Genomic DNA, 70,969 nt, shown 5'->3' on the forward strand with positions numbered 1-70,969 from the left:
GAGTTCATGTTTTGAGAGACACAATCAATTAGATTAAAATTTGTGTAAGTAATGTTCATAAGAATCCAAAAATATTTAGCTATTTTAATTAATAAATAATTCTTGGATGTTGTCTATCAAAACTTGGGAGTGCTAGTTTTGAGAGACACAATCAATTAGATTAAATTTTGTGCAAGTAATATTCATAAGAATCCAAAAATGGTTTGCTATCGTAATTGATAAATAATTCTTGCATGTTGTCGATGGAAACTTGTGAGTGCTTGTTTTGAGAGACACAATCGATTAAATTTTGTGCAAGTAATATTCTTAAGAATCCAAAGTGTTTAGCTATCTTAATTGATAAATAATTCATTGCAATGTCCTAAATTGGAATCTTAGTTATTAGTTCGACGAAAAAATCTTGAAATAATTGGAAAAGATCAGTTAACAAATTCTTGGAATGAACCCTTTGTCAAAAAAAAAAGAAAAGAAAAAGGAAGATCTTAATTAAATCATAAGAAAGAGATCATGTGATATTGCTTTTAAGAACTTCCAACTTAAATAAACCCTTTGTATGTATGTATACTCACTCAATATGGGGTTTCAGATTCCAGCAAATCACAAACTTCCAAATTAAATGGATCCTTTATATGTATGTATACTCGATTTTGGGCAGCCAATCATAAACAAGAGAGACTGTATCTACTATGAATCATCTGGTGATGCAATTTAGGACCACCGGTTAAAAACCATATACCCAACCAACCCCTGGTAAGTAATATTGACACTAAAAACATTTCAGATTTTTCTTGCAATGGATAGGAGGAATCATAAGGCACTCTCGAAGAAAGAAATGTTCATGACAATTGTGGTGTCACAGTGCAGTCCCTTTAATACTATCTATCACTCCGGGACCAGTGATGGATGGGACCTACCACCACCGTTTCCCTTTGACCTGTGTCCTAAATGTACAGCCTGAAACCCACCACCACAACATGAATGATGTCATTCGAGCTGCCCTCGTCTCACCTTCTCTCATCCAAAAACACCCAGTAAGACGCAGATGGAAAGAACTTTCTCCAAGCCATAAATACTGTTATTGTGTGTCCATCGGCAAGTCGGGGAAAGCTGTTCCCGTTTCTAGGAAGGACCAGCAGGAGGAGACCGGGTGATGTCGGCAATCATCTTCAGTGAAACACAAGGCTGGTCCACCGGCACCTGCACAAAAGTAGAGGTCTCACCACTGTTTCAATGGTTAGAATGATCTCAGCATCGTTTCCGAGGTGTCCTCAGGAAAAAGTTGTGGTCTGTCCTTGCATGCTGTTCCTCCCCGACGGACTTCCCACTCCCAACAATTGTAGCAAGTGATCGGTCTCATATGTTAGAGAGTGTGAACGTCGAATTCACCGACCGACTGCTCAGCCTTAAAGATCAGAACAAGATGCCTTTCTAAGATAAAGCATCCGACTTGCAGCCGGGGACACCATGGTCGAGTGGAAGATTACCACGAGCGACCAAGAAGAAAGGCCAAGGCCAAAGGCCAGCACAGCAGAAAATGATACATGCAGATTGCAGAGACCAGTACAAAAGATCTTGGACTGTTTTCTTCGGAGACATGGTGGTGATCGTTCATGGTGTGCTTCCTCATGGATGCTTACTCTTTTTCTTCTGAACACAAAATATGCATCCTTTTGGTTCATTCCATAAATGCATTGATCTTGCAATTTCGGTGATTGATCAGTGCTGTCAAACATGTTCATATGCTCACTCTGAGGTGAAAGTGGGTGTGGTCTCAGTTACATCACGAGAAGAGGCCAACATGTTGTAAAGTGAAGATCTATAAATCAGTCTATAATGTTTCTCCTGATCTTGTTTTGCTTTCATGGATGGTAATATTTTTGGTGCACATCAAAATACCAACCCTTGTGATTTCTACAGTAAGACTTTTTTTCTTTTTTCTCCTTTCTTCAGTGATTGTTGTTGTTGTTGTTGTTGTTGTTGTTTTCAACTAGGAACTAACTATTCCTAGCATATAAAAATGGTGATGATGAATGAAGAACACTCACAAAATGCCCTGCTCCGAGGATCCAGTAGAAGTGCAAGTTCTGATAAGATTTAAGGAAGCCTTTGGTGACTCCCACTTCCTCGCTGCTGCAGTATATAGGCTTTCTATCCATGCTGTTAAAGTTCTTCAGCCCATCCCATCTGAACAACAACAAAAAAATAAAAATAAGGTATACATTTTTCCAGGTGGAAATCATCGGAGAAAAGAGGAAGGATTACAAGTGGTTTAGGATGCTCACTTGAGCTTCTGAACCCATGCTTCAGTGCCCTTGGTTGCACAAATCAGATCAACCTTCACAAAGAGGAAGAACCCACCAACATACATCAGTCACAAGAAAATATTACAGTTTCTTTTTCTTCTTCTTCTTCTTCTTCTTCTTCTTCTTCTTCTTCTTCTTCTTCTTCTTGGAAAAATAAGGCTGGTTTGATATTGACAAAATGAACAGATACAGATTGCTTTTCATGGACTTTTTTTTTTATTTTTTATTTTTATAGATGGAAAAAAAGAAAAAAGATGACTACAGTTGACCTAACTTCAGTACTAGTGACATATCATTTTGATTTGAATCATTGAACAAAGTCCAATTTGTGGGACCCATGAATTGCTGTTGGCTACTATTGTTGAGAATTCTTACTCATCAATCAATAAACTCGGGGTTAGTTTCTATTATAATCATACCAAAGGGTGTACGTACCCCCTTACCTTCATTCCTTCCTTCCGTGGGAGGAGTCCGTCGACGTAGAATCTGGATAGGGTTGGTTGATGTACTCATCCTTACCTTTTTTATAACCCAAGGGAAGAGGGTGTGCCCCTTCCTTCCTTCCTTCCTTCCTTCCTTCCTTCCTTCGTGGTGAGGATTCCTATTACAAGTTCCACGTCTATGTCGAGCACTAGTGTCTTTGGCAAGCACAAAAAACCAGAAGAGGTTTGTCTTCCGCCTGCCTTGTCTCTCTCCATCTTTCTTCGGCTATTACAATTTCTCTTGCGCTTGACCTAAGGTTGCTTGTTCTCTATGCATCTGATGATGTTGAACTACGGCCCTGCATTCATGGCTACGGTACAGGACAAGAAAATACCGATACCTTATGTTAAGAAGAAAAAGAGTACCAGCCAGCCAGCCAGCCAGCCAGCCACATTCACTACATCTTTTAGCTTACTCCAAAACAGATTGTATCTTATTTGCGCAACCGACAAATTCATGTGTGTGTAGAGTCTCTTCTGCAGAGAAAGAAACAAAGAGAGCTTCATAAATTGGTCAATCAAGACATTGTACTTCCCCCCCTAAACAACATCATCAGATTTCAGTGTTCTTCGGGACAAACTGCTAAACGTAGCTTGACATACTGTAAACTTAGTTGTGCTGTTAGTATGGTTTGGTACCAGTAGAAGATCATGTAAAATCTTCTTAGACCTCTCTCTAACTTGTTTTGTTTGACCACAGTATTTATAGGTCTTCTTTCAACATGCCTACATCAATATTTCACTCTAATAATCTTTCTCTCTGGTAATTAATGAGTGGTCTTCGACCTGGTACATCTCAACCAGTGTTTAACCTGCAACCTATGTCGGCCACATTTGGTTTTGTTCAAGTTGGAATCATCCCCTACGAAATTGGCCAAACAGAAGAGTTCCAGTAGAAGATGACAACCAGAAGCATGCAGGGAACACAAAAGGCATTCACTTTGTTCGGCCCACAAAAAAGTAGCTAGAACTATGTTTAACCACATCGGTGTGTTTCTATCCACCTCTAATTGGCCCCATTACAGCAACTGGAGGGTTCAATGGATATCAGTATCTCATGTTGAATCCAAGTAGACCAGGTTGAGCTTTTTTGTTTTTAGGATCACTAAGTGAACACCAAAATGTAATGAGGAAATGGCGTGTTATGCATCCATACCTGTCCATTATAGATGGTGACATTGATTCCCAGGGAAAGGAGCTCATCAACCTGTGGCAGTAGTTAGCATGCAAAGGAACATGATTAATCTGTGTAGTTGCCGCAGAATCTAGTTTAATGGTATAATAAGGCTACCTCATTGATTCTTGGCTTCATGAAATCATTCGAGAGTGAATCAAAGACGAGGCCAGATTGCCCTCCCCAGCTGTTCAGCAAACTTAGTCCAAGAGAATTGATTGTCTGTTTTCCTCGGAATCGATCTTAAAATGAAATGACATACCTAACATTCTTTGGAATGATCTTCAGCTTTTCCTTGATCAAACCATTCATGAGACCTGAAATGTCAGGAGAGGTGGAAGCCTTTGAGCTCAGGTAGGTCGGGTACATCTTCAATGATAGCTTCCGCGATGCTTCAGCTGCTGCTGTCAGTGAAACTGGATCGCTCCCAGAATCCAACAAGAAGTTGTAGAAATCCTGGAAATGTGTTTGAGTAGTAGTGATTAGAATGAACTGATCTCCGTGATTTCGGCATCGAAGACTACTTACGACATCGTTACTGCTTGTGACAATGAACTCCTCCAGCTCGCCCCATGAGTTCGTGGCATCACCGTACTGCTCCTTCTTTATCTCTTCTCTGATCTTCTCGGCCATGCTGATATGTAATACACGCCAGAATTAGATGGTTTCTGCCGCAGGTAGGCAATTCTGATGGCTAGAGAGAGAGAGAGAGAGACTACATGCTTGATTTCTCTGCATCTATGATGTCAATTCTTGAAAGATCGAGAAGCAGAGGCGCCCACGACAGCTGCATGCGCGAAGTTACGAGAAGCAGATCATGAATGGCATCCAAAATGGTCGTAGAAAGCTGAGAAAACTTGCCACGAAATCTTCAGGTGAGATCCAGCTATCTCCCAATGCAACACCTGCTTGCACACATCAACTCGATCACAGATCGGATCTGTCCTGATCTTTCAGGGAAGGTGGAGGAGGATGAGAGAGTGAGAGAGGTACCTCCGAGGTTGAGCTTCAATTCTTCAGCCCTGATGGCTTGGGCGATCGACAAGCCTGCGGTCACGGCGAACTTTCCTCCGTAAGACTCTGCCACGATGAACAGTGGGCTGTTCTGCCATGACGACGCCTGCTCATGGTAGAGATTCTTCAGAAGGGTGGTCAGATCCGCGGCTGCCTCCCAATCACTCTTCACGAAGAGGCTCTCGTCCTCCACAAAACTGTATCCCGTGCCCACTGGATTGTCCTGCGATTCCCAAGGATCCGATGGAAGTCACAGCAGCTCAATGATCGTTGGGAATGACGGGAGGCTCACCACAAAGAGAAGGTCGGCCTTCTGCAGCCATGTCGTACTCCGAGGCTGTAGATTGGCATCCACGGGCCCAATCTCCTGGAAGTTACCGATCCCGACGCCCGAGCCGCCCTTGCGTAATGCAAACCGAACGTAAGAAGCAGAGTTGGCATCACGAAGCAGGGGTGGTCGAGAAGAGGCTTACAGGTCCTCCCTGCAACCACAGCACGGTCGGCCACGGAGCGGAACCGTTGTCGACTCGTTGCGGGCTCCGGTAAAGCCACCAGAACATGTGCGCTCCTGCGCATGCAAACGAGTAGCATTACTTAAGCTCCATAGGGTGAGATGAGGTAGGAGACTGACACGCCTGGGTTGGGAGGCGGAGATAGAAGGATTACTCGGTCGGACTTGGACGTAACCCCACTCCTCGGATCCATCGGCGGTGCGGGCGGCATCGACCAGGAGAAGAGAGAGAGAAGAGAAGAGGAGGAGGAGGAGGAGGAGGGGAGAGATTGGCATGAGGGAGGAAGGAAAGGAAGGGCAGGGGGAGACACAGGGCTGGGCGATGTGAGATGGACAGAGGGAATTAGGGGGGGGGCGGGGGGGGGGGTGGGGGGAAGGGGGAGGGAGGGGGGTATGGGATGCACACAGGTCAGGCAGCGGTAGAAGGGCACGGGGAAACTTAATGCAGGTAGAAGGCGTGTGGAGCGGGAAAAGTGTGCACGTCCCTCCGGGAGTTGGGACGGAGGATTTGCCTTTGTGTGTTTTTTTTTTAAACTCACCACGCCACCCCGAGGAATTTTTACTGCAAATATAAATATTTGGTTAGATGGCAGCAAATCATTAATGAAATGATGTTTAGATAAACACTAACAAGACATGAATTATTCTTTTGGGTTTTATTTATTATTCTATTATTACCCACCGACTCACTCGTTTACGATTATTATGAATTCACTATCACCAAGTAAACTTTTCTCTAAGAATAATAACCAACAAAAAACATTTGAGAACCTTTTCAGTTCCCCGAAAACAGCGCAAGCCATCAGATTCACTCGAAATTATGAGCCGCTTAAATTTCGAATTCCCTGTAATTTAATAGGAACAAACAAAATAAAAACGAAAAGAAAATGAGAACAATGGAAGGCTGATGTTTACTATTGTTCACCACAGTGGCCAGTTGATTTGGATCACCAAACTTGTTGATGAAAAAAAACAAAAACAAAAAAAAAATGGAAACAACACAAAAAACATATAAATTACCATTTAACTGGTTGGTATAGGTCAAACCTAAGCCTCACAATAGAGCTTACAGAATAATCACTCCGGCTAACCAGCCTCCGACTGCTTCTTCTTTCTTCGTCCTTTAAAGAAAACAAGGAATACATTTGTTGGACAACAAGCGTTGATCTAGCCCATCAAGGATGAAGATGCAATTAATGGCCACGGCTCTCATTTTGATGATCCACGGCCAGGAAACAGGTAGTCTTGATCCTGTTGGTCACGCTGCTGCGAATGACGGATGTAAGGAGGACCGGGGAGGACTGGCTGATGATATGATCCATAACCTCGTTGAGAAGCAAATGGGTTTTGTTGTAGGGGAGGTGACCCATAACCAGCTCCGAGAGAAGCAACCGGACGTTGTCGGTGATGGTGGTATGGCGTGAAAGCTGGTTGAGGGGAACCAAAGATGAGACCTGGCCTGTGTATTCCATAACTAGTAGCCTGTGATTGAAGTGCAGCCAAGGGATTTGGAGTCTGATAGCGAGCATGGTCTGGTGCTCGCGTAGGTTCCAGGTACCTTGGCCTCTTCGAGGTCATAGGCTTAACTGAAGTACCAGCATCATGGAAGGGGTATCTCCTCTTATGTTGCACTACTTCTTTGTGAACACCTTCTTTCTTTGGTGCATTCAGATCATCAACTGATTTGAAAATAAGTTCCTTTAACTCCAGTGAATCAATCTGACGCATTGCAAAACGTGATAGATCACTGAGAGAACCTCGAATGCATTCATAGATCTTCTGCATCCCAGCTTCCCCGACCGATCTTGCAAAATTTTCGGACCGGTCCAGAAAATCTTCCACCTGGAAGAGAAAAAAAAAAAGAAATTTATACGTGCCCCACGTACATCAACATTGTTGAGGAATCACTTCAAAGCAACTTACGTTCATGTTGCCAACTCCAGATGCCCATTGCTTCTTACAAATCCATGATCCTTCGCAGGTACTGGCACAGAGACCATGCCCCCACAAATGCATAACTGATAACAGCTACAACAGAAGAAAAGGAAAAATAAAAATAAAATCGGCAAAGTTACCAATTAGCCAGTGCTGTCTGTATGTACTTTTCAAAACTTCCCAAAAATGTGAATGGGAAGTTTTAGCATTGACAATTGTTGTTGAACCATGTAATTTAAAGATTAGTAGCAATTGATAAATAATAGAAATCGCCCTTTCAGTGATCTAAACAATATCCAAGTAAATATTTGCTCAATTATAATGAGTAGCAAGCAAATACAAAGGAGAATAAATGTAAAGCCTCCAATTCCTACTCAAATATATGTCAATTACTTTATGCAAGCTAATCACAACTGACTATTTATTACATGGACTGGATTATATGATTTAATGTCCATTTTATAAGCTAATCAGAGCTCTTCAGTTAACAGCTGATTTAATGTCCATTTCATCTGGATACAATTGAAAGAAAAAATCTCACCTTCCTCAATAGAGACACAAATAATTCAGCTACAGATTCTCGATTTCTTATACCAAAGTTCTTGAATCCAGCAACTCTGCGCTCTATACTTAACATATCTGTCCCATCTGTAGAAAAGAAAAAGTTGAGGAATTCAAACTACAAGAAAGTCAATTAGTAGCATGTAAAATAGTCTAATTTAGCTAGCATGAAAAGAACAAAGGGCTCAAGTAACTATTGAAGCCACCAATCTTTGCAACAAAATCATCATTTTTCTCCTGCTTCTTATGCAACTTTGATACAGGAACTACGGTCCTCATACAGGTCAGACTGATAAATACCGGTCAAACAAGGACCAATATCAGACGAGATAGCTTACTATTATTAATTGGTGTTCACTCTTTTCTTTTTTGGTATCACACAATGGTGCACCGCACAGTATGCTGGTACCATACTGGTTGGTTGAGAAGATGTTGAAATTAGCATTGGACTAAGATTCTAAAACTTCGATGACAACTATATGGATGTTTTACATCACATCAACCAAGAGTGTGTTAGTCATGGAGGAAAAATTATAGACTGGTAACACCGACTGAAATAATCCATCACAATGTGCTAGATTCATTATTGCAAGTATAAGTACTTTATATGATACAGTAGCTGAACAATTGGAATCCAACCAACTTCATAAAACATTCTTCAAGATTTATCTGCAACAACCAAACCTATCCCAGCCACCTCAGCAAGACTGTCTTAATATCATCTATGGTTCCATATAGACCTTGTATACCTAATAACCATAGCTCAAGTAAATACTAGATAACTCCGCAGAATCTAATCAGTAGCTTAAAAATGGACATTGGCCTTTTAATGGCCTCGTTTTTTTTTTCCTTGTATCTGTAGAATACACATCAACAATTTGAAAAAAAGTTCTACTGACTAAAAGACTCAATCTGTTATTTAGATAGAGACATATTTAGTAAGCCTTCAGGTAAAACAAAATTAATTGGTCAGTAAATCTAGCATAGCATAAATAAAATGTGAACATTGAACTCTGACGGAAAAGAATGCTATATGTGGAGCACCATGGACAAACAAGTGGCTGTTCACTTTACTGAATAATGAGATGTTTGTATAGGCTTAACTTAGACAAATGGCTAAAGCTGTTAAATCTCGGATTTTGATGATGAAATCAATTGATGGGTTAATTGATCTAATCCATATTATTGAGTTAAGTGTGTAGGATTAACTACGATAACCAGAAAACACAAAGCAAGAATACCGGAGTCAAGATCGATGGACGTTTAAGAGTCCGAAGAATCGTCGGAGATGCTGCCGGAACCAACCGAGAAGAAATCGGGAACCTATCGGAATTTTCGAAAGTTCGGCGAAGAGATCGTCGGAGGTTCACGGAGATCACCGAGAAGGTTCGGCTACTCGTTAAAGTCATCACAAGATCGGGAGCTTGATGGGAGTCCGTCGGAAGAAGCTAGTCGGAAAGCTCGCCGAAACAAGACTCGACGTTCGCGGTTGAAAGCTTGCTTAGGATGTGTTTTTGTTATGTAGTTCACTTGTAATTAGGATTAGGATTAAGAGATAATCCTATATCCTGGTTAGGGGCCAACTGGGCCCAAAGTCAGATATGGTTTGGGCTTAAATTAAGCCAAACCAGTGAAATCGGAGTGCCAGGCGGTGGCACCGCCTGGCTGGGTGGTGGCACCGCCCAGCACCCGAGAGCTGGGCGGTGACACCTCCTTGGCTGGGCGGTTGCACCGTCCAGCACCCGAGCGCTGGGCGGTGGCACCGCTTGGCTGGGCGATGGCACCTCCAGCACCGGGAACCCTAAGAGAATTCAAATTTTGGAGCCCAAAATTTGAATCCTCTTGAGGCTTATAAATACCCCTCAAATCTCAGCTGAGGTTACAACTTTTGAGAAGCATTTTGATTGAGAGAAAAGTCTTAGAAAGTCTTAGCAAATCTTGTTTTCAATTTGCTAGAGAGTTCTCCTCCTTCTTTCTTATTGAAAATTTGTAAGAGGTTGAGCTGCTTATAAAAGGTTGTAAGAGGGGTGTTTGCCCTTCCATTTCAAGAGACTTGCTAGTGAAAGGTGGGAGCCTCATCGAAGAGGGACCTCGCAAGTGGAGTAGGTCATTTGACCGAACCACTCTAAAAATCGGCGTAATCTCTGGTTTGCATTTTATTATTGTCATTTACATTACTGCAAATCTTCTTACTGCTTTAGTTCCTTATTACCCTTGCTGCGCAACTTTAAGAATACGCTTTCAAGTTAAACTTTTCAAGTTCCGTTCTTATCGTACGAAAGATTTTGTTAAAATCGAAGTTTTAATCCGCTGCACTAATTCACCCCCCCCCCCTCTTAGTGCCGCTCCGATCCTAACAAGTGGTATCAGAGCGAGGTTATCTCTCATATTTGGTTTAATACCCAAGAGAGATGGCTTACTCCGGCATGCAAGAGGGCCACTCTATTGCACGACCACCTTTGTTTAATGGGTCGGATTACATATATTGGAAGACTCGCATGAGGATCTTCCTCATTTCTATGGACTTTGAGCTTTGGTTTATTGTTGAGAATGGATTTCAAAAATCTTCTCTTCCGATGAGCGAATGGAATGAATCGGAGAAGAAGGTTTTTACTTTAAATGCAAAGGCTATGAATACCTTGTTTTGTGCATTAAACAAAAACGAATTTAATCATGTTTCAATGTGTGATTCGGCTTTTGATATTTGGAGAACTCTTGAGGTCACTCATGAAGGCACTAGCCGAGTGAAAGAGTCCAAAATCAACATCCTTGTGCACTCTTACGAACTTTTCCGAATGAAACCAAGTGAGTCCATCGGAGACATGTACACCCGGTTTACGGATGTCATCAATGGACTCAAAGCTCTTGGTAAAGATTTTACTAACTTTGAACTAGTAACTAAAATCTTAAGATCCCTCCCTAAAAGTTGGGATCCAAAAGTTACGGCCATTCAAGAGGCCAAAGACCTTAAAGCATTCCCTCTTGAAGAACTCATTGAGTCTCTAATGACCTACGAAATGACATGTCAAGCTCATGACGAGCTCGAGAACCCCCTTCCAAAGAACAGGAAGGATATGGCACTCAAATCACAAGAAGACCACTTGAAAGGAACATCAAGTGATGAGGACAGTGACAATGACATTGCACTTTTGACTCAAAAATTTTAAAAATATTTAAGAAAGAACAAACTTAAAAATAATATAAAAAATAAATTTGAACAAAAGAAGGACCAAGTGATTTGCTATGAATGCAAAAAACCGGGACACTACAAGAACGATTGTCCTCAAGCTAAAAAGAGGACATCAAAGAAAAAGGCGCTCAAGGCAACATGGGATGATTCAAGCGCGTCCGAAGAAGAGGAGTCCAACACCGAGCAAGTTGCTCATTACGCGCTAATGGCTTTAGAAGAAGAGGTATGTGATTTATTTAATGAAGATTTATCTTTTAAAGAACTCTCTATCGCTTTTCATGAATTATTTGATGAATGTAAAACTGTTAGCAAGAAGTTAAGTATCTTAAAGAAATAGCATGCTTTGCTACAAGATAAGTTTGATAGTCTTCAAACTCCTCCATGTTCTAAGTGTGAGCATTTACAAGCAATAAAAAATGAAAATTTGCTTCTTAAGGAAACCTTAAACAAGTTTAAGGTTGGTAGCAAAGGATTAGATATGATCCTTGCACACAAGGGCCACATCGTAAATAGAAATGGAATTGGATTTGTAAAAGGATTACATCAAAATCCTACCACTTTCATAAAAGGACCTACATTACATGTTTCCTCTTATATGAAATGCAACTTCTGTTGCAAATCCGGACATATTGCCTACAAATGTCCATTTAGGAAAATTAGTTCACAAAAATTAATATGGGTTCCTAAAGGAACTATAAATGATTCAAAAATAAATAACAAGGTTAGTGGGTCAATTTTTGAGGCACCCAAAATCAAATGGGTACCTAAAAATCATCCTCTTTTGTAAACAAACCCACATGCTAGGAGCAAGAGATGGTATCTCGATAGTGGATGCTTAAGACATATGACTGGAGATCCATCTCATTTCTCTATGCTCACTAGCAAAGAAGAAGGGTACGTCACCTTCGGAGACAACAACAAAGGCAAAATCATTGGCAAGGGAACTATTGGTAACAAATTTAGTTTTTCCATTGATGATGTTTTACTAGTTGATGGATTGAAACACAATCTCTTAAGTATTAGTCAACTATGCGATAAAGGTTATATCGTTAGATTTGAATCAAATATGTGCATTATTGAAAAACCAAATCATAACATGACTATGATTGCTTTAAAACAAAATAATGTCTATACCATCAATCTTGATGAACTAGGTAATGAAATGTGTTTCTCCGTCGTAAATGATGATGCTTGGCTTTGACATAGGAGATTAGGTCATGCAAGCATGAAAACAATATCTAAAATCTCATCTCAAGAATTAGTACGAGGGATTCCGAATATGAAGTTTATTAAGGATAAGATATACGATGCATGTCAACTAGGCAAACAAATTAAAACAAGCTTCAAACCAAAAAATCAAATTAGCACCACTAGACCATTACAATTGATCCATTTGGACTTATTTGGACCAATTGATACAACAAGTCTAGGTGGAAGCAAATATGCTTTTGTGATTGTGGATGACTACTCTAGATACACTTGGACCTATTTCTTAGCTCATAAAAGTGATTGTTTCAAATGTTTCTCTAAGTTTTGTAAACTCACTCAAAACGAAAAAGGCTTCATGATTTCATCAATTCGGAGTGATCACGGTGGTGAATTCCAAAACCGTGACTTTCAAAATTTTTGCGAAGTTAATGAGTACAATCATAACTTCTCAACTCCAAGAAATCCTCAACAAAATGGAGTAGTTGAAAGAAAAAATAGAAGCCTACAAGAAATGACAAGAACTATGTTAAATGAACATAGTTTACCCAAATATTTTTGGGCCGAAGCCGTAAATACGGCTTGTTACATCATGAATAGGGTCCTAATAAGACTATCTCTATCAAAAACTCCCTATGAATTATGGAATAACAAAAAACCAAATATTTCTTATTTTAAAGTTTTTGGTTGTAAATGCTTCATTTTAAATGAAAAGGATGCCCTAGGTAAATTTGATGCTAAATCCGATGAAGGCATTTTTCTTGGTTACTCCTCCGTTTCTAAGGCCTTTCGTGTCTTCAACAAAAGGACTTTAGTAATAGAAGAGTCTATTCATGTAGTTTTTAATGAAATTTCTGATTTAAAGAAAAATGATTTTGATAATGATCTTGATTTTGATAATTTGAATTTAAACGAACCCCCTCATCAAAATAGTCATTTGAATGCATCTTCTTCCGAAATTTCTTTACCCAAAGAATGGAAGTATGTAGATGCTCATCCAAAGGAGCTAATTATAGGAGATACAACAAAAGGGGTTCAAACTCGTTCTTCTTTTAAGAATTTTTGTGCTAACGCCGCTTTCCTTTCTCAAATTGAACCTAAATGCATTGACGAAGCCTTAAAAGATGATTTTTGGGTCATTGCAATGCAAGAAGAATTGAACCAATTTGAGAGGAATGAGGTATGGAAGCTTGTTCCTAGACCAAGTGACCACTTAGTCATAGGTACTAAGTGGGTCTTTAGAAACAAGCAAGACGAAAATGGTATCGTGGTTAGAAACAAGGCTAGATTAGTGGCCAAAGGTTTCAACCAAGAAGAAGGTATCGATTATGAAGAAACTTTCGCTCCCGTGGCTCGATTAGAAGCCATAAGGATGCTCCTTGCCTATGCTAGTAGTAATAATTTTAAACTATTTCAAATGGATGTTAAAAGTGCTTTCTTGAATGGTTTTATTTCCGAAGAAGTATTTGTCGAACAACCTCCCGGATTTGAAAATTCTCTTCTTCCTAATCATGTATTCAAATTGACCAAGGCCCTCTATGGCTTAAAACAAGCTCCTAGAGCTTGGTACGAAAGGCTTAGTTCCTTTCTTATTTTAAATAATTTTACTAAAGGCAAGGTTGATACTACATTGTTTAACATTTTGAAAAGAATTTTCTTATTGTGCAAATTTATGTTGACGATATCATTTTTGGCTCTTCGGATGAATCACTATGTGAATCATTTGCCAAATCTATGAGTCATGAATTTGAAATGAGTTTAATGGGTGAATTAACTTTCTTTTTAGGATTACAAATCAAACAACTTAAGGATTGTATATTTCTTAACCAATCTAAATACACATTAGAATTGTTAAAACGATTTAACATGGATAATTCAAAAGCAATAAACACTCCTATGAGTACTGCGACTAAGTTAGATATGGATGAAAATAGTGAAAATTTCGATCAAAAAACATATAGGGGAATGATAGGTAGTCAACTCTACCTCACCGCGACTAGACCGGATATTATGTTTAGTGTAGGACTTTGTGCTAGGTTTCAATCTAATCCTAAATTATCTCATCTTAAGAGTGTTAAAAGAATATTTAGGTATCTTAAAGAAACTCCAAATTTAGGATTGTGGTATCCAAAATCTGAAAAATTCGATCTAATAGCTTATGCAGATGCCGATTTTGGCGGATGCAGGATAGATAGAAAAAGTACATCCGGAACATGCCAATTTTTAGGACACGCACTTGTTTCTTGGACTTCCAAGAAACAAAATTCAGTTGCACTATCTACGGCGGAAGCCGAATACATTGCTGCAAGTGCATGTTGTGCACAAGTTGTTTGGATGAAAAATACATTAGAAGACTATGGAATTCACTTTAAAAACATTCCCATAAAATGTGATAATACTAGTGCCATATGTCTTACTAAAAATCCAATTCAGCACTCTAGAACTAAGCACATCGACGTTAGGCATCATTTCATACGCGATCATGTCCTTAACAATGATGTTGTTCTAGAATTCATTGACACAAAGCATCAATTAGCAGATATATTTACAAAAGCTTTGAACGAAGATCAATTTGAATTCATTAGAAGGGAATTAGGTATGTTAAATTGTCCCTAAGAATAAACTTGTTTGAATGGATTTTTCATAAAGTTTTTCATTCTCTCTCCGTTCCTCGGTGACTTGTTAAATTATCTTATCCTATCTTGAGTCAAACACCGCTTCCATATGATCAAGATTAATGATTTTATGATATTTTGAATCTCGAAATTGATTTTGATGGCTTGATTATGAGTTTCAAGTTGACGAATTGAATTTGAATGGATTTGTATTCGAATTATGATCTTGACTTATTGGAGTTACTACTTAAAAATTTTTTTTTTTTTCTTATCTCAATCTCTTCTTTGTACATCTACAATTTTTGTTATTTATAAAAAGAAGAGATTTGATAATATGGATGAATGCTGAATTTTCCTTTAAGATGAACTCTGCGTAAATATTTTAGCATACTTAATTTTGAATGATAAAATCTTTGTATGATCAATGATAATATAGATGAGTGATGTATGATCAATGATAAAATCTTTGTATGATAAATTATGTGCTTCAAGTCTCATTCCCTTTTTGTTGATGACAAAGGGGGAGAAAAGTGATGACTTGTATCATTTTAATAGCATGACTTATATGAATTGCAAAAGCTTATGTGATATGAATGTCTTATATGCCTTGCAAAATCCTTGAGAATATCACAAGATTGATTGACCATATTGAAAGCATGCCTTACATCGATATCATGAAATTCATGTTGAAAATCTTTATCTCCTATCGTAGTAAAAATTGTCCCATATCATTTGACTTATGATTTTCATCGAAGTTTCGCATTTACTATTGCTTAATGAGAATAACGATAAGCTCTACGGTTAGAACTTATCGGTTTATGCTTGAATTCAATGGATGAAATTCAAGTGTTTTCATCTTCTCATAATATGGCATATAGATAGGGGGAGTTATGTTTAACTCCGTCATCAATTGATTGTCATCATCAAAAAGGGGGAGATTGTTGAATCTCGGATTTTGATGATGAAATCAATTGATGGGTTAATTGATCTAATCCATATTATTGAGTTAAGTGTGCAGGATTAACTACGATAACCAGAAAACACAAAGCAAGAATACCGGAGTCAAGATCGATGGACGTTTAAGAGTCCGAAGAATCGTCGGAGATGCTGCCGGAACCAACCGAGAAGAAATCGGGAACCTATCGGAATTTTCGGAAGTTCGCCGAAGAGATCGTCGAAGGTTCACGGAGATCACCGAGAAGGCTCGGCTACTCGTTAAAGTCATCACAAGATCGAGAGCTTGATGGGAGTCCGTCGGAAGAAGCTCGTCGGAAAGCTCGCCGAAACAAGACTCGACGTTCGCGGTTGAAAGCTTGCTTAGGATGTGTTTTTGTTATGTAGTTCACTTGTAATTAGGATTAGGATTAAGAGATAATCCTATATCCTGGTTAGGGGCCAACTGGGCCCAAAGTCAGATATGGTTTGGGCTTAAATTAAGCCAAACCAGTGAAATCGGAGTGCCAGGCGGTGACACCTCCTTGGCTGGGCGGTTGCACCGTCCAGCACCCGAGCGCTGGGCGGTGGCACCGCCTGGCTGGGCGGTGGCACCTCCAGCACCGGGAACCCTAAGAGAATTCAAATTTTGGAGCCCAAAATTTGAATCCTCTTGAGGCCTATAAATACCCCTCAAATCTCAGCTGAGGTTACAACTTTTTGAGAAGCATTTTGATTGAGAGAAAAGTCTTAGAAAGTCTTAGCAAGTCTTGTTTTCAATTTGCTAGAGAGTTCTCCTCCTTTCTTATTGAAAATTTGTAAGAGGTTGAGCTGCTTGTAAAAGGTTGTAAGAGGGGTGTTTGCCCTTCCATTTCAAGAGACTTGCTAGTGGAAGGTGGGAGCCTCATCGAAGAGGGACCTCGCAAGTGGAGTAGGTCATTTGACCGAACCACTCTAAAAATCGGCGTAATCTCTGGTTTGCATTTTATTATTGTCATTTACATTACTGCAAATCTTCTTACTGCTTTAGTTCCTTATTACCCTTGCTGCGCAACTTTAAGAATACGCTTTCAAGTTAAACTTTTCAAGTTCCGTTCTTATCGTACGAAAGATTTTGTTAAAATCGAAGTTTTAATCCGCTGCACTAATTCACCCCCCCCCCCCCCCCCTCTTAGTGCTGCTCCGATCCTAACAAAAGCCTCTTAACAAACTAATAGCTCCAGCTTCTTTATGTATCATAGACTATAATTTCAAAGACCACAAAACCAAACTACTTTCAGTGGTAGTTTGTCTTGGTATAATTTCACATTGATGTTTGTATATTATCTTTCCAGTTTAACTACCTCATTATCCAGAAATTCTCACAATAAACCTTGTAAGTATACATGCAAATAGTAGGACTAGGTAAAGTGAAATCAATAATGGATAACAAAGAAAACTGTCTCCACATAGCACCACAATAATCTCCAAGCTGTGAGAAGAATTCCTAAGCTTTCAGAACAAATCTAAAGGACCGATACCTTTTAACAATGCACAGAAAGGAGGAAGTATAGGAGGATTCCGGGTCTGTGCTGCAGAAATAATACATTATGAAAATTGTGTTAGTTTGCAGCAAACAACTCTACATAAGATTACAGCCTGAGCATAACAAGGAATTCAATAGAGTACACAACATGCAGGCACAAACAAGGATACAAAATGGTGATGATTGCCTCACCAACATTTCAGATCTGAACCACACTGCTTATCATGCCAATGGCCAACGAACACAGCAATGGGTTAAAATTAAATTAAAAAGTAAAAAATAGTTGTGAACCATTTGATATAGGCATGAGAAGCAATGCTAGAGAAATGCATTTTTTTTTCCTAAAGAAACTCAATAACTAAGGTTGGGCAGTAACAGAAAAAACAACATGAAAATCACATTCTTGTACATTTCATTTATGTTTCACTAAGATATGTAGACTTGTTAAACATAAAGTTGGAATCCATCAATATATCCACAATGTGGTAATGAATGATCACCTTAGTCATATTTTAAAAAAAAAACATATCGTTTAGCCAAATCCTCACTAAATCAAATAGATCATCATGTTCATCATGCTCTCCCTTTGTCACAATCCATGTCTTTCTGTCTTCCTTGCACAAATGCATCCGAAGCAGCATTTGAGTTGGGTAGAATCAGAATATAAATCATCAAATAACAAGTTCTTTAGTATGTTAGAAGTTTCTTCCTTGGTGTAAATAAGGCACAAGGTATCAGCTGCACTATATTAGATACATATTATTAACTTATAAGCATTAGTGACAAAACTAGATAATGTGAAAAACAGTGATAAGAGACTCGTTCTGACCTCTATGTAATTCCAATCAGTTTTTCTAACAGTAGTGATGCCTGTTTTTGTCACCTATCTTGTGATCCTGTGTTACATTCCCTCGTTAAAAAGCACATATACGAACACCTTTCTTGTCATGCAATTACTTCAACACAGATTATCCCTATAAACTTGACCTCAATTCAACTAAGTTGATTCATTTTGTCCCCTTCTAGCCAACACTAATTAAACTTGGGCAATGCCACATATACGGACAAGAAAACAGAAACATAATGACAACTTAGCAATGGTATGGCCTAATTCATTTGGTAAATTCAGTCAGGGGATTTTTCGTTAATTAAACCAGTGGTGCAGGACTACTGTCTGCCACTGAAAGAAATAAAGCATCGGCTATTATATTGCTGAAAGCAAGGTTCATAATTTCGTATCGTACCTGTGCTTTGAGATTTTCTCGGTACAGTATGGTAGAGACATACCAAGCAATACACTAGGGTGTACCGCTCGATACGTGTGTATATATATATATATATAATATTGAAAAAAAAAAAGGAGGCATACGTTGCCTCGACGATGTCGCCTCCTTTTCTTCTCGTCGCGTCATCTACGACGTCCGACGAAGGCGCCGAAGGCCATAGATGACTCCGACCTTCGACGAGGAAGCCGAGCCACCGCCCTTTCGTTACCTTCTAGATCGAGATCGTTGTGAGAGGACGGCATCGGATCGGAAAGCATCGAGGTTCTCCCGATTTTCCCTCTTCTTCTCCTTCTTCTTTGAGCGTCTTCTCCCTCGACGTTTCTTCTTCCCTCGACGCACCTAGGCCGTAGCCAAGCTAATACGAGCGGTATTATTCGAAATTAAAACCCTTAGCCGAAAGTATCAAAATAGAAAATAGTAAAGACTGCTACCAAAGCAATTGTGAGATGCTGGAGGTGAAGCTTGGGGAGGTTACAGAAGACCTTTCCCGCTATCATTTGACTGATATATTACTTCGATGAAAATCTAACTTTGTAAAATGATATTCCTGAAAAAGAATGAAGGTTGTTTAACTTGGCCTACAAATTCCAAGAAACTTAAAATGATAGTGTCTTCATGACTTCCGACTGTAACATACTCAGAAAAAGAATGGACGAAAACAATGTGACACTAACAAATTCATTAGGTATATAATAGTTTTTCAAATGGATCTTAAACAATAATCAGATTTGATATTTGACATTATGTGTCTTGTGGTCCTTATAATAATAGAAACAACATACATGTTGCATCTAGTTGAGTTCAACAACATTAACAACAAAGTCATAACGTCCCAACAGAGTCATAACATCTCAACTATTTGGGATGACTACATGGAACTTTTGATGTCATTAAGATATGTAGAAAGTTGTATTCTTAATTATCATTTCTTGTAAAGTTTTTTTAGGTCTCACTCTACCGCTCCTGGCACTTTAGTAATCGTTTCATATTTTTGACTATAGTATCTTCATATCTTTTTAGCACATGTTCATACCAATTTAAACGATTCTTCCTCTTTTTTTTCTTTTATCAGAATACATCTAATCGTTTATGAATGAAAATATTTTCTATCTTTCCTAGTGCCCATACATCCACATCAATATTCTCAATTCAACATCACAAACTTTTTATATATGTTGTTCTTTGACTATCCAAAACTCAGATTTATAAAGCATCACAAATCCAATTATGATCTTCTAAAATTTTTTTTAATCATGTCAAATCCAACAAAATACTAAAAATCATGATTCGCATTACCGGTCCATACCGGTGTACCAAGCAGCTGTTGGTACGGTATGTACCAAACTATACTAAGTTGTACCGAGCAAACCAACACATGATACATTGGGATATCTCGACGTATCGCCCGTGCCGGTCCTCTATCGAACTGGTATGTACCGCTCATGCTGAACGGTATGTTTCGATACATCAAATCTTGCTAAAAATCATATGATACATGTTAAAGCCTATCATTATTTACATGAAACAATGCACTCTACCATAAGAAATGAACCTTTTTTCTTCACTTAGGTGACTGCAAATATATGAGTTACAGAATGAGAGAAAGGGGAGGAAGAGAAGTAGATAAAGAAGGGGTCACTGTGTGGGACCACAAGCCTCAAACTGCACGAAGAGTACCAAAATATGTTTGCATAACCTAGAACTAAAATTGCTGTCATCATAGCTGAATAACCTTAGAGTTCACCTCAAAACTTGATGTTTGAATACGATGGAGGAGCCAAGTATTAGCATCGCATCAACTATGATGTCAATTTATATAGCATAAAAATAACAATCATATGAAACCATGACATTATGCACATTCACCTGTAAATGAAAAGCAACTAATGCTATGATGGATAAAGAGTTCATAGTGCGGTCTTTTGAGCTATTAATGTCATGTGCTTTTGCCCAAGCCTTCATCTGCAAGAGAGCATATATCAGCTACATAGTCAACAATATATTTAAGTGTGTCTTGTCTAAAAATTCTACACAACTACTATGAAATCAAAACCAGTGATTTAAAAAGCGCTAGGCGCCAAAAGGCGCCAAGGTCCACAAACGCCTAAGGCGCTAGGCGCTCGCCCGAGCGAAGCGAGACGCTAAATTATAAAAATATATAATATAATTATAAAAATATATAATATAATTATTTAAAATTATCTAAATTATAAAAATATATAATATAATTATAACAATAATTTCAAATAAATAAAAATTAACAATATTAAAATCAAAATAATATATTATTAATCTATTAACAGAAAATTAATCATTTCAAAATTCAAATAAACTTAATATTAAGAGTATACTGAGCCTGATGGAGAAATGAGGAAGCAGCGGCGAGCGGCGGCAGCGGCAGCAGCGGCGAGCGGCGGCAGCAGCGGCGGCGAGCGGCGGCAGCGGCAGCGGGAAAGGGAAAGGGAGCGAAAGGGGCGAGCAGCGGGAGGCCTCGAGGGAGGCGCGAGCAACGGGAAGGCTCGCGGGAGGGCTCGAGGGAGGCGCGAGCAGCGGGAAGGCTCGCGGGAGGGCTCGCAGGAGACGCGAGCAGCGAGAGGTCTCGCGGGAGGCGCGAGCAGCGGGAGGGCTCGCGGGAGGGCTCGCAGGAGGCGCGAGCAGCGAGAGGGCTCGCGGGAGGCGCGAGCAGCGGGAAGGCTTGCGGGAGGGCTCGCGGGAGGCGCGAGCAGCGACAGCGGCGAGCAACGGCAGCGGCGAGTAGCGGCAGCGAGCGACGAGATCGGGATCGGGATCGAGAGCGGCAGCGGCAACAGGTTAGTGTTGGGTTAGGGTTAGGGTTGGGGTTATATCAGTTCAGTTGGTTCGATTGAACCAACTAACAACCGAACCAGGACCGAACCAGACCTAAAATTCTGGTTCGGTCGCCTTGGTTTACCCAGGCGCTCGCCCGAAGCGCCCAGCGCCTGGGCTCGGGCGAGCGCCCAGGCGGCGCCTGTTTGAAGCGCGCCGCCTGGGACATTAGCGAGGCGCTCGAGCCTCGCCTCGCCTCGCCTTGCTCGAGCGCCTTTTGCAATCACTGATCAAAACAACTTCATACCCTTCTCTCAAAAGCCAAAACACATGGTGAGAGAAGTATAGCAAGAAGCACAATTAAGAAATTTATTGATGTTAGCTAAATAATCAAGAACATATCCAACACAATCAATGAAACCTAAAATCAAGAATTCTAACATAATCACTAATGAAGGACAAATAGAAAATGTTACCAGATAACACAATATCCGAAACCTTTCATCAATTGAAGAGACAAATCTAAAAATCAAGGATCTTGAAATACCATCCTTGTTTTCAACTGAAATATCACATTCAACTCCAGTTCTACAGTCTACAACCTTCAAAACTGGAACTCTAGCTCCCATAATTGGCAAGACTCCAGTGATATGTCCTTTCCCTATACATTTAGAAGGACGAGTTAGAGACTATTTTGATGCATAATGTACAAGAACAATGGGTGGTGACAATTTGATTTCCTATATATTACATATGAACATCATAAAGCACAATAATTAAAATGAATTCACATTGGCCCCAAATCTACTCCAAACAATTCCTATCCAAGGTAGCATCAAATAAAATGGAACATAATAAGAAATTTTACCAACATTTCATCCATAACATTTCTTTGTGTTTTGGTAGATTAAGAGAATTCTAAACAAAGAAAACAAGTATACCAAAGCCACAACATATAGAAACAGATAAAAACTGAAGCCTACTTTGATGACCATACAAGACTTTGGAAAGCTTCCCAAGAACAGAAATCTTCTCCTTACGAGGGAAGTTATTCATGTTATTACTGAAGTTAACAGACAGATCCAGATCACTGCTAGAGGTAAATAAGTCCATAACAAAAGATCCAAATGCCTCAACAGTTGGGAAGCCACCATTATTACCTGAATAAAAGCATCAAAAGCAAGAAAACCGAGAACCATGTCAATTCAGTACAAAATACTGAACTTCAATATGAGAAAAGATGAGAAAAAGAAATAACTTGCAATATGGCAGTTCCTTGGAAGATGAAACTTACACATATAGACAAAAAAAGAAAAAAAAACATACATGTTTTGAAGCATTTGTACTGTATGCATGCAACTCAAAGTTAAATCTGTAAAAGAACTGTGATTGAAATGCATGCCCCATGCAATGACAACCAGTAGATCAAGCCCTTCTAATAAGCAAGACAACAATGTGCTTTATAACAGATACTCAGAGATACATGGTAGCATCATCTAACATCTAATACATCCAACTTCCATGCAAATCCATAATATATCAAGCACCTTCTGATAACAAATATGACCGTCTATTGATATTTTTTCCTACAGCAAAATCAACCAATTAAAATCAAATTCATGACCATAAGTATGTTTAATTTTTTTGCTTCAACTTTTTCATCCAATATATTATATCAAGCTAGCCTATTCTCTGTGCAGTTCAGGCATACTCAACATGTATACAAAATTTAGTGAAGTGTTGCTTTTGTCTTCCTCTTGTGGTACCTGAACCTGAAACAACATCCCACTGCCTTTATCATGGCGTCATCCTACAAGTTGTTCAGCCCTTAAATCTGGTTAGCCTTGCTACAAAGCATTTGTTTAATTTGATTTAAATAGGTACAATTGATCAACTGCTGCCAGTTTAAAATCTAACTCAATCATCAGGATGGGTTAACTTATTGGATGATTGTCCACATGGCCCGCTTCTCAAAAAGGTAAGTTAACAGTTCCTATTGTTTAAAAAGGGCTGCTACCTATGCTTAAAAGCTCAGTCAATACTGATTCCAAACTCCGGCCAAACCGGCACAATACGCCCCTAGACCCCCTATTGAATCATACATTTTATATTTTCTTTTATTTTGCCTCAATAATGAATCAAAACACATTTTAAGTCCTATAAGGCATCATATATCAGAAACACATACCTAAGAAACTTGTGAAAATGTATGAAGTTAGCACATGATACATAAGACATGTATTAATCATACATCACACATACAAGTCAAGTTGTAAATTCAGGAATTTAGTCACTATATAAGATAACTTATTAGTAAGGCAGCTGTCCAACCAGTTGCCCACTTTTTATTGTAATTCCTTAAGTCCTGGCGATAGGGAGACTTCAACCATGAGGAGCTCCGACCCGACTCGACCATGGAAAACAAAAATCATTATCATTATTTTCGACCACATACAAACCAAAATCAGATGGAGAAATCTCATCCTGAAATTGTTGCTCCAACATCTAATGGATCAACTTCATGTAATGAGCAGCCATTCCCTTGTCGCATTATATAAAGAAGATTGACTCGGTGGCACCTATTGAGAATTAACTGTTAAACACCCAACCATGTCCTCACATTTGAATTATGACCCTTGTTATACCAAGAAGCCTCATTCTCATCCTTGATCTACTTCAAAATGAACCATGATGCATATGATGGATCTCCTAACTTGTGGAAGAGATCTCCAGCCTTGTGGAAGAGTTCATTGGTTATTTACTATTGTAACTGATTTAATATTTGAGCTTATTCCTCAATCTATCCATCTTTAGGCAACACAACCGCAGATGTGCATTATAATGGATCCAAATAAACTTCTTCAAGCATTTATGAAAACAATTACGAACTTCTTTGTGGGTCAAAGGAAAATGTTGCCCAATTACACCAGCAACTGTTGAATAATATGATTTCTAATATAATTAGCATAACATATATGCTGCTTCAAAATGAATCTCTCATGACTCTACTGCAGAATATAAAATTTTCCTGATGAATTGTGGAAAACAGTTCTCCAAATTAGCATCAACTGTTGTCCTGTTCGTGAATACTACACCAAGTTTACAAATATTGATTCTTTCTACATGGTCATTTCATTTGGTAAAGAGTTAATTTTTGCTACTGAAATCTTGTTAATGGAGTAATTCATTATATATACATGAATATGTATATATAAATGTATACGTATACATGTATATATGTGTATGCATATGTATATGTACATACACACACACACACACACAAGACACACATATATGTATGTATGTAATATTTTTTTAACTATGGTTCGGGATGACTCCTCGTGAAGATGTCTTCATGTATTGACCACCACTCGCCACCCGCTTCAATATGCCTCCTCTCCCTCCTCCCTTTCCTTGTTCAACTTCATTCTTGTTCCTCCTCTTCTTCCTTCTTCCTCTTCCATCTTCCTCCCCTCCTCTCCCTCACCTAATGGTATCATTGTACGTTCTAGCAGACCAATACACACTACATCAGAACAGCTTGGACTTGTCCAACCATGGATCAGCACAGGTCTAGTAACCAAAACTGCGAACCTTATCAAGTAAAAATATTCTAGATTACTTAGAATCATGCTTGATAGTGTTTGGTTATTGTAGTAGTTCAATATCACCCTACACTATCTAAATTGATCCTTAGCCCCCTAAAATTAGCAACAATATTCTCTTTAATTGTTCTGGTATAAATTTGGACAAAATTACATCACCATGACAAGGTTGCTTAACAGTACAAATACATGCTCAGTAACGTTCAATATACTTCCTTACATCAATAGAAGATGCTAAGGATTGTTTAACATGTTGACATAGGACAGAACTGATGGTGAACCAGTATACCAGCGAGTCCTGGACCAGTACAATAAGCCAACATAAGTTTGCAAGACACCACAACAAATATATATTTGGCATGATAAATCTCTCGTATTTTGTACAATACTAATAAAAGAAATAATTAAATCTAGTTGGAATCTTATTGTTACAGAACCAGGTCTAAAGATATATGAAATTAAGAAACAAACAAGTGTTTCGATGTTAAGCATATTTCAAAGAATGATACTTCAATTTAGCATTTAACATTGATTAACTCATTGAGGCAAAATGAAGTTTTGTACAGCAATCTTTGAACAAATGGAACTCAAGAAAACTACTGATTAATTAAAAAATGCAAGATATATCCAGATATGACTTGTACGAGAAAAAGAGAAAAACATGAGAAATAAAGGACCACAAGAGTACCAAATCTATCAACTGCCATAGAATTAAACTCTTCAATTAAGAGCCTTCGTTGCTCATAATCAATTGGCCTTGGTTGCAACATTGCATGAATATCAAGAAGCAATGAGTCAAGAGTGGAAAAGACTTGAGGACCAAACAAGATCTTTTCCGACTCCCTTAATTCTGCTTTTGCTGCATGCTTAAGCAAAGCTGAAGAGGGAACAAGATTAAGGTATTAACATAATATCCAAGGCACCACATCCAATATCTGAAATCAAACAAAACAATTGGCAATAGATTCTAAAGGCACATCAGTACAGACTACAAATGCTTTAATTTCCAACTGAATTTTGGTGCAACAACTTGTTTTTCTTCCAATAACTTATAATTCCTAAAAGAATATAGAAATCTTGCAAAATATAGAAATATATTTTATACACATTTTAAAGTGTTGCCTTCCAAAAACTGTAGTTATTAAAAAGTTATTGTAACATAAAAAGATCTGGCAATCGATTAATATTCACCGAGAAAATTATAATTGGTCCAGCAACGGATATTTAACAATATAAATTGGATAATCTAAGGTATCATCGCCAAATGACATGTTTCCTCGTCAAACCTCTTCCAAGGTTGCACCATTAGCATGGTAAGATAGTTCAGAAGTATTCATTAGTATTCATAAATGATCTTACACCATTAGTATGGTAAGACACTTCAGAAGTATTTGTTTTGCTTTGAAAAGCATCATTTAATCGGGAAGTGAATTGGATTCTGCACCTTGAGAACAAAAGATATAATGGACCCACTGAATTAATTATGCAAATAATTCATGAATGAATAGGATTATTTTAACTGTAAGCAACTCCAAGTGTTAAATAGCATCAAACAGCTACATAATACCAATTATCAAGTGTAGAGCAAGACAACTATGTAGGACCCAAGTACATTCACCAAATCACAACTATCATCAGTCTCAATGGCTCGTTTTAAACAAAGCATGGTACCATCGTAAAACACATATACGGGATTATATATTCAATTTTCAAGGATTTATTATTGAATTTATGGCAACAAAAGCCAATTTCATGTTTCCACTTCTGGTGTGAAAGGCACCATTATAATCAGACCATTGCTCAATTAATAAGCAAGATCCCAAGGAAATGGAACGAATTCCAAACTCTGAACTCCCTATCACCGTTTATATTTTTAACTTCCGCTCTGTGTTCTTGTATTACTTACACCTACAACCTAAATTTACTGCATATGTTCTCTGATGCAAATTGATTTACAACTTTCATAGAAATCTACTACCTAAATTCCGCAATCTAAATTTTTACCTGTTCTTTTCTATCTTCAACCCGAAAGAATCAAATTTTAATTATTCAGGCCAATAAAAATTTTCAGCTAACAAAAATTCCAACAGTAAGCTACAACATTATCTTACATGCCATAAAACAGCATACAAAGCTACTATTACAACAGCCCAACAGCCCTTTTTTAAAGCTCAACAACAGAACCCTACATGGTCCGATATCTGATCAGTCAAAAGCCACCCATACAGAAGTCAATACCTGCTAAATAGAGCCCTTAGGTAATCCTGCTTACTTCGATTTTCTCCCTCTTTTATTCTTTAACAGACATGAAACTCTGGTAAATTCTACAAGCGTGTGCTAACAAATGAGATCATCTTTGGTTCAATTTATATTGTTTACCAATTATGTGACAAAAAGAAAGGAGCGGATTCTCGCATTTCAACTCCAAAGATCTGAATAGATTTGTACAGTCATAACACACATGTTCATCCTGTCTGGAAGCTTTCATCCGTGCCTACACTGAAGGTCTCATCGACTTGCAACCAGGATATTGTAAAAGCACCAGTTGAAGTGGGACAAGCAACAATGTACGAGAAACAGAATGACCTATCTCAAAATAATTGACAACACAGGAGCATATAAGTCAGAAATGCAGTACCTGAGGCATCCAAGCTCATGTCGCATAACCTGCAAATAAGATAGAATCTAGCATCATGCATGTAGAAAGCAAAGGCATCTAATAAAAGCATTACTGGAAGGCTTGTTCGTTCAGCTTATGAACACTCCATTCCTCAAGAGGAAAGGTTCCCATTCTTTATTGTGTCAAAAAAGACCACTAGTTCCTTTGATACAAAGTTACATGCTAATTGCTTGCATGCCAAATAATTTCAAGCGTAGAAAAATAGACACACTAAGTCTCAAAATCTCATCAATTTAATTATGCAGCATTAAAATATCAACAATACATGAAATGCTCTAATTTAAAGAAGTGTAAACCGAAAATCCAAGTGGATGTCTAAGAAGCATAAATTCATGTGATTGGTTTCTGCAATTGGTCCATGGTTTAATTATTTTTTTTATTTACTTCTTCCGTTAAGTATTACACGACAGGCGTACTAGACGTGTGCCGCAGCCGAGCCACAAAATGTCTCTTAGAGACTTTTCCTCATTTTATTACGTCTACTAAAACATCTATAAATTTTTTTAGGCTTTGCAGACTTTGAAGTACCACCATGAACTGACTGAAGAAGAAAAATAAACATTAATCATGCATCCACCTCATATGCACGCAAATCGAGGTTTTAAGCGCTGTATCAGCAGCTAAACAAGAAACAGAACAAGACGTAGAAGGAATCGAACGCATCAGAGTCTAATTCTTGAACGAAACGATAGAAACAAGCAAGAGGCTCCACAAGAAATAAATCATAGATTCAGATTCAAACAACTAAGAGATTGGAAAAGGGAAAAAGAGACAAGAATCATATTAAAGATCAAAAATCGCCACAGCTAAACAAGAAAGGAGAAGTCGAAGTAGAGGTTCTTGGTACAAGGAAATAAAAGAACTCCAAGAATCACATAGAGAAATCCAATACACCACATCTAAGCGAGAAAGGAGAACTCGGAGTTGAAATTCCTGGTAAAAGGTAAGAAAAGAGCACGATCCTGCATCTTGAACGACACACGACGGGAATAGGTCAACGTCAAGAACCTCCACGAGCGCGGGTTCAAGAACCTGGATCCAAGTGCCGGAGATATAACAAAGGGAGACCCCCGACGGAGACGAGGGAAGGGAAGGCGGGAAGCGAGAACAAGAAATCTAAGGAGAGGGCTGTAAAGAACCAGCCTGCCTCCTCACGAGCGATGAAGAACGATGAGACGCGCACGGGCTGCTCCGAGGCAGAAGAGGAGAGGGGGAAGACGACTCGGTCGATCGTTTAGAGACGGAAAGGAGATAAACCAAGAGCAGGGCTGAGGTTGTGGTTCGACTATGGTCCGGTCTGACTTGGGTGCGAATTTGGTCGTGCACCAGAGTCGGTTCGGGCCGGTTACGGCGTCTAATCTCCAGTGCGAATCAAAAGCAGGTTGGCCCAAACCCGACGGGGCAGTCAGCTGAACCGGGTTCGTAGTCAACGGGGTTACGGGCTAGGCTGTTGCTAGTCCGGCTCAAGCTGCGGGTCACGGCCTAGATTCGGTTCATCAAGCCATCGGCTTTTTTTTAATTTAAATAAAAAGAAAATTATTCATTAAGTGCTAAAACTAAATATCTAATCAGAGGAAGCAAAAAGAGATAGGGGATGGAATAATACGCCAAGAGTGGGTCAGTCTTCTGGTTCTGTCCGGTTAGCTAACTCGTCAAGGCATTGGCTTCATTGTTTTGTTATATATGGTCAGAGGTGGTGAGATAGTAAACAATTGCTGGTGTGATCATCAAACTTTGAAGCACCATCTCATCCACAGCAACTTGCATTTATTCATGCTAGAAGTAGTCAAAGAAAATGCTAGAAAATAAACTTCAAACACAGGTAGCAACATAGCATTATTAAATATACATATTAGGCAACAATTTTGCTGCAATACAGAGAACCACCATATAGCAACATAGCGACATTAAATACACACACTAGGCAACAATTGTGGTGCAATACAGAGAAGCATAACGGAGGAAAGCCACAGACAAGATAGATAAAGGAGACACGACAGAGACCAAGAAATTTTAAGAAAGCTCATGGCCTGCTCTTGAATGGGATTGCCCTGATAACTATCTGTTGGTACATAGCAGCAAGAGCAGCTCCAATGAATGGTCCAACCCAGAAAATCCACTGAGGAGAGAGAAAAGGAATTGCTTGGTGTTCATCATCCTGTCAAAAGCTACGATAGGAGAAAAAAAAAAAAGATCACTCGATCACTTCCTTGTAGACTTACATGATCATTCCATGCATGGCTCTTGTCATAAACAATTGCAGCTCCAAGGCTTCTGGCAGGATTGATGCCAGTGCCGGTGATGGGGATGGTGGCCAGGTGAACAAGGAACACTGCAAATCCAATAGGCAAGGGAGCAAGAACCTGCAAGAAACTCCACAAGATATAAGCCCCACAGTGGACAGAAACAAGGAGCTATGGTGGATCATGCAAGTCGATCAAAATATTTATGCATGTTAGGTCATTTGGCTGCTCACAAGTGCTCATTAATCTAAGTAGCATATGAAATGCAACAAGCAAATAGATATTGCTAAAACAGGAAGGAAACTCACAGGCACATGAGAGTCCCTAGCACTCCTCTTGGCATCAGTGGCAGAGAAGACTGTGTAAACCAGGATGAAGGTGCCAACAATCTCAGCACCCAAGCCACCACCCTTGGTGTAACCAGGGGCCACAACATTCGCTCCACCTCCATTGTTCTCATAGAGCCCCTTCTTAAACCCTTTCACCACGCCCGCACCGCATATGGCACCTAGACACTGCATCACCATGTAGAACAGAGCCCTGGTCAGGGACAGCTTCCTGGCCAGGAGCAGCCCAAAGGTCACAGCCGGGTTGATGTGGCCACCTGAAAACCCAGAGCATAACTCAGTCGAAGATATTGCCGTGATCACAAGTGAGGAAGGAAACAAGCAGAGGATGTGTTTGTTCACCTGAGATCCCAGCGGTGCAGTAGACCAAGATAAAGATCATGCCACCAAAGGCCCAGGCAATCCCCTGGATGCCCACGGTGGAGCACTTGGTGTTGGACTTGACCACACCCATGACGGTGAGGATGCTGATGTAGAGGAAGAGGAAGGTGGCCATGAATTCTGCTATGCCAGCCCTGTAGAAGGACCATGAGCTGAGCTCCGCTGGCTCAAACAGTGGAGCTGGTGGTGGCTCCTGGTAGTCCCTGTCCTGACTCTGGGCAGCTGTCCCTATTGCCTGCCTCTCCGAGAACTTGTTTGCTCCCACCCTCACATCCTCCTCTCTCCCCTCCATCTTACCCCGAGGACACTGTTCTCCGGACTCTAGAACTATATGACGAGCACAGGAAAGAAACGTTGTGTGGCCTGACCAGCAATCAAGACTAAGCTGGGGCTTTTATAGAAGTGCTGACATCTCTCTGCGTACAATAACTAATGGGATAAGGTTGGTGCGCTAATCAGTTCGTCACATTGAGCCGACCGCTTACTAAAGTATAGCGGTCTCTCAAATAATGAGTGGCAAATGTCTACATCAGTACACGTTAGGTAACTCCTTGCCAATTCTTACAGCCGCTCCTGTTTTCCTGGCCACATATTAAGGAGAGGAGGATTTGGATGAGACTAAGCACTAACAATATGTTAATATGGTTTGCGCTTAATTAATTAGACTGTGCACTTAATTCCAACCGCCCAACGTCGATGGGGACCCGCTCACCTGCCTCCGGCGAGACACCAACCGGGGACGGACGCGGCCCCGACTGGCGGTCACAACCGGAAGCCACCGTTCACCAGTCATCAACCGACGCATGGCCGACCGAAGCCGCCAGCCACGTCTTATCCCTTCGACGATAGTAAATCCACGCGGCGGTAGCGTCTTTGAGTGGGACCCGCGCGTGATATGGTACTGTAAGTAACAACGCATAGAAGAGGACATCACCCGAGCATGCATCGGGATCCGGTCACCTAAATTCACTTTCGTTAAATTAACACGAGAAACACAAGCTCAAGTTTTAATTACAATATCATTAGAAATACCTTTGTAAAAAGAGCGATTTTTTTAAAAAAATACTTATATTTTAGATATTTTTAAGTAGGACCATTCTTTTGATTTTTCTTACATAGTATTCCTAATTAAAAAAATATTTAAATTATTCCTCAAAATTTTTCACATACTATAATATTTTGGCTTGTTATAATAAATTTGATTTATCACAATATTTTAATCATCATAATAAAATTATTAAAATAGATCAACTTAAAAAAAATGTAAATAAGTTAAATAGAATTAAAACATACTCGAAACTATTAGATATTTCTAATAACCTAAATAAAATTAAAAATTAATTTATTATGATATTTTGACCTTCACAATTAAATATCATAAAATATACTTGAAGATACCATAAATAATTAAGATAAATTTTTTACCTCAATCATACTAATTACAAAATTAAAAAATAATGTTATAATTGTCTACAAACAATAATAATCAAAGATATACAATATGATGTAATTTATAATATTTTTAGTAATATTTTCGGTATCTTAATAAAAATACCATTGAAAATTACTATAAACGAACCAACTAAAAACATAATTCTAATTTAAAACTGATAAAAAAAAAGGGGGATAAAAATTTGATGGAAAATTTTTTAAAGAGTATTTTAGATCTTTTATATTAAAGATATTATTTGAAAAAAAATAAAATGAAAAATATTGATTTAAAAATTACCCTAAAATAGGATTATTTTCTAGGAAAATCCGCTCGTAAAAATTTTTCATTCTAAAAAGGCAGAAAACTGACACCAATTTGTGTTCGTGAGCGTGGGACCCATGTTCCGCGCAGAGCACGTCACCCCTGACTGTTCTCCGGGGTGATTCGGTCGGACTGCTAAGGGTCGTCCTTTTGGATCAGAATTCTCTTCGAGGGTAAGGCTAAGGCTACGGGTAGCCACCGTGTAAGTCGACGACCATTGTGCCTAATACTCTCACCGATCGGACGATGGAACATTGCCTGATGGACTTCATCAGACAGATCTCTCTCCTCGAAATACCGCGTCGGATGGCTTTGAGTCGTTCTCTGTCTCGATATATCCCACGCCGAACAGACCTGGACACTCACTCAAAAATCTAGGGTTTCCATCGGCACCGCAGACGGCTGAGATTTCGGATCGAGGGTTCTATTTCATCGATTACGAAAAGGTTTTTCTTTCTCCGCGTTGCGTCTCAACTGATGAATTCTTCGATTTTGTTTTCGTCACTCGTTTTCGTTTTTTACTTTGATCTTTGCTCCTTCAATCATAAAATGAGTTTTTTCCCTCCATATTTCAGGCTTTGCAATGATGAAATCTTGAAAAAGGATGATGAGTGATTGGAGCGTCGTCTCCAGTGTGATATCTCTTAAAACTGCAAAGGATTTCTGAGCAAAGATTGTAGCTCTAATTATTAGAAGAAAAACGAAGAGCTTTACAGATCTGACGTTTTTTGTCGATCAGTTGTGTGTTTCATTCTCTAAAGCAAAATTTGATGCACGTATTTGCTAAAAGCAATTTCTTGGAGGGGTCTCATTTAGTATAAATCTGTAACAAGTTGCAAAATGCAGTTGTGCGTCCGTCTTCAAAAGAAAATGGTTTGGCATTTTGGGACAAAGAGAAAGGTTTTTTTATATAACCAAAAATAATGTGTTTTCAGTGAGGCCTCAATTCAAATTTCACGCTACTTCTTATTTCTTTAATCGTGTGTGTGTATGTATATATATATACACACATAAAAATATTTCTTTAAGCATTAAATAATATTTTTAAAATACTGTATAGTATTTTATGATAAATATTAATCTACAAAACACTATAAATAGTTGATGAAAAAAAATTTTCGATTTGGGTGAAAAAGATAATGGTTTTTTGAAAGACTATATTTAGAACATTAAAAATAAGAGATGACTGTTTGAGAATCATAAAAAAACAATATATCATTTAAGAAATTAAAAGATATATTTCCTCGGACAATCATCCAATTAATTATTTAGGTGTCTCAACTTTAATTCGTGATTCGAATCCGATATAAAGGGATGAATATATTGGAATACCAAACAAACCCGACCCGTTAACAGCACTGTTTTATGACAATTAGGTGCTTCGGGTGTTCCTCGGAGTCATCGGACTGAGTTCGCAAGCCCCGTGTGTTGTGGAAGCGAAGATATAGAGGGCGATAGCGATGGACCCGAGGACGGACAAACTAATACGGCGCACCGCCATGGCCGGCACCGTCACCGCCGCTTATTTCCTCATCACCGCCGACTACGGTCCTCAAGACCACGCTCTCCTCGCTGTGAGTCCGTTCTTTCCTTTCCCTCGTTCCCATTACGCCGCCCATGAGTCTCGCTCGCTCTCTTTGAGACCCAACGCCCGCTTCCTGTTTGTCAAATTGACGGAGGAGTCAATTCATAGGGACGACGAGTTAATTCTTTTTTTTGGGTCGGATGAGGCAGGTTTTTCCCAGCGCTAAAACCCTAGATCCTGATTTAATATCTTCAAGACGGATGATATGATGACATTTGGTCCTTTCTTTGTTACTCAGGCTGGTAAATTAGCTCGACTGATACTGCTGAAAGATGGATTACGAACAGTTTATCACGTAGCAATCAGAACTTTTCTAGTTCTTTAATTATTCTCCACGTAGGTAATTAGGATAAATTGAATTTTCTTGATATTTTTTACAATTAGCTTTTTTGCTTTGTAAAAGAGTTCTGATATACGAATGATTACGAGCAAATAGAAAAGCTAACTGAGAAAAGCCACTAAAAGCAGGAATCTGACAACAGCGCAAATTGAGGTGGAAGATCACGGCCTGGATGCCCACACCAGTCACTTGGCTCACCTGTTTCTCTGTGTCGTATAAATGAATCACATTATGGCAACTCAAGTGAACTTCTTATACCCTAATGGCAAAATAAATATGAAACAAAATAAATAATGGGCATATATGAAAATAAGGCTTTAGTGTGACAATCCAAGAACAAATTTTTGAGTTCACTATGAAAAATGAAAATTTCTTACGGAGACATTAAGAATTTTTGCTTTTGAGCATATATGCCCTCTTTTTCTAGTTGTGTTTGACATCCTAGTACGTCTCTATATTATCCAACCCAGAAAACAACGTGTGTATTTCTTTTTTTTTCCTATTTTGTATGCTGAATTGTGGTGAAAGTTTGAGGAGTAAAATAATTTATAACATGTAGCCGTTGGTGAGTTTTTATATTATAATTAAGGCTCTGAAATTATCTTAATAACTAGGCAATGTTTTGTTTGTTTTGAGTTGAATCATCAGTTCACATCAGACCTTATGACTCTCTTTAATAAAGGAAACTCGTACCTGACCTTGTGGTTTTTTCTTCTCCATACATATTAATCGGGCTTTCAAGCAATTATATTAGCAAGGCTTGTTAGCTCTAGTGTAGATATTTTTGGTGCTAGTTCAACAAAATTATTGGCCAAAATAAGTCTCTAGTCAGATATTTTTGCTACAAAATAATTTAGTTTTGTTACAAATTATTTAGAACACATTTATATTTGAAAGTCGTATCCAACATGACAGTGGTTCCTATGTCAATATGGTTATAGCAATACTAAGTTTTGGTTGCTGTGGTGGATTGAAAACTAGATGCAGGTTCTATGCTGTATTGCTGTGATTCCATATTTGGTGGCAGCTGCATGTCATGAGTCCTCTCATGTTTGATCCATTGGCACCAATTCATGTGATGAGTCCAATAATATGTTTTTTTTTTCTTTTTCTATGGAAAAAAAAAGCTAAGAACTAAATAATGTTCTTAAAAGAGAGTGGCGACACCAATACAGAGTGGCGAAAGGATGACGATCTATTGCGAGTCGGATACGACTTTCCTTTATTGGGCTTGCGACACATTCATCCATAGCACCAACTTCCTTGTGGCTCAACACAAGTCACTTGTGTCACTCGTCACTCCCTTGACACTGTCTACGGCATCTTCGACATAGGTCCGCAACGAGTCTGCCCCCTTTGCGCTTCTTGCAATCTCGATCATATTGCTTCCTTGTTCTTTAGCTCTTGTTTCTCCACCTCCGAGTCTACAATGATGCCTTAGCCAAAGAAGCTCATAGATCTTAGGCAGAAGACCATGAAGCGACGATGCGAGGTGGTTGAGGAGAGGGTGGAGGTCGTCCTATTAGGCTGAAGTTGGAGGATGGGGTTGTGGAGCGGATGATGGTGAATGATCACGACCCTACCACTATGGGTGGCCCTCGCAACCGTGTTGTGGTTTGCCATCAAGCTCCGAGAGTAGGATGCGACAACAGAAAGGGGCAATTGTGTGGTGCTCCAACGATTGGAAGTGTGCCTTGAAGTGTCTGCGAGGCTAATTGTCACTATTGTATCGTGGATTGCTTGGGTCACTAAACGCAAAGCCCAATTCGTCGACACAGTTGCTGAGCAACACTAACATAGATGTAAAGCATCGATATCTACATCATCCTCTTCCTCCTTTCCCTCTACCTCAACTCCTGTCGTCGCTCTCCATTCTCATCCACAATAGCCACATACGACCCCTAGTGGTATCTTTGTCTACCACCACTGAAAACATCACTAGGGTATTGAAATTATTTTTTTGTCTATCGTTTTCGTGCTTCCATCGATAAAACTGATGACGTTAGAGTAAATGGAGCTAGATATTTTATTTTCATAACTATAAGGATTCCAATGTAAAATTTTTAAGTCTACGGATTGATATGCTAAAGAGGTCAAACTACAGAAGATAATATGTAATTAATCTATTAGGAGATAATAATGTAGGTCAAAAGATACAAAGATAAGTAATATAGGCTAAATGGATATCAAACTATATAGATAAAACCTAAAAGATAATTGAATAGGAGCCAACAAAATGTGCCAAATTACATGGGTAAGCACCGAAAAAAAAAAAAAAGAGAGAAAAGAAAATATTAGAAGATAATAATGTTGGTTAAAAGATAAAGAGATAGGTAACATAGGTCCATAATCCAACATGTTTTTTTCCTTTTTTAAGAATAAAAAAATATATTATAAGAAATAATTGATATAGGCCATCCATCCATACATGTTCTATTTTCCTAGAAAAAAACCAAAGAGATGTTGAGAGAAATTCTAAACCCTAATTTATAGATTAGAACATAATAATGTAGGTTAAAAGATATATAGATAAGTATTATAGGTTAAATGGATAATATGCCAAATTATATATGTAAAATTTTTGAAAAGGAGACCCTTATATAATTTAATATAGAAATAATTTAATAGTGGCATAAGAACTTTAGTAGGGCCCACATCCAACATGTTTTTTTTTTCTTCCTTAAAAAAAATAAGTAGATGCCAAGAAAAATCCTAAACCCTAATATCTCGTTTAGAATAAAGTAATGAAAGTTAAAAGATATCTCTTATTGGTTAAATGGATGATATGTCAAATCATATAAGGTAAAATGTAAAAATTATGAGAACCTAATATAGTTTATAATAATATAGGTAAAAAGATTTAGAGATAAGTATTATAGGTTAAATGGATAACATGCCAAATTATCTATGTAAAATTAGAAAAAAAAACCCTAATATATTTTAATATAAACATAAGGGCAAATTCTTGTAAAAAAAGTTTAACTTTTAAAATTTCTCAAATAGTGCTTCAACTTTAAAAAATTTCTATATAGCATTTTCTTTTATTTTACCCATGTTGACCACCATTCTTTGCCCAGCCCATGGTAGTTCCTCCAACACATCGATCGACCCCCTTCTCTAGCGACAAAGGCATACTAGCCGTCGTTAGACTAGTGATGGAGGCGTATTTTCCGCAACTAACGACAGAGATTGCATGTGAAGGTGCTCCGATGAGGGGGGTTATGGGCGACGATGAGAGTGTGCTCCCTCATTCCTTATCGGTTGTTGATGGCAATGAGGAGGTGTGAGGACATTGCGCGACCCCTTTACATGCAATGACAAAGGCTACGAGTGAGGGCGAGTTACCCCCCTCCTTCCTTGCCTATGGTCGATAGTGAGACGGGGCTACAGATGACGATCACGAAGGTTGTGCCTCTAATTTCTAGATCCAATGGGGTCTAGCAAGAGCTACTATGCCTTTATTGCTGGCAAGTTCAACGAAGGCGAAGGCTTTACCATCGTCAAGGAAGGAGACCTTGCCCCTCGGCGAGGAAGGAGGGCGACGAGGGTCACTACGCCTTTGTGGAAGGAGACATTGCCCTCGATAAGGAAGGAGGGCTACAAAGGTTGTACTTTTATCATTGGGCGATCGAGTGAGGAACCCACTCAAAAGTAAGGATGGCCGACGAGCGGAAGCGATGGTGGATCAAACAAAAAAGGCAAGGATAAAATGATCTTTTTTAGTCGATTAGGAGTGTTTTATGAGAATTTTTAAAGGTTAGACATTTTAAATTAAAGGTTAAATATTTTTTTTATGAATTTATCTAAGAAATAATTTAATAGTGATATAAATACCTCAAAATGGGACTACAGATGACGATCACGAAGGTTGTGCCTTTATTACTAGATCCAATGGGGTCCAGCAAGGGCTACTATACCTTTATTGCTGGCAAGTTCAACGAAGGCGAAGGCTTTACCATCATCAAGGAAGGAGACCTTGCCCCTCGGCGAGGAAGGAGGGCGACGAGGGTCACTACGCCTTTGTGGAAGGAGACATTGCCCTCGATAAGGAAGGAGGGCTACAAAGGTTGTACTTTTATCATTGGGCGATCGAGTGAGGAACCCACTCAAAAGTAAGGATGGCCGACGGGCGGAAGCGATGGTGGATCAAACAAAAAAGGCAAGGATAAAATGATCTTTTTTAGTCGATTAGGAGTGTTTTATGAGAATTTTTAAAGGTTAGACATTTTAAATTAAAGGTTAAATATTTTTTTTATAAATTTATCTAAGAAATAATTTAATAGTGATATAAATATCTCAAAATGAGACTACAGATGACGATCACGAAGGTTGTGCATTTATTACTAGATCCAATGGGGTCCAGCAAGGGCTACTATGCCTTTATTGCTGGTAAGTTCAACGAACGCGAAGGCTTTACCATCGTCAAGGAAGGAGACTTACCCCTCGACGAGGAAGGAGGGCGACGGGGGTCACTGCGCCTTTGTGGAAGGAGATATTGCCCTCGACAAGGAAGGAGGGCTATAGAGGTTGCACTTTTATCAAGCGAGAGACCCGCTCAAAAATAGGAATGGCTGACAAGCGGAGTGATGGTAGATCAAATAAAACAGATAAAGATAAAATGATCTTTTTTTAGTCGATTAAGAGTGTTTTATGAGAATTTTTGAAACATTTTGAATTCTCAAGGTTAAATTTTTTTTATGAATTTATCCAAGAAATAATTTAATAGTGACTTAAATACATAGTTTATAATAGAAAAAACTATTTGATCTGTGTTAAACTATTTTTTTTGAAAAAAAACATAGTTTATAATAAAAAAAACTATGATAGGGCCCAGCCGGACTCGAACCGGCGACCATTTGATCTGCAGTCAAATGCTCTACCACTGAGCTATGGACCCTTTAACATTTAAATAATTATTGATTCTCTAAAGTAATATATAAAATATACAAGTCCCATAATTACTAATTCTTCCAGAAGAGTTTAATCTAATTCTTTATTTTGATCATATCGACATTATAAGTATATTGATCTCTTTTGTAAATATTATGAATACTTTCTTTTGTAAATATTATGTGTATTTGATCTCATTTATAAATCATTTTTCTTCCGTATAAATTACAATATAAATAATAATTCTGGCTCTTATCGTTCATATATTATAGTATAAATATTACATAACAATTCGTCAAGACTCGAGAAGGCATGCCATGCACTAATGCGTTGCTACTCATCGCAATCCTTTATGGGATTGGATCTGAATCCTTAACTATGCACTGCATCTATGACCGACCCCTCCACATGTGCAGCATAAATTTGAGGGCAGGCCAACCTCTGCCCTTGCCACCACACGACCTACCATCGCTGTCTCCGGTCCGTGTTGGATCGGACTTTGAACCTCGTGTCTGTCAGATCTTTGAAGCCATTCAAGAAGAAGATGGATTCCAATCCCTGTTACCCCATGTAAAAAGATAAATTGCATCTAGATTTCGTTTACGCCATGTGGATTATTGTGTCTCTCTTCCTTTCTTTTTCTTTTCACTCTTTCTTAACATTAATGATTTTTTTTTCCTTTTCTATTTGTTTTACAAGAGAGACAAAAGAGAAAGAAGGAATTACATTAATGATTATATTTTTTTTTTCCTTTTCTATTTGTTTTACGAGAGAGAAGGAAAACAAATCGTCGACCATATCGGACCATTCGAAAAGGGATTATTGTCCGTGTTTCGGTCCACGTCCCAACTGGTACGTCTTCGGTGTCATAAATAGGATTAGTTATACATTATCTACAGTTTCCTGTTAGGGATCATTTCACTCGACTGTCGCATCTTTAGCTTGAAAGAGACTAGACTACTTGTAATCAAGCATGGATATGCTCTCTAGAAGATGATCCAAGTGTTGCCACTGCTGCAAAATTCCTTATGACAAGTAAAAGCCGCAACAAGTCAAAGCCATTTTGTGAGCCCCTTGAATGTTTTTGGATCATTAAAGGTTTGATCCAGCTTTGTTTTCTGTGTGATAGATACACAAGTCTCGGTAGATTAGTTGCAACCCTCATCAACTCTTTATAGCTCAGAAACACAAAGATACACAGAAAACAGACCAACCGTGAACAATTGCATACTGAAAGCTGTCACACAAAGCTCAAGAACTCATCACATCAAGTGCCAGTGTGATAGAAAGATGTTCCCGTGGATTATTTGCACGCATGTTCAACAACTGTTTAAAGACTTCCAAACAGGAGGAGCACAAGGCAAGAGCACATAGAGAAAAACTAATTGGTGTGTTCATCAACTGTTTACCTGCAGCGGAAGCTCTCGAGTCTCAAGAACTCGCACATAAGCTGTGTTCTGTCATAGAGAACTTTCAACATTTTACTAGCAATGTTCATGGACGGTTTGGTTAAGACTTGGAACGAAAAAGGAGCACAACGTGAAAGAAAAATAATAAAGCAGCTATTAACTATCATACTACGACGATGGAAATACTACTACACCATAAACATTTAACTTCATACCATCTAAAGCATACTGTCAGTCCTTGCTGGCAACCTCCGGAAGAAGTTTACAGGCGCAGAAGGCATTCTGTGTCGGAATCTCGGATGCCGCATGACATAGAAGCCTGCCAGGGCAATTAACACCTGCAATGGGGTCACATACAGCACGAGTGCTGCCACCAAGCAGAATACCACAAATATAGCTGTCGCCCGTGGATCCCTCCAACTAAGCAATGCCTGGACCCTCTCCCCTTGAGTCGCTAAATCTCCAACCACAGTTTGTATCCTTCCGGCAACGCTCCTTAGCCGATCATACCTCATTCGAACAAGCTCTGCGCTCCTGCTGGTGGGAAATGTATCAAACTCCTCATCGAGCTCATCCGGTTGCACAGCCTCCGCATGAGAAATTTTTATGTTCATGTGTGGAGGATACCGTGGCCGATAGCGGTAATTCCAAATGCCTATCATGAACATGTACAGAAATATAGTAGGAAGTACCAGTTCTGGGAAGCATACGAGCATTAGGAACAGAATGTGAACCAACACAGTGGTGATGGGGTTCTTCCATGCGCAGACATCTTTAAACCACTTGCTCACTGCAAACAAGCCAGAGAAAACTGACATAAGCCTGAAGAAATTTGCTTTGCTTCGGCGCATACTCCACAAGTGGGAGTCCACATCAGACATGTATTCGACAACTTCCTTTCTGAGGGGTGGCTCCATTCTGCCAAGTCGTGCAGCTACTATTTGGACGGCTTGGTGCCGCAGCATGTCCTGTTGCATCATGGTTAATGGCCGAATGTAATGCATCTTAGGTAGCAAAGGCCTTGAGTATGTGTACAACATGTTAATCAATGATGTCGACGAGAACCGTATGGCAAGATGGAGTTCACCCATCTTCTTGATGCCTGAAGGGTGTAAAACTAGAAGCGGGTATGAGTGTGTGTACACACGGCCTGTTTCAAGAGTTGAAAGACGTATGCGAACCTTTCCGATCTTTGCATCCTTGTTACCGCTAGAACCCTTCTCTCCTAGTTGGCAATTGTCAAAGACACCAACTGTAAGAACTGTATCTGGATCATAAACTTCCCAAGTATACTGCTCATTGTATTTCGGGGACAGGCTGTTGATGATAGTACGAGTACGGACCCATTTCTGCCCATACTTGGCTACACAGTATGTATCTGACGTCCCCTTTCCTTCTTGTGTCTTCATGGGATGAAGCCCCTCTGCATTAAGTATGCCAAGCTCAAGCAAGCCAATTGATGGCTTCCATAGCTGCTTTGCTGTTGGTCGGAGGTCACTGCTGTAGTGGGTGGACTCATCAAGCACATGATATCCACCATCCAGGCAGACACGGAGGTGAATCCGGCTTGAAAATTTGTCCTTCTTTAGCTGGTCCACATCAACAGCAACAGGCTTCTCAAGACTGAACCACCGACCATAGATAATACGGTCATCAGCTCGCTTCTCTATAGACCCCAATGGAATAATAACACGGCCTATCACCTCATCTTTGTTTGGTCCTACACGGTCCTCTACAGAGAGAATGAGGTGATCCTCAAAGGGTTCTGCAGCCACAAGCATGAAGTCCTCATTCCAAAGAGGGTTGAATGTCCGTGCCTGAACTGCTCTTGTCCTCAAGATCTGATTGCCCAGTTGTACCTTGACATAAACATCGGGAAACCGGGTCTTGTCAGACATTACAATATCTTGTGCCTCAACAACGTTGACTCGAACATACCATAGCCTGGGTGCATGGTAGACTTTCGACCTTATGTGAGAGCCAACAGCAGAGGCACCAACAGGTGCCGCCGCATCCGAGTGCCATGCATCAGGAAATGACTCATCGGCTTGGGTTCCTATCCAAACCGCAAGCATCAGTTCACCCTTTGTTTTATCACCCTTCTTATCCTCAAGCCGGTACCACTCTGGAGCCAATGGACTATCTGGTGGGACACGTGATGGTACATCATTTAAATCAAAGCGAACCAAACCAACAAAATCATCCTTAACCAGATCCTTGTCTTTGACCACAACTTCAACAATTGATGCCTGCAGCTGATCTCTAGAAAATGCAAATACTTCATTCCATTCTGGGTTCTGCTTCTTCTCAAAATGCTTTGTGGTTCCCTTGTAGTTACCCACTCTCACTTCGACAAAAGGATCTAGGCTTCCTGTAACATCCATGGCTGGCAAATCTTTTGCCTTCACCACACGCACAAAAAGATATTGCATTTGTTCCACAAGATCATATGTACTAGCTGGCTTATCAGCACGAATAACTCGGCCTCCAACAATCTGACCACCACCAAGGAAAGGGCTAGTTTCTTTTAGTGCATAATCCACTGGTTGTTGGGAGGACGCCGATGAGTACATCCTGACAATTCTGGGGGGCTGAGGCTCAGGTTTCATAGGATCAGCTGCATACCTCACTGGCTCACTAATTGGAGCAGAAGAATGGTGCTGGTGGACTTCTTTTGGGACACTGTGAAAGTTATACCTTGCTTCTGATCTGTTTTCTGGAGGTGAGCTTGTATTTAATATTGAGACTTGGGCAGGTACTTGATGTGCTTGACTTGGAGGAATATCATTAGAGTGAGGACCAATTGCTGGAAGTGGACTAGAAGGTTTTATTGAGGGATCATCAGTAAGGAAAACCTTAAGGCCAAGTTCTCCCTTCACACGTGAAAATATGCCACGCTTTTCCAATGGATAGTGCATGACTACAGCATCTGCATAGGGAACAAACGAGGTTCCAGCAATTCGGACCTTGCCAAGGAATGGCCTGGAATGTGTAGCTCTGTTCACGTTGTACACAAAAGCTTCAAGTTCAAGTTCAGGAAGAGAAGCAGGATTTGCAATGTTGAAGTAGAAGCATTCATTCCAGACAGGATTAAGGTCTTTTTCCTTGATGGTGGTACGAAACTTCTGGCCATCAAACTGAAGCTCCACACACGGACAGGCAGAACCTTGCCCATCCTTGGGCATGAGGTCATGGGCACTTACAACTTCCACACCCAATTTATAACTGCTCATCTCTATTAAAACTTGCTGGAGTTTCGTCAAAATTCTACATAGTTGAAGGATTCAAGACAATATAAGTAGTCATGTCTGGAAGGTGAAGAAAAGAGCAAGATATTCTCATGCTGAGCAAAGAGCAGAAGAAGATATTCCAAATCTGGCCATTATAACTACAAGTACCTATGTTGATAATTATTAACCACGAATACCTTATCTCTGGGACATTCTTTGGCATTGAAAGACTAAGAAAATTCAACTTACGAAAACAGATCAGGGATCATTTTACCATAAACAAACTAGATAGTCTAGAAATATAGAAGCAACACTGATCAATACAAAAAAGGATTCACAATTACATGATTACAATTTTTTTAGTACCATATATTAGCAAACGTAAATGCCTGTGACAAGTTTATTGTAGAATAGAAATAGAAAATTGAAATGAATTTCTGTGTTATTATGTGAATAATATCATTCAGCCACTGCATTTTACAAAGCCTTTTTGCTGAATGTTGTTTGCTATTCTGCAAATTTATACAACCACTTACCAGTTTGAATTCTTGTTGAATGTGTTCTCTTATCAAGTGTGTTAATTAACCAGTACAATATGCGTTGGTCGTAGCACATAACAACATTTGCATGGGAAACTAGACATTGAGAATCAAAACTTTACCTTTTTGAAAGATTGGACACTGAGAAGCCGCAGATTATTTGGATCTCATGCAGTGTGAAAGAACCATTCCTTTTCCTACAAAAGATAACCGGAAGAAGGACAACCACATTAATTTAAGCAAAATTAACGAAAGAGAAAAAAAAGAAAAATATCATCATAATTTAAACTCATCAAATTAACAAGAGTTCCAACCAAGCATAAAAAGATTGTTGAAAGTAAGAACCCACTAAGGAGAACCAATAAATTATAATGTAATTAATCAGTAGTTGAATGTAGAACAAATACAACATAGCAAATTCAGACAGCACCAAATATAAATACATGTGGAACAATGCAACTCAACAAATTTTGAATACATTGTCCAATGCAATTCAGAAAAAAAGGTGTCATTGTCACAACATATCAAATTAAACAAGAGTTAACCAAACATAAAACGAGAGCCACAAGTGAGAAGCCAGCAAAGAAAACTGATATATGATAACATAATAGCCGGATGTGGTGCAAATATAGCATCCAATAAAAGTACGTAAAAGAAATTCTTGGAGTCTGTCAAATGATGCAACTTAACATACTTATAATATGATATTCAATGTAATTATTCACAAAAAAAAAACAAACAAACCTCAAGCACAATTGCTTACCAGAAGTTTAATGCCTAAAGTGAAGAATAGCCTACCTGAAAGTAAAAGACAAAAAAATTGTTAGATTGGCATAGTGAAACTCTTCACTCCATCTAATTAAACATTGATAAACAAGAAGCTAAGTAAATGAAATAAGTTACCAATGGTTTAATCCACAATGACAGAGGCACACGAAAAAGGAGTCAAAAGTCCGAGATCCAAAATATCATAAGCACTCATCAACAATGGTAAAGATGTATCTCCAAATAAGAAAATGGAATGATCAATTAAAATTCACTAAAATTTATTTTTCCACCATAGATTTTTCAGTTAAAAGTCTAGAGAAGGTTTTACGAGAAATAGCATAGACAGGATGCACAAAGAGAGGAACACAGTAAAGTTACACTGTTAGACTTGCAAGCCTACACAAATGATGTACTATACAGACAGGTGAGGTACACATATGATCCCCCCTGTATACGGGAAAACAATCATGCCTTCCTTTTTAACAAATAGATTTCCGGTAGCAACACATTGAATGTGACAGATGCATCTTTTCTTATGAGACGAATGTGATCAGGAAGGCACAAAGACAGGAAATTAACATGAAAACAACAAATCTTCCCTGTCTACAATTAACGAAGGACCAAAGCTTCCGTTTTCCTACAGTAATTGCCAGATCTATTTAGGAAAAGCTCACCAGTTATGAAGGTAACCAAGGGAAGTACAAACAGCCAGTGGTGTGGGAAGAAAGGACCAAGCTTGCTTATTGCAGCTACAATGAAAGGATGAAAGACCTTTCAAAAGAAAGCAATTGACAACGAAAAATAAGGTAGCACCCGAGCCATCAATGGATACCCAAATTTCACGGTCTCACATAAGCTATAACGAACATATCCCGCTCTAATCAACAAACTCCCCTTCAGATCTGTCCCTAAATTACCACGAGAACCCATTTTTCCCTCTGCCAGCCGCTCTGAACAAACCACAATCGACAAAGCCAAAATAAAATTTTCATTTTTTTCTCGAGAAACCACTTCAATGGCGTAATGGAAGAGAAAATAGTCGGATCGAAGACGCAAGCACCTCACCTTCCGAGCTGAACTTGTACAACTCGCCCTGCTTCCTCGAATCACACTTCCGGGGGTCGATTCGGTCGAGATCTGGAGCAGTTACAGCATCAAGCTCTACACAAAGAGGAGGAAGTAAGCGGAAGGGATTAGCAAGGAAGTGAGGACGGAGTGGGTGCGGGTGGGGAAGAGGAGGGAGGAGGAGGAAAAGTAGCTTACCCCTGCGGCCATATCCCTGGGGGAAGGCGAACACGGTCGTCTCTTTCTTTATGGCCTTTTCGATGTCGTCTTTCCCTCTTTTGTCTTCTGATCCTTTGGATCTCTTCTCCCAACTCCTTCGTGGAATGCTAATATAGCAGCAGCTGTTCTCAGTCTTCGTAGTCGCTTTTAACGGAAAAGTAAATCAAATTAAAAGTAATTAAATGGATAAAACGGTCTAATTTCAATTTGGAGTCGTTGGGCGTCGGTAGCGCACAAAGCCCAACACGTTATCAGATTCCCACACCACCCGTCCGTGATACCCTGTCGGTCCCACAGAGGACTTCAGTGATCTTCGAAGTCGGTAGAGTGTGGAGTAGGTCGGACAAGTGTTCCGACGCATGGGCGAGTAAACGCTGGCATGGAGCACCAGCAGCACGCAGACCGCGGAGTTAATGGTAGCGATGCTTAAGTACCCACCCATTTTGAGGAACCCGATCGCTTACCTTGAATTATTATTGAACATAAATGTGGGTCCCGCTTGTTGTATCGAATGAAAACTAGGATGGACAGTCGCGTGGAAATTCAATACCAACGATCGTGTCTGCCTATATATTTCACCCCGAAGTTGGATGAAATAACAAAATTGGCATCTACGATCATTCTTCGCCACCAAATCAGCACCGATGTTATTTTTAGGATATTTATTTTTTATGGTAATTATATGAAGAAAATTATTTAGCGTTATTGAATGTTATTATTAGATTTATGACAACTGAAGTATTTCGGTATTTATTCACTGTCGAACGCGAAAAATAGACGCGATTATTCGAGGAGGACTCCCCGTTTTTCTTTCTCATTCCGCAAGCAAAGGGGGGTTAAGGAAAAGGAAATGGCACGGAAGACGTCCCCTTTCCTGACGCACGACTAACAGCTTCGAAGGGCCGATTCGGCCCCCGTGGCGTGTGCACGCAAAAGATCGAACAGGTTGCGCGCATTCTTTTGCTCGGTCGGTGCGGCATGGGAAACACTGCCGCTCACATGGTGCTGCGGGTGGGACGTGGTGGGAGAACTCCTTGCCCTAAAAACAATAGCCTCGATCGAGATGATCGATTATGAAAGGAGATACCTAGTAAGGTCAGCAGAATCCGATCGCTCGCGGCATCAATCGCACACGTGATCACGACCGCCGCCTTGGTCGTCGTGCGAGGGAGATGGAGGGGCGAGAGGTGGTTTGCGCACGCTGAAACGACGGGCTCGACCGTGTGGGTTATCCGCTTTCTCTCATGTGTGGTCAAGCGCGGTGGGCGGGGGCAGACATCGGGCTCGAGCAGTGTCGGTCACGAGGACGGACCCATCACGAGGACCACGTGGCGGTAAATGACGATGGGCCGCCCGAGTGGTCGGTGGACCGGAAGCTGGTCAGATCCTACGACTGTGACCCGACGAAGTTTCTCGGTTGATGCGGCGTGTCGGCCATGGCGACTCGCCAGGAAATTTAGCTATGGCAACAGAAAGATGGGCCTATGATGGATCCATAACAGGCCCAGCCCAACGATCTTACGAATGGATGTACCAAAAAAATTGTTAGTCTATTCAATAATAATATTTGATATAAAAAGTTTTCACATCTGATTATTTTTATTTTAAAAATAATAAAAATATTAATTATTTTTTAATAATAATAATAATAATAATAATAATAATAATAATAATAATAATAATAATAATCGAGGATAAGGGATTAGGTGCTTGTGGTCCGTTTAGCACTCGATTTCAATTAGTTCCGTGTCCGTAGCTGCGATATAAATCAGGGGCAAAACCGTCAACTTAATCTCTTCGTCAAAGACGCTGTTCGCTGTCCGCCTTCCTGCAGCAACGATAAGGGGGTGGAGGGGGGATTCGAAGACGCAAGCGATTAGGTCATCAGCCGTCCTCGGAGACGAACGAAGCCTGAGGAGTCTGTGTCCTCCTCCACAACTGGGTGGAGGTGGAATGGTGAGGATGTCGTCTGTCCCAGTATTCATTGATGTGATGTAAAATGGTGAGGATGTCGTTCGATAGGCACACTGGGTGGAGGTGGAATGCTGGAGACGGGGGCCCACGAGAGCCTGAGGCATCCCCTACCACAGCACTAGCAGAAATATCCATGGCTTAATAGTGGCCATCGTGAGTTGAACAGATTCTGAGTGACTTTGGCACGTCTACTGATAATAAATCGTTGGTGTGCATTCTAATGTTGGCCAAGACAGATTAAATACGCATGCCACTAGGCGTGCACTCGGAAGAGGCCAGAATCTTCCGCGATGCGATGCGATGCGATGCGATGCGATGCGATGGATGAGTGTAGATTCTTATCGTGTGTTCCTTTCTCTGCATCAGGCAGGTGACGTGATTCCACATACATACAATTGTGAGGTCCAGATTCACATACCTATCCAGCCAGCTTCACACGCTTCTTTCGGGCTTCCTTTCCCATTACGGATTTGCAGGTTTGAGATGTAAACCTGGCGGATTTCCGGCTTCTCTCTCTACCTTGTATAATGATACAATCGAAAGAAATCCTAAAATTTAAATCTAGTTTCACTTGACTCAATTTTTAAAGTATTATGAATGGGTATTAATACCAAATATGACATGCATCAATGACGATTTGACAGTAAAAATAATATAACACATTGAAATTGATTAAGATTAAGATTGACTTTTAAATTTTGATGGATAACAAAATCATTAACATGAGGTTAAATATTTTGAGCTAATAACAAAATTAATAGGATAATTAAATAGTGACAGTAATTATAGAATATATATATATATATATATATATATATATATATATACCATTTAATAAAACAAAGATTTCCCGTCTTAGAAATAAAAGAAGGCATGCCATGCGAAGAACATGAAAGTTGCCTCCTCTTCTACCAACAGATGTGCATGCTTTAGACTTTGAACAAAGGTTTTTAATATCAGCCGACACACTAAGTGAAGTGTCAAATACATACACGGAACTTTGGAAAATACTAAAATCAAAACCGTCCATCATAATCATATTAACGGATCTGAACCGTCCATCTTCAATGAGAAAGCAAATATTAATATTCTTTTATCGCTAACCTGCTGGTTGGTTGCCTCTTCATGGATCGATGAGCCGTTTTCCAATGCTTATCCCCAACCCATTGGGATATGCTCTTTATCCATGCGCTTGCCTGCTAATTAGTATCTGTCGTCGACACGTTTGTCCCAACTTGAAGCCAGAAACTTCGGGTTGCAAGCCATCCATGATGTCCATGAATTCATGGAGTTCTCATGCATATCAGTCACTATAGCGATACTGTTCGGCTTGTCTCATGACGACTCGAGCTTTGACCTGAATCAAGCCATTGTCGCCAACCAATCTTGCACCTTTGACCGGAATCAAGTGTTGCAGTGAGTCAAATCCACGGACCGACTTTAGGGCGACCAATTAGAATTGTTATTATTATTATTATTATATTCATCTTTATTTACTTACAGTAACCAATGATTCCTCGATGAAGTAATTATCACAGGCTTTTATAAAAGAGACGCTGGCACACACAAACTCCGTCAGGCAGGTGCGTCAGGTGGAGGTGGTATCTGAATCGGAGATAAAGCCGGAGACGTCACGTGAAGTCCCTCCGTTACCCTTTCTCCTACCTCACGTCATCGATCTGCTCCACCGTCATGTCCCACCCACCGCTCCTTAGGCAGTTTCCTGGGAAACAGATAAAATAAAGATATGAACGGCTCGGATCTTAATCACGAAAAATATCCCCTCGATCTCTACCTCCACGTATACCCGTGGCAGCCGTCATCGCCGAGGTCACGCCCACAAGTGGCCATGCGGAACGCGGATCGTCCAACGCGCGACACGTTTCAAAATGAGAGAGGAGGTGGTGGGTTTGTGGGCGGGGGAGGTTGTCGCTCCGTTCCTGACGTGTTCCGCATTCGCGGCTATATATATGACTGCTCCGCCCCGTTCCCTCCACACTCTTCTCAGTCAGCTCGTTAGCCGTTTCGTCTGTTCTGTGGTTGGCTGTGTTGCAGCGGTTCTTTGTTTGTTTTCGACTCTCCTTTGGGTGGTAACTTGAGCGGTGACGATGGAAGGGCTCACCACTCTGACCGGGCTGCTGCGGAAGGCCGCCGGAGACTTCCCCTCCCGGCGCGCCATCACCGTCCCCGGGCGCCACGAGCTCACTCACGCCCGCCTCCACCAACTTGTGGACGCCGCCGCAGCTCGCCTTGCTGCAGCCGGCGTACGCCCTGGCGACGTCGTCGCCCTCGCCTTCCCCAACACCGTTGAGGTTTGTTGCTTGTCCTTTTTTATTTTTACCCTTGGTTTGATTGATCTTCGCCTTGGGTTTTTCGCGATCATGCTGCTGATGTGTTGCTTCGGTTTCGTGCAGCTTGTGATTGTGTTCTTGGCTGTGCTCCGCACCCGTGCCGTGGCCGCCCCGCTCAACCCGGCCTACACCCGCGATGAGTTCGTGTTCTACCTCTCCGACTCTGAGTCGATTCTGCTGCTGACGAATGCCGAGGGCAACGCGGCTGCGGAGGCTGCCGCGGCCCAGCTCGGGATCCCCCGTGCCGCCGCCTCCCTCCGTGACCCCTCCGGCTTGCTCGAGCTCACCCTCCCGGGAGACAGGCCCGCGGCAGAGGGCGTCGCCCCAGTCGCCGGTCGCGTCAACGACCCCTCGGACGTCGCTCTGTTCCTGCACACCTCCGGCACGACGAGCCGGCCCAAGGGCGTGCCCCTCACCCAGCTCAACCTGGCCGCGTCCGTCACCAACATCCGGTCCGTGTACCGGCTCAGTGAGTCCGACTCGACCGTGATCGTTCTCCCCCTGTTTCATGTTCACGGCCTTGTCGCCGCACTCCTCTCATCCCTTGTCGCCGGCGCCTCGGTGACCCTTCCGGCCGCTGGCCGCTTCTCGGCCTCCACCTTCTGGGCCGACATGCTCGCCTCCGGCGCCACGTGGTACACCGCGGTGCCCACCATCCACCAAATCCTGCTCGACCGCCACGCAGCCCGGCCCGAGCCCGCCTACCCTAAGCTCCGCTTCATACGGAGCTGCAGCGCGTCGCTGGCACCGGCGATCCTGGAGCACCTGGAGGCCGCCTTCGGCGCGCCGGTGCTGGAGGCATACGCGATGACGGAGGCCGCGCACCAAATGGCGTCGAACCCGTTGCGAGAGGACGGCCCGCGGAAGCCAGGCGCTGTGGGGCGGCCAACGGGGCTGGAGATGGCGATCCTCGACGAAGAGGGCGCCCGCCGCCCGCCGGGCGTGCCAGGGGAGGTGTGCATCCGCGGACCCAACGTGACCCGGGGCTACAAGAACAATCCGGAGGCGAACAAGGCGGCCTTTGCCTTCGGATGGTTCCACACCGGCGACGTCGGCTTCCTGGACAGCGATGGCTATCTCCACCTCGTCGGTCGCATCAAGGAGCTCATCAACCGCGGAGGTACCCCACCCCAACACGCATTTCCCACGATCTAGTGTAATCTCAGCCATCTGATCTCTCGTCCACTGCTGGTCACAGGCGAGAAGATCTCTCCGATAGAGGTGGACGCGGTGCTGCTGGAGCATTCCGACATCGCGCAGGCGGTGGCGTTCGGCGTGCCGGACGACAAGTACGGGGAAGAGGTAAGCCGCTCGTCGCTTGGTTAAATCTGATCCATCGGTTCTCTAATAGACGGCAGCTATTGACCGGTATGCGTGATGGATTGCAGATAAACTGCGCGGTGATACCGAAGGAGGACGCGGAGATCGACGAGGCGGATGTGCTGAGGCACTGCCGGAAGAACCTGGCGGCGTTCAAGGTGCCGAAGAGGGTGTTCATAACGGACTCGCTGCCAAAGACGGCGACGGGGAAGATCCAACGCCGGACGGTGGCCGAGTTCTTCGTGCCGCCCGCCAAGGCACCCAGGGCCGGAGCTTAATATTCGACTGCTTCCGGTCTGCTAATAGGCTACGACAAAATCATATTAGGGGAAAAAAAAAAGCCCAAAAAATATCGTATTTCCAATGTAATAGAATCCCTTTTAATATCATTATATGTTGTTTTCATGTAAACCATTGTTATTCGTCTGTTGCGGACCGGTGAGATTTTGGCGCAAAGGTGTATCACGACTGCTTACCTACCGTGCTTGGGAGTGGTCGCGGGGTTTTGTCTTGGTTCGGCACACGGGGTGGTGGGAACTGACGCTCGAACGCACGTCTCGGACTCTCTCTCGAGGCCAGGAAGAGGGGGGAGGGAATGGTTGCAGTAAGTCACGCGATGCGCAACCGCGCTGTTTGAAGTGACATGGGTCAGTCACATGGGTCAACGGGTCAAAGGAACGAGTGACGTCTGTGCTTTATTTGGGTACATTTTTCCTCTTAAAAATATTTTTAAGTAAGATTTGATTCAGAAGCCAATAAAATTAGTTTAATTGATCTGTCATTTCATTTTGCTACGCGCGTGATTAATATTTTTATTAAATAAAAAATGAGAAAAAAAAAAGATGGCTGACTTACCTTTTTCTTGCAGTTAAAATATTAATTTTATTTTTCTAAAAAAAATGAGAAGAGTATTTGGTAGAAAATAACAATAAAAAAAATTAAAAAAATAAAGTTTTGTCCTCACTTTTATCAGTAAGTTTTTCCTTTTCTTTACATAGATAGGATCGAGTAGCAAAACAGTAGGTTCCATCGCCTGCAACGTGAGATCCCAACCAAAAATAAGGTGTCTTGGCAACAGCTGCTTAAGTGGACTGCATTGTTTCTGAGATGAGATATCATCATCCCCAAAGATTCAGTCCACGAGTTGCGCTCCACACAATGCATGCATCTCCGCTCCTTTTCTTGTCGGTCACGGAAGAGATGTGAGGCCACTGCTTCTCCATTTAGCTGTTGAATATTATTAGTCAGATTCGTTCTGATGATTGTTTCTTTCTTCTTCTTCTTCTTCTTCTTCTTCTCATCTTATTATCTAAGAAGGAGAAGAAGTAACATTACATATGGACGATCTAATGATACGTCGTTCTATGACTATGATGTCTACTCAGTCAAAGCGAGGATGTTCATCTATCTTTGTGAAAAACTTGTGACAACGACTTGAGATGTCATGTTATTGATTGTAACGCTGGACGATTCAACATACGTCTGTCTTCACAGCCAAATAACGTTCTTGTTTCGTATTATCATCTCTTTTCTTTTATTAACCCCCTCTGCCTCTACGCATAGAAAAGCTCACTATGAAAAGAAGCTTCCAAGTTTGACATATTTGAGAATATTATACATCTATTTTGCATGATCACTTATCAATTTTCTTTTTATTTTTTTAACACTAGACTTAGCGATAATCTTAAACGTTGGACTCCGATTAGATCTGAATAACTAAAAGATTGGACAACTGAAATATAAAGTAACATTATCAAGTTTATATGAGAAGCAATTTAACCATTTATAATATTTCTGTCTTTTGATAAAAAGTCTATTTGATTAAAAAAAATATTCACCTCTAATCAGACTTAACACATGATGTCCAAGTCCAAAAAAAAAGTCATTATGTCAATTGAATTGAAACTCACAAAGAAAATATTCTTCGATTTTTTTTTTTTGTGTGTGGTTAATAAAGTTTGACCCTTCTCTTCCTCTATTACTTAGTTTACTTTAAAAGTGTAACTTAAACGTCAAAGAGATCATATCGGGAATCACGCTCGACATTGATTTTATTACAAGATCAAAGGCTTCTAGCGTAAGATGGATATGATGCAAATCACTCGAGTTCACCAACTTCGTCTCCTAACACAATCCAATATATATCTATTTGATTTTTTATTAAAAATTATTAATGATTAGGTGTCATGAATATAAAACTCGCCCATATTATAGAGCGAAGAACCGAAAACAAATCAGAGGATCAGTTTCTTCACTAAAAATAAATAGATTTAAAAATTCGACCCTGCGTGGGAAGTTAATTAATGTTTTATTTTCCTGACAATTAATATATTTGAACTTACTGTATAAGTAACCACAAGACACTTTATTTCCTTCGGTCCATGGCAGCATATGACATGTCATGAGCACATGACATGGCATGAGTTAAGCAGCAGTAGTGACAGCAGCCTATCAGAGTGTGTTTGAGTTCTTCAAGCAATCAATAAGAGTGAGTTAAGTTTCCTTTCATTGAAAAGGACTTGTAAGACAGCTTTCAGACTCGCACACAAATCTAATTTACAATTTGAGGCATTAGGGTGGTGAAGTCGTTCCCTATCAATTTACAGTGACAGAGTTAGCTAAAGTCCATCAGTGTCCTTCCATGTGTACACGTAAGTTAGAATCCAGCTTACGGGACTACTTTTCTATAACATCATACCTCAAGCAAACAAGCAACCGTTAGCATTCCCACTCAAATGGCCCACCCTTTTCAAGACGTTGTTTTTGCAGGATGATGGTGTCGGCAACTATTCTCATGATGTAGCTTAAACTTTTTTCTACACAATCTTTTTTTATATTTTAAGATAATTATATTGGCCTTTGTGCATAAAATCCATGTTTTATTTTGTTTACTGTTCTTCTCAAAATTCTTATTTGCTTATAGTTTAAATAAAAAATAAAACTAATGTAGAGGTAGATATGAGATCGACACCTCATCATCTCGTAACCAAAATCTCAGTAGAATATTAGGTGGACCGGATGTTACCATGGATTCAACATATCATGATCATAATTAAGTCCAAAAGAGATGCACCTCGTCATCTTCGAGACCCGAGCATTTCTGGCCCAACATGACAAATCGTACCCTCAACAAGTAACATACTATCACTTGCATAACAACTAGTACCCACCATAATTATCCTTGTCAAAATAGATGTAACATACGCTATATTTTGTCAAGGATAATTCAAACTATGATCTCTTTCCTCTCCCAACAGGGACCACATCCTTCGTTTACTCCATCATTCCCGGCTCCTATCCCTCCACCTACTCTAGTACTAACACTTGTGGTAGAGTTTTGACCTCCCTCAATTGACATACCACAAGAGACACATTCTCCCTTGAATCCCCCTCACAAATCATATCTAAACCCACCATAAGAGCTCGAGGCCTAGCTCCTCAATAGCCAATAGCCCCTCCAATGCTTGACGAGATGCCTCAGCTAGCCATGACCCTTGTCGTCCTAGGACATCCCTCGCTAACCGATCACCCAATGAACATTGCGATCTCGTATTGCCAAGGTTAATGGATCTCACCATCCCCACTCAGGGCTTACCGATTCTACGAACTACACTCTCCAAACATAGATCCAACAAATGGATCGGCTCTTGAAAGACATGCATCGATAATTCCACTTAACAAAGGAGGGAGATTCAACTACCTTCTCCTGACTAAGTCTCCTTTATCTAGAAGATCTAAGAGGAGTCGATACTGATGAGTTTTTGACTATCGACCTTCGAGGCATTTGATGGAAGCATAAAACATCTTGATATGATACACCTTCTCTACAATATTATGTGGCATGACACGAGAGTAGTATTCCCATCTTAAACCATTCTTAATGAGCTCCTTTGCTAGCTGACTAAGGAGTTTATGCAACACTTTGTCGGGAACATACACCCCAAATATTCAGCCACTACCCTTTTGATGATCCAATAGGCTGAAGAGATGTTTGCTAATTTTATCACTATATTCACAAATGATGCCTGAGGGACCATTGAAACACCCCCCTCAGTCCCATGTAAGCATTTATATTCAGGCTAAGGCCTTCTTAGCTCTTTTGGTCTCTAATAGAGAGACACGTGAAAACCATGTCGCAATATGCTTTAATGCTCTAACTAGTACATTATGACTAAGGCAATGGTCTTAGGAAAGCATAAGGAATCACACAAGTGTCCAAAATTTAGAGCGACCGATCCCGTCCCCAACCCTAAGGTCACCTTGGTAAAGAAGACCCAATCGAGTAGGCCATCTCGATTGTGCCCAGACTTAATCCCTCCCTTGCCCCTCCCTCCTTGATATGAGTTGGATTAAGGTCTTCCTCTAGATCAAGAGATGGTTACTACGGGACATCGAGTGTCCCTATTTAGTAGTTGTGACAAGTCTAAATACTATAAGTTCCACTAGGACCATGACTATGATCCTGAGGATTGTCTTGATGTGAAAGAATAAATTAAAGAACTCATCCGTTGAGGGCACCTTAGGCGCTTTGTACGTAGATGCATGCTAGTCATAGGTGCTATATAAGCCAATCTCGTGAGTGATGACATGTGTGAGATGATACGCGTTCTTTTTGCTCATTATATTATTTGATATTTTATCACTTTATATTGCTTGCTGCATATATATATATATATATATATATATATATATATATATATATATATATATATATATATATATATATATATATATAGTGATATCATTAGATTTGTGCAATGAGAATCAGATCATGATGAGATCACAATAATGAGACCAATTCACCTTTAAACACAGACCCTAAATAATCATGGTCATAGGTTACTTGAGAGGGACATCGAGATAATTGGACAGATTGGTGTGCTGTATAGCTGTCCATATGATGGAGGCAGCTAGTCTTATAGTTGCTCGTGTGGGGACACTAGGGCTACTATGCAAGTGCTCATTGGAGAATGAGTTCACTAATTGATCCGCTCATGGAATGCTGGATGGTTAATGATACCTCATTGTTAGATAGTGATTCCATTGTCCCATTGGTGTACTTGGTCCTTAGACTTGAGATACCAAGGATGTCCTGTATAAATACAATGTTAGAATCAAGTCGACACTAAGAGGGGGGGGAGGGGTGGTGAATTAGTACTTTCGATAAAAATGATGTTGATTCAAAGATTTGTTTGATAAAGCTTATATCCGAAAAAACATTTAAACTTGAAAATGTTCATAAGTATTGAGGGCAATGAGCAAGTAAATTAGTGAGTGGTGAGAAAGAAAAGAATGAAAGAAATGGCACAGAAAGAAAGCACACCAGATTTATAGTGGTTCGGTCGTCTTGACCTACATCTACTCCCGATTCTTCTTCACTCAAGGCCACCGGCTTCCACTACCGATCTTCTTTCCAACGGGCGAAGATCAACTACTCTTTTACACCCGTTTTTCTCTTTTTCACATGTTTAGGAGATAACTTTTACAACCAGTCACACATCTTTTAAACTTTACCCAACACTTAGAGCTTGAGAGGAGTTCTCACAATATTACAATAGAGTTTTTTTTTTTGCTCTCAATTCTTGTGTTAACCAAGTAAGGATGAGTGGGGTTTTTATAGGCCCTAAATAGATTCAAATTTAGAGCCAAAAAATTGAATCTCCGAGATTTTGGGGTACTAGCGGTACCATCGCTAGTACTAGGCGGTATCACCGCCAGTACTCTCTGACATTTGGCAGTATCACTGCCCAGTCTGGCGGTACCACTGCTTGGACTAACGGTGCCATCGCTTGACTCAACTTTTGGGTCACTAAATGGGTCTTCGACTTGGCCCAAAACAACCCCAATTCGAGTCAAGTTGGCCCCTTAATTGAGTTGACCTAATAATCAAAAATAAATCTTAAGAGATTAAATAGTAAGAAAAATCTTAAGTCATAAATTTCGAAAATGATATTCTTTTTAGTAAAAGGTGAATAGAATCATAAGAGATCCAATAAGAGATCTTGATTCACATAAAATAAATCTCAAATCATTAATATCGAGAATCAAGATTCGTTTGGGTAAACCTTCTCTCATAAGATAAAATTGTTAGGATCAAGAGTGGCACTAAGAGGGGGGTGAATTAATGCAGCAGAAAACTTTCCCGATTTCAGAAAAATATTCATTTCGATTAAAACTGATTCTGATGAAAATGGTTTCGATTCAATCCGTTTAGGAGAGAATATGGACTTGAGAGCTTTCATAAAAGTGCAAGAGATGATTAAGGAGATTTATAGTAATGTAAATTACACAAATGAAAAGCAAACCAGAGTTTAGAGTGGTTCGGTCAATATGACCTACATCCACTTTCAGATTCCTTCTTTGACTATTAGGATCAAGAGTGGCACTAAGAGGGGGGTTGAATTAGTGCAGCGGAAAACTTTCACAACTTCAAAAAAATATTCGTTTCTATTAAAACCGATTCTGACGAAAATGGCTTTGATTCAATTAGTTTTGGAGAGAAGTTGAACTTGAAAGCTTTCGTAAAAGTGCAAGAGAAGATTAAGGAGGTTTGCGGTAAAGTAAATTGCACAAATGAAAAGCAAACCATAATTTAGAGTGGTTTGGTTAATGTGACCTACATCCACTTTCGGATTCCTCCTCCAACGAGGTCACCGGCGTTCACTAAAGGCCTTCCTTCAATAGGTGAAGATCGAACACCTCTTTATAGCGTTTTCTCCTTTTTCCAGGTTTAGGAGATAACCCTTACAAGTCTCACTCCTCTTTCTTGAATGGTTACAACACTTTTATGACTCAAGAATTCAAGATTAAGCCAATACTTTTATGTCCTTTCATGTAGAAAATGGTGGGGTTTTTATAGACCCCAATAGCTTCAAAATTGGAGCCAAAAAGTGTCATATCCCCAGAATCCGTGGTACTAGCAGTTCCACCACCATTACTGGGTGGTACTACCGTCGTTGATCTGATATTGGGCGGTACCACCGTTGGTCAGGGGCGATACCACCGCTAGCAGCATTCACTACCGGTGGTACCATGGTCCAATCTGAGCAGTACCACTGCCCAGATATCCTGGGGGGCATTGCTTTCCAAGCGATGCCACCGTCGACCAAGAATTCAGGGGTTGAATTGGCTGATCAATTCGGACCAATTCAACCCTGTTAATGGCCTAATTGGCCCCTAATTAAGTTAGTGGGATAACCTCTCAATCCTAACTTAATTTACTCTCTAACTATGATAATTAAGATATAATTACAGTGCTTCTTGTTTCGGTGCGTCAATTGCTCTTCCGGCGAGCTTCCGGCATACTTCCAGCGAACATCCGACGAACTCTCGGCAATGTTCCGGCGGACTCCCGATAAGCTCCTAGACTTTACGATGATCTTCTTGGCGAGTTTCGACGAGCTTCTTTGGCAAGCTCCTGGACATCTCGGTTGGTTCCGATAGAACTTCTGACGAACGTTCGGACTTCCGATGAACTCTTGAACTCCCAATGAGATCTTGATCTTGACTCCAGCACAACACCTGCTTTATGTCTTACTGCTATCGTAGTTAATCCTGCACACTTTTCTCAACATATAGATTAGATCAAACAAATTACAATTGACTCCATCATCAAAATCCGAGATTCAATAATCTCTCCCTTTTTGATGATGATAATCAATTGATGACCGAGTTAACCTTAACTCCCTCTATCTATATGCCATACTTGAGAAAAGACATTCTTGAATTCAAGACCTTTGAATTCAAGAAACAAACTGATAAGATAAGTTCATTAAACTTATCAACATGCACATTATGATTCCTTTCATGATCTAACGTTCTCAAAATACGATGCCAAGTATTTCTCAAAATGATGTCAAGGCATGACATCCATTTTCAAGTATGATATTTCAAATATGAAAGATGACAAAGATAGCAATTCATCATTCTATGACAAGATATCAATTATGAAATAGCAAGTTAAGCTCTAAATATCTTATCATAATGAAAGAAAATTATCAATCAAACATTTCAAGTATATATGATGAAATACATTGCATACATTTGTCATCAATTTACCACATTTTGGTATTATTTCTCCCCCTTTGTCATCAACAAAACTGAGAACAATTCAACAATGCAAGTATGGTAAAAAAATCAAACAAGTTTCACATTCAAAAGTTCTCACCATTAAATGTTATCAATATTAAAGCGATAGATTCCAAGAACTTCTCCCCCTTTGTCATCACAATTTTGCATGAAGAGGAGGAAAGAAGGTAAAGAGGGAATCCATTAAGAACTAAATTTGTGAAATGATTTGAATCAAGTCGAAAAATGATAAATAAGTTTTCATTAAAACATACTTTCATTTTGACAAAGAGAAGGGATTCATGAAAAGGATCGAGATATCCATATGAAATCAAATCCCCACGAAAATTATCACACACATGCTTTCATTATCACACACGAGAAGGGATTTGTTAAAACATGCTTTCATTATCACACTCGAAAATTCATCTTTCAAGGATTAAGATATCCATTGGAATTTCTTTAATTTTCATGAGAAGAATTGATGGGAGAGGAGTATCACATGAAGGAGAAATTCACGAATAAAACTTCACAGTGAGAAGAGCATTACATCAAATCCATTTCTCATTAAAACTTCATAAGAGTGAAATCCATGAGAGATGCATTTGTCAATTACTTCCGTGTATCAAACATCAAGATATATATAAACACTTCATACATTTATAAAATGTTTCATCATGGCCTTTCATCACTACTTGCATGAGGTAATATCATTATAGCACTCAAATGTTAAGAATCCGATGTATGATTAAAACTTCTTAATATTCAATAGAGATTATAATCATCATAGAGATTTTCAGCATCAAAGTAAACATGATATTGCATCATTGTATGATAACATGCTCATCATAAAGAGATCACAACATTATAGAAATTTCCAGCATCAAAGTAAACATGATATTACATCATTGTATGATAACATGCTCATCCTTTAAAGATATCACAACATCATAGAAATTTTCAACATCAAAGCACAGAATTCCAACATCAAAGTGAACAGCATTTTACGTTTACAACATCAAGGCAAACAATTTTCAGCATCAAAGCACAGAATTCCAACATCAAAATAAACATTTTATTGTCGTGAAGCACACAACCTTATTTACATCATCATGTAAAATTCGCATCATAAGAGGAGAAGATTTAAGCGAGTGATCCAAAGAATCAAGAAAGTCCAAAAATGAAATTTAACAAATTCATACATTCGGACAAATTAATATTCCTAATTCTCTTCTAATAAAATCAAATTATTTTTCACTTAAAAGGCTTTGTAAAAATATCGGCTAATTGATATTTTGTATCAATAAACTCTAAGATTACATCATGATTATTGACATGATCTTATATAAAGTGATGCTTAATATCAATATGTTTAGTTTAGAGTTTTGAATGAGATTTTTTGTTAAACATATTGCACTTGTGTTGAAGTAATGAAGATATTTATGATTTATAATTTATTGATCTTGATTATTTTTATGATGAAATTTACTTTTTCGGTTTTAAATGATGATGCATGCTTTTATTTGGCATAAAAAACAAAGACATACTTGTGTGAAATAAATCACATAAATTCAAATAACTAAAAAAGAGGGAAGCATTTTTCTTGAAAATTTCTCGATCCTTATCTAATCTAGTTTTCAAAAAGAGATTGATGAATCTATTTGTATCATTTTTTCTATGAATCTCTTGAACTATAAAAATGATTTTGATGATTTGAATCTAAATGAGAATTTTCTAATCAAATCATGAACCTTCTCTTGATTTCTTAACTTGAGATATTTTTTATGGGAATCAAGATTTTGTTTATCTTCTATGATTTTTTCTTTTAACATTTACTAAAGAGGAGACTTATGCAAACAAACCATGATCTTGATATTTATAACTTTAGATTTATTTTATGTGAATCAAGATATTTTTTTTGTTCTCCTATGTTTCTTTTTGCCATTTACTAAAGAGGAGAATTATTCATATGAATCATAGTTTCTCTTGATTTCTCATAATTATAACTTGAAAATTTTTTATGAATCAAGATCGCTTACTATGATTATTTCTTTTTGCTATTTGACTTATCCAAATACACCATGATATGCCACTTGACTTCTTGATGTTTATAATTTTTTTTATGTACAACTCCTTTATATCTATAGTTGTATACCTTTTATCATGATTTGAAAATTGATGTAAAGGGAAACAAATTACAACATTGTATTCTTTCCTTCTTTTTGACGATAATAAAGGGGGAGAAAAGTCTTGCTAGTTTGCACATTGCAAAAGAAAGCAAAATTGCTATATTACACATTTCAAAGAAATAGAAACTTGCTATTTTGCACATCTCAAAGAGAAAAATGCTAACTTACTCATCTCAAGAGAAGCAAAACTTGCTAGCTTTCATACTTCAAAGAGAAGTAACACTTGCCAACTTGTTAGCTTGAACATTCTAAAGTAATGTAAATCTTGCTAAATTGGTAGCTTGAACATCGTAAAAAAAAGCAAGAATTGCTAGCTTGCAATCTTAAGAGAAGCAAAAGTGCTATCTTGCCCATCTCAAGAAGTAAAGAATTGCTAAACTTGCACATCTCTAAAACTTGTTAGCTTGCATATTCAAAACTTGCTATCTTGCTAGCTTGAATATTTCAAAAATTTGCTAGTTGCACTTTTCTCCTTTTTGTTGATGACAAAGGGGGAGAAGTTATGATGATGATATGAAATTATGCATACAATACTTATGATTTTATGATATATGCAATGATGCGAAAGTCAACGGTTATCATTTTCTGAAATTCAACCTTATTTCAATATGACATTTTGATAGGGGGAGTTTGTTAGGATCAAGAGCGGCACTAAGAGGAAGGGGGGGGGGGGGGGGGTGAATTAGTGCAACGAAATTTATCGATTTCATAAAATATTCATTTCGATTCAAACCGTTTCAGAAGGATGTTGAACTTGAGGGCTTTCATAAAAATGTAAAAAGAAGCTTAAAGAGGTTTGCAGTAATATAAATTGTACAAAAAGAAAAGCAAACCAGAATTTAGAGTAGTTCGGTCAATGTGACCTACATCCACTTTGGATTCCTCCTCTATCGAGGTCATCGGCGTCCACTAAAGTCCTTCCTTCAATAGGCGAAGACCAACCACCTTTTACAGCTCTTTCTCCTTTTTTCGGGTTTAGGAGATAACCCTTACAAGCCTCACTTCTCTTTCTTAGATGTTTACAAAGCTAAGAGAGGGAGGAGAGGACTCCTTCTCACTTTTACAATACTTAAAACCCTAGAGATTCAAGAATATGTTAAACACTTTCGTGCCCTTTCAAGCAGGAAAGAGTGGGGTTTTTATAGGCCCCAATAGCTTCAAAATTAGAGCTAAAAGTGTCACATCCTCAGATTTCAGGGTACTAGCGGTACCACCGTCATTACTGGATGGTACAACCGCTTGTAGTCTGACACTAGACGGTACCACCGCCTGATAGAGCTAGGAGACTAAGCTCTAACGGTACCATTGCCTCCTGACAAGGGCGATACCACCGCTGGCAGCATTAACTACCAGCGGTACCACCGCCCAATCTGAGCGGTACCACTACCCAGACCACTTGGGAGACTGGGTCTTCCAAGCGATGCTACCGTCGGCCATGATTTTAAGGGCTGAATGAGCTGTTCAATCCGGCCCAATTCAGCCCTATTAAGGGCTCAATTGGCCCATAACTAAGTTAGTGGGATTATCTCCCAATCCTAACTCAATTTACAGACTAACTATAATAATTAAGACAATTGACAAAGCATCTTGTTCCGGTACGTCAATTGCTCTTCCGGCGATCTTCCGGCGAACTTCCGATGAACTATTGGCAATGTTCCGACGTACTCTCGACAAGCTCTTGAACTTTATGACGATCTTCTTGGCGAGTTCCGATGAGCTTCTTTGGCAAGCTCCTGGACTTCTTGGTCGATTCTAACAGAACTTTCGACGAACGTTCGAACTTCCGATGAACTCTTGAACTCCCAACGAGATCTCGATCTTGACTTTGGCATAACACCTGCTTTGTGTCTTATTGCTATCGTAGTTAATACTACATACTTTTCTCAATATATAGATTAGATATAACAATTTATAATTGATTTATCATCAAGATTCAACAATTACCCCTTTTTTTATGATGACAATCAATTGATGATGGAGTTATCCTTAACTCCCCCAATCTATATGCCATACTTTGAGAAAAGATGCAACGTATTTATCAATAAAAATGATGTCAATGCATGACATCCATTTTCAAGTCTAATAATAGACAATTATCATTTTCAAGTATGATACGAATTTCAAATATGAAACATAGCAATATGACAAAAATAGCAATCCATCATTCCATGGCAAGATAACAATTGTAAAATAACAAGCTAAGCTTAAGATATCTTATCATAATAAAAGACATTTATCTACAATGCATATGAAGTATATTTTGATATGTTTCAAGCATTTGCGATGTGTTGCAATGTATATGACAATTCCAATAATATTTCAAGCATACACAACACATATAAGTATTTATGATAAGCATTTACGATAGGATACATTGCATACATTTACAATGCCAATTTTGTCATCAATTTAACATATCATTTCTCCCCCTTTGTCATCAACAAAAAGGAGAACAATTCAATAATGCAAGTGTGGTAAAATTCAAGTATGGTTCACACTAACTTATTCAATTGATATTGCATCGTTGCATGATAACATTCAAAAACATCAAAAGTTATCAACATTAAAGCGATATATTCCATCAACTTCTCCCCCTTTGTCATCAAAACATTTGCATGAAGGAGAGGAAGGAAAGTAAGGAGGAAATCCATTAAGAACCAAATTTGTGAAATGATTTGAACCAAGTCAAAAATAAGTTTTATTAAATCATGCTTCAATTTTGACAAAAAGAAGGGATTCATGAAAAAGGATCAAAATATTCATGTGAAATCAAATCCTCATTCTTGCAAGTGATCATCTCGTACTTAAAAATTCATAAAACTTCTTTTTTCATGAGAAGAGTAAGGAAGAATTTATATGAAAGAAGCATCATATGAAAGAGAAATTCCATGAATAAACCTTCATATATCAAATCCATTTCTCATTAGAAATTTAATACTTAGTAGATTCATATTTCATGAAAGCCTTATTTATGAAATAGTTTCATGAGAGTTTTAAAGAATCAAGAAAGTTCAGAAAAGATAAAGATCAAATTCATGCATTTGGATAATTTAACATTCCTAACTCCCTTCTAATAAAATCAAATTGATCTTCACTTAAAGGTTTTGTAAAGATGTCAGCTAATTGATATTTCGTATCAATAAAATCTAGGATTACTCATGATTATTGACATGATCTCGTATAAAGTGATGCCTAATGTCAATGTGTTTAGTTCTAGAGTATTGAATATGATTTTTTGTTAAACATATTGCACTTGTATTATCACATTTTATAGGAATATTCTTAAGGTAAATTTTATAATCTTCCAATGTATTTTTCATCCATACAACTTATGCACAACATGCACTAGCTGCAATGTATTCGGCTTCGGTTATGGATAATGCAACCGAGTTCTGTTTCTTAGAAGACCAAGAGACAAGTGCGTGTCCTAAAATTGATACATTCTGGATATGCTTTTTCTATCTAATCTACATCCAGCAAAATCCACATCAACATAAGTAATTAATTTAAAGTTTTCAGATTTTGGATACCATAGTCCTAGATTTGTAGTTTCTTTAAGATATCTAAATATTCTTTTGACTGCTTTAAGATGAGATAGTTTAGGATTAGATTGAAACCTATCACAAAGTCCTACGCTAAACATTATGTCCGATCTAGTTACGGTGAGGTATAGTAAACTACCTATCATACCCCTATAAGCTTTTTGATCAAAGCTTTCTCCACTTTCGTCAATGTCTAACTTAATGGAGGTACTCATAGGAGTGTTGATAGCTTTTGAACTATTTATATTAAATCGTTTTAGTAAGTCTAATGTATGTTTTGTTTGGCTAATAAAAATACTATCATTAAGTTGTTTAATTTACAAGCCTAAAAAGAAGGTTAGTTCCCCCATCAAACTCATTTCAAATTCTAGACTCATACTCTTTGCAAATGATTCACATAAAGATTCATTCGTAGATCCAAAAATAATATCATCAACATAAATTTGAATAATAAAAAAATTATTTTTAAAATTTTTAATAAATAATGTGGTATCGACCTTGCCTTTAGAGAAATTATTTTGAATAAGAAATGAGCTAAGTCTCTCATACCAAGCCCTTGGGGCTTATTTCAATCCATAGAGAGCTTTAGTCAATTTAAACACATGATTAGGGAATTTATCATTCTCAAATCCGGGAGGTTGTTCAACATAAACTTCTTCGAAAATAAAGATATTAAGAAAAGTACTCTTAACATCCATTTGAAACAACTTAAGATTATTACTACTAGCATAGGCAAGGAGCATCCTTATAGCTTCTAATTGAGCCACAAGAGCAAATGTTTCTTCATAATCGATACCTTCTTATTGGTTGAAACCCTGGGCCACTTATCTAGCCTTGTTTCTAACTATGATACCAAATTCATCTTATTTGTTTCTAAAGACCCATTTAGTACCAATAACTAAATGGTCATTTGGGCTCGAAACAAGCTTCCACACCTCATTTCTCTTAAATTGATTCAACTCTTATTACATTGCGATAAGCCATGAATCATCTTTCAAGGTCTCATCAATGCATTTAGGTTCACTTTGGGAGAGAAAAGCGATGTTTGCATAAAAATTCTTAATAGAAGAATGAGTTTGAACCCCTTTTGATGTGTCTCATATGATTAGCTCTTTAGGATGAGCATCTACATACTTCCATTCCTTGGGTAAGGATGTTTTGGAAGAAGATGCATCTAAGTTGCTAGATTGAGAAATGGTTTAATTTCAATTTAAAGTATTAAAGTTAAGATCATCATCAAAATCAATTTTCTTAGTTTCAGAAACTTCATTAAAAACCACATAAATAGACTCTTCTGTAACCAAAGTTCTTTTTTTAAATATACGAAAAGCCTTAGAAATAGAAGAATAACCAAGAAAAATTCTTTCATCGGATTTTGCATCAAACTTTCCTAAGGTATCTTTTTCATTCAAAATAAAATATTTGCACCCGAAGACTTTAAAATATGAAATGTTGGGTTTTTCGTTGTTCCACAACTCATAAGGATTTTCGAAAGTAATGGTCTTACTAGAACTCTATTCATGACATAGCATGTCGTATTTATGGTTTCGGCCCAAAAATATCTAGGTAGGCAATGTTCATTTAACATGGTTCTTGTCATTTCTTGTAAGTTTCTATTTTTTCTTTCTACTACTCCATTTTGTCGAGGATTTCTCGAAGTGGAGAAATTATGGTTGTATCCATTAGATTCACAAAAATCTTGGAAATCACGGTTTTGAAATTCACCACTGTGATCACTTTGAATTGATGAAATCATAAAACCCTTTTCATTTTGAATAAGTTTACAAAACTTAGAGAAATACCTAAAGCAATCATTTTTGCGTGCCAAAAAATAAGTCCATGTGTATCTACTATAATCATCCACGATGACAAATACGTATTTGCTACCTTCTAGGCTTGATGTAGCAATTGGTCCAAACAAGTCCATATAGATCAATTGCAATGGTCTAGAGGTGCTTATTTGGTTCTTTGGTTTGAAACTACCTTTCATTTATTTTCCTAGTTGACATGCATCACACACATTGTCTTTAATGAACTTTATGTGAGGAATTCCTCTTACAAGTTTTTTAGATGAGATTTGAGAGATTAGTTTCATGCTAGCATGACCTAATCTCCTATACCAAAGCCAAGCATCATCATTCAAAATCGAAAAACACATTTCATTATAAAGATCATCAATGTCGATAGTGTATACATTATTTTATTTTAGGGCAATCATAGATGTGTTTTTGTATGGTTTTTCAATAATGCAAGCATTGGCTTCAAATATAATAATGTATCCTTTATCACATAATTGACTAATGCTCAAAAGGTTATATTTTAAACCATCAACCAACAATACATCTTTAATAAAGTAGTTGGATTTGTTATCTATGGTTCCTTTACTAATGATTTTACCCTTATTATTGTCTCCGAAGGTGACATATCCTTCGTCTAGGCTAGTGAGTTTAGAGAATTGAGATGGATCTCCGGTCATGTACCTTGAGCATCCACTATCAAGGTACAATCTCTTGCTCCTAGCTTGTGATGGTATATTTTTCTATTAAAAAGGATGATTTTTAGGTACCCATTTGACCTTGGGTGCCTAAAAAATCGATCTACATAGCTTATCATGTTGTATTGAGTCATTTGAGGTTCTTTTAGAAATCCAAATCAATTTATGTGGACTATATCTCTTAAGTGGACATTTATAGGCAACATTGTCACGCCCCCCGAATTTAATCAACAACAATCCATTCCAGGATCCAATCACATATTTGAGGATACTAAGAAAACGTTCAAGTCATTCACATTCATAGTTCCATAATCCATAAGACCTGTGCAGTTTATAATCATACCATCATATCAACAAGCGATAGTGGAAAGCTAGAAGGTTTTAGGGCAAATCTTTCATACTTGATAAGTTGATGTTGTATAAGTTCCTTTTGTGTGTATCAACGACAAATCTAGATTGATGTATCTTGTAAATATTTGAAAAGTACCCATCATATTGGGATTTTAGGAATGTTAAGCTGATTTGTGTAATGATATAAAAATATGGTAAACATTAGTTTTTGTGATTTTATAGATTCCCACAACTATGGATTTATGATGTGGTTATGGTTTAGTTGAGTGGGTTTTGGATTTTGTGAATCATTATGTGATATGATGGTACGATTATAAACTGCACAAGTCTTATGGATTATGGAATATATGGAAATGACTTGAACATTTTCTCAGTGTCCTGAAATATGTGATTGGATCATGGAATGTATTATTGATCTATATTAAATTCGGGGGGCGTGACAAACATGTCCGAGTTTGCAACAAAAGTTACATTTGGTGTGGGATGAAACATGCAAGGTAAGGCTTTTAACAAAGGTGGTTAGATTTTGATGAGAGCTGCTCATAAATTCGATTCCACCTCTCCTATATATGTGACCCTTATTGGCAAGGATCATGTTCAAGGACTTGCTACTAACCTCAAAATTTTCTAAGGTTTTTTTGAGTAGCAAGTTTTCCTTTTGAAGTATTTCTAGTTCATCATATTTCGTACATGGAGCTAAACTATCATTGTGCTCAACTTTTAATCTATCTAAATCACTAACAAGAGAAACATACTCCTTTTTCAACAATTTATATTTTTTACTAATTAACTTATATTCATCAAATAAATCATGAAAAGCACTTAATAGTTCATCAAAGGATAAATTTGCATCTAATGAACTATTTACCTCATCTCCAATCGCCATTAGCGCATAGTGAGCAACTTGCTCGATGTTGGTTGGCTCCTCTTCTTCGGATGCACTTGAGTCGTCCCAAGTTGCTTTAAAGGTCTTCTTCTCTCTGGTTGCTTCCTCTTTCCTTGGGGACATTCACCTTTGAAGTGTCTCGGCTTCTTGCACTCGTAGCATATCACTTGTTCTTTCTTGGATTCAACTTTATTTTTAGTATCATTTTTAAATTTATTTTTTTTATGAATTTTTTAAACTTTCTTGTCAAGAGTGTCAAGTCTTCATTATAGTCCTCATCACTTAAATTTTTTTTCAAGTGGTATTCTTAAGTTCTTAGTGTCATATTCTTCTTGTTCTTTGGAAGGTTGTTCTTAAGCTCTTCATGAGCATTACAAGTCATCTCATAGGTCATTAGTGACCCGATTAGTTCTTCGAGAAGAAAGTTATTTAAATCATTGGTCTCTTGAATGACTGTTACTTTAGGATCCCAACTCTTTGGGAGGGATCTTAAGATTTTGTTAACAAGTTCAAAATTCGAGAAACTTTTACCAAGTCTTTTTAGACCATTGACGACATCCGTAAATCAGGTGTACATGTCTCCAATGGTCTCATTCGGTTTCATCCGAAATAATTCATAAGTATGGACTAAAAGATTAATTTTCAACTCTACTCTACTAGTGCATTCATGAGTAACTTCGAATGTGTGCCAAATATCAAAAGTTGTTTCACAAATCGACACTCGATTGAACTCGTTTTTATCCAAAGCACCTAACAAGGCATTCATAGCCTTGACATTTAGAGCGAAAGTCTTCTTCTCTAACTTATTCCAATCATTCATTGGAAGAGAAGACTTTTGAAAGCCATTTTCTACAATATTTCATAATTCAAAATCCATAAAAATAAGAAAAATCCTCATTCTAGTCTTCCAATTAATGTAATCCGTTCCATTGAACATGGGCGAACGTGTGATTGAGTGACCCTCTTGGTTGCCGACAAATGTCATCTCTCCTGGGTTTCAAACCAAATGAGAGTGACCTTGCTATGATACAAATTGTTATTGTTAGGATCAAGAGCGGCACTAAGAGGGGGGGTCGGGTGGGGTGAACTAGTGTAGCGAAAAATTATCGATTTCATAAAATATTTGTTTCGATTCAAACCATTTTGGAAGGATATTGAACTTGAGGGCTTTCATAAAAATGTAAAGAGAAGCTTAAAGTGGTTTGCAGTAATGTAAATT

At 39.1% G+C, this 70,969-nt stretch overlaps 5 protein-coding genes, 1 long non-coding RNA gene and 1 other non-coding gene across 30 annotated transcripts; 2 read left to right on the plus strand and 5 right to left on the minus strand.

The window, feature by feature from the left end:
* Nucleotides 1-662: 662 nt before the first annotated feature.
* On the minus strand, nt 663-5,849 carry LOC135581328 (serine carboxypeptidase-like 51). 8 transcript variants are annotated; one of them, XM_065117738.1, is made up of 13 exons: nt 5,640-5,844; nt 5,447-5,541; nt 5,266-5,373; nt 4,953-5,196; nt 4,821-4,864; nt 4,679-4,746; nt 4,488-4,593; nt 4,222-4,415; nt 4,077-4,158; nt 3,942-3,992; nt 2,283-2,335; nt 2,046-2,184; nt 663-1,197 (listed from the first exon to the last, which is right to left on the minus strand). In XM_065117738.1, the coding sequence occupies exons 1-13, from the start codon at nt 5,758-5,760 to the stop codon at nt 1,120-1,122; spliced, it is 1,383 nt and encodes a 460-aa protein (XP_064973810.1). In that variant the 5' UTR covers nt 5,761-5,844; the 3' UTR covers nt 663-1,119. The 8 variants fall into 8 exon arrangements, 2 of the variants coding, with proteins under 2 accessions (XP_064973810.1, XP_064973811.1); XM_065117739.1 differs by having other exon boundaries at nt 4,077-4,146; nt 5,640-5,843; XR_010488762.1 differs by lacking the exon at nt 663-1,197 and adding an exon at nt 2,747-3,084 and having other exon boundaries at nt 2,107-2,184; nt 5,640-5,849.
* A 523-nt stretch (nt 5,850-6,372) lies between these two features.
* LOC135582600 (protein HESO1-like) lies at nt 6,373-29,060 on the minus strand. 11 transcript variants are annotated; one of them, XM_065117742.1, is made up of 10 exons: nt 28,951-29,060; nt 27,766-27,794; nt 25,816-26,004; nt 22,506-22,682; nt 21,999-22,183; nt 20,602-20,697; nt 17,445-17,490; nt 7,961-8,067; nt 7,408-7,512; nt 6,373-7,326 (listed from the first exon to the last, which is right to left on the minus strand). In XM_065117742.1, the coding sequence occupies exons 2-10, from the start codon at nt 27,782-27,784 to the stop codon at nt 6,694-6,696; spliced, it is 1,557 nt and encodes a 518-aa protein (XP_064973814.1). In that variant the 5' UTR covers nt 27,785-27,794; nt 28,951-29,060; the 3' UTR covers nt 6,373-6,693. The 11 variants fall into 11 exon arrangements, with proteins under 11 accessions (XP_064973814.1, XP_064973813.1, XP_064973815.1 ...); XM_065117741.1 differs by having other exon boundaries at nt 28,816-29,035; XM_065117743.1 differs by having other exon boundaries at nt 28,947-29,016.
* Nucleotides 29,061-29,613: 553 nt separating this feature from the next.
* LOC103973536 (aquaporin PIP1-2) lies at nt 29,614-31,145 on the minus strand. The gene is made up of 4 exons (XM_009388133.3): nt 30,740-31,145; nt 30,359-30,654; nt 30,030-30,170; nt 29,614-29,926 (listed from the first exon to the last, which is right to left on the minus strand). Exons 1-4 carry the CDS (start codon nt 31,068-31,070, stop codon nt 29,831-29,833), a joined length of 864 nt encoding a protein of 287 aa, XP_009386408.1. The 5' UTR covers nt 31,071-31,145; the 3' UTR covers nt 29,614-29,830.
* A 1,739-nt stretch (nt 31,146-32,884) lies between these two features.
* Nucleotides 32,885-33,264, plus strand: LOC135616182 (uncharacterized). The gene is made up of 2 exons (XR_010488290.1): nt 32,885-32,977; nt 33,107-33,264. It is a non-coding gene; the product is annotated as an uncharacterized LOC135616182 (long non-coding RNA).
* Nucleotides 33,265-39,281: 6,017 nt separating this feature from the next.
* Nucleotides 39,282-39,353, minus strand: TRNAC-GCA (transfer RNA cysteine (anticodon GCA)). Its single transcript has one exon. It is a non-coding gene; the product is annotated as a tRNA-Cys (tRNA).
* Nucleotides 39,354-40,717: 1,364 nt separating this feature from the next.
* LOC103973538 (FT-interacting protein 3) lies at nt 40,718-46,701 on the minus strand. 7 transcript variants are annotated; one of them, XM_065117754.1, is made up of 6 exons: nt 46,556-46,701; nt 46,358-46,453; nt 45,967-46,242; nt 45,288-45,322; nt 44,647-44,721; nt 40,718-44,022 (listed from the first exon to the last, which is right to left on the minus strand). In XM_065117754.1, the coding sequence occupies exon 6, from the start codon at nt 43,986-43,988 to the stop codon at nt 40,974-40,976; it is 3,015 nt and encodes a 1,004-aa protein (XP_064973826.1). In that variant the 5' UTR covers nt 43,989-44,022; nt 44,647-44,721; nt 45,288-45,322; nt 45,967-46,242; nt 46,358-46,453; nt 46,556-46,701; the 3' UTR covers nt 40,718-40,973. The 7 variants fall into 7 exon arrangements, with proteins under 7 accessions (XP_064973826.1, XP_064973824.1, XP_064973825.1 ...); XM_065117752.1 differs by lacking the exon at nt 45,967-46,242; XM_065117753.1 differs by lacking the exon at nt 45,967-46,242 and having other exon boundaries at nt 46,353-46,453.
* Nucleotides 46,702-50,536: 3,835 nt separating this feature from the next.
* LOC103973539 (probable CoA ligase CCL9) lies at nt 50,537-52,632 on the plus strand. Its single transcript, XM_009388142.3, has 4 exons — nt 50,537-50,862; nt 50,965-52,021; nt 52,100-52,203; nt 52,290-52,632. The coding sequence occupies exons 1-4, from the start codon at nt 50,659-50,661 to the stop codon at nt 52,497-52,499; spliced, it is 1,575 nt and encodes a 524-aa protein (XP_009386417.1). The 5' UTR covers nt 50,537-50,658; the 3' UTR covers nt 52,500-52,632.
* The last annotated feature ends 18,337 nt before the right edge of the window (nt 52,633-70,969 follow it).

Source organism: Musa acuminata, chromosome BXJ2-7, assembly GCF_036884655.1.
Source record: "Musa acuminata AAA Group cultivar baxijiao chromosome BXJ2-7, Cavendish_Baxijiao_AAA, whole genome shotgun sequence".
Taxonomy (NCBI): Eukaryota; Viridiplantae; Streptophyta; class Magnoliopsida; order Zingiberales; family Musaceae; genus Musa; species Musa acuminata.

Bases quoted from the DNA above. Each gene is read 5' to 3' on its own strand.
- LOC135581328 (XM_065117738.1), bottom strand. From the start codon at position 5,760: ATGCCAATCTCTCCCCTCCTCCTCCTCCTCCTCCTCTTCTCTTCTCTC. The intron at 5,374-5,446 runs GTAAGCCTCTTC...GCATTACGCAAG, and splicing joins TGTGGTTGCAGGGAGGACCT to GGCGGCTCGGGCGTCGGGAT. The intron at 4,159-4,221 runs GTATGTCATTTC...TCTTGGACTAAG, and splicing joins ATCATTCCAAAGAATGTTAG to TTTGCTGAACAGCTGGGGAG.
- LOC135582600 (XM_065117740.1), bottom strand. From the start codon at position 27,856: ATGCTTTTATTAGATGCCTTTGCTTTCTACATGCATGATGCTAGATTC. The intron at 26,005-27,765 runs GTACTGCATTTC...TTCCCTCTTCAG, and splicing joins CATGAGCTTGGATGCCTCAG to CTTTGCTTAAGCATGCAGCA. The intron at 7,513-7,960 runs GTGAGATTTTTT...CTTCTGTTGTAG, and splicing joins TTGTGTCTCTATTGAGGAAG to CTGTTATCAGTTATGCATTT.
- LOC103973536 (XM_009388133.3), bottom strand. From the start codon at position 31,070: ATGGAGGGGAGAGAGGAGGATGTGAGGGTGGGAGCAAACAAGTTCTCG. The intron at 30,655-30,739 runs GTGAACAAACAC...CTGGGTTTTCAG, and splicing joins CTGCACCGCTGGGATCTCAG to GTGGCCACATCAACCCGGCT. The intron at 30,171-30,358 runs GTGAGTTTCCTT...AGTTTCTTGCAG, and splicing joins CTAGGGACTCTCATGTGCCT to GTTCTTGCTCCCTTGCCTAT.
- LOC103973538 (XM_065117756.1), bottom strand. From the start codon at position 43,988: ATGAGCAGTTATAAATTGGGTGTGGAAGTTGTAAGTGCCCATGACCTC.
- LOC103973539 (XM_009388142.3), top strand. From the start codon at position 50,659: ATGGAAGGGCTCACCACTCTGACCGGGCTGCTGCGGAAGGCCGCCGGA. The intron at 50,863-50,964 runs GTTTGTTGCTTG...GGTTTCGTGCAG, and splicing joins CCTTCCCCAACACCGTTGAG to CTTGTGATTGTGTTCTTGGC. The intron at 52,204-52,289 runs GTAAGCCGCTCG...GATGGATTGCAG, and splicing joins ACGACAAGTACGGGGAAGAG to ATAAACTGCGCGGTGATACC.